Raw genomic sequence first — 60,948 nt, 5'->3', positions numbered from 1 at the left:
CAGGCTTAGATACACTGCTCAGGAGACATTATCAGGCACAGGAGGCTTAGATGAAAAGGTTGGCACAAAGTATCATGCATGATAGGCTTAGATACAGCAGCTTAGCAGACAGTATCACGCAATGGGCTTATATACTCATCTCGACCAACATTATCTCACATAATAGATTTAGTAGTTCATGATGGGAGCTGTATTGTGCATTCCTCTGTGATTCTTTGATAGAGATAGATGTTTTTGATGGGGGTTGCAGTGTTTCTATGATAGAGGTAGCCACAAAGGAAAAGGCTCTTGATGGGGGTTGTAGTGTTTCTTTGATAGACACAGAGGCTCCTGATGGGGGTTGTAGTGTTTCTATGATAGACTCAGAGGCTCCTGATTGGGGTTGTAGTGTTTCTATGATAGTGGTAGACACAGGCTCTTGATAGGGGTTGTAGTGTTTCTATGATAGAAGTAGACACAGAGGCTCCTGATGGGGGTTTTAGTGTTTCTATGATAGAAGTAGACACAGAGGCTCCTGATGGGGGTTTTAGTGTTTCTATGATAGAAGTAGACTCAGAGGCTCCTGATGGGGGTTGTAGTGTTTCTATGATAGTGGTAGACACAGGCTCTTGATGGGGGTTGTAGTGTTTCTATGATAGTGATAGACACAGGCTCTTGATGGGGGTTGTAGTGTTTCTATGATAGACTCAGAGGCTCCTGATGGGGGTTGTAGTGTTTCTATGATAGTGGTAGACACAGGCTCTTGATGGGGGTTGTAGTGTTTATATGATAGAGGTAGACACAGAGGCTCCCGATGGAGGTTGTAGTGTTTCTATGATAAACTCAGAGGCCTATGATGGGGGTTGTAGTGTTTCTATGATATAGATAGACACAGAGGCTTCTGATGGGGGTTGTAGTGTGTCTCTGATATATAGAAATCACAGTAAACCTTCTAATCATCACCTTTTATTTCTGAATGATTATACAGCAGAATATGACACGATGGGTGCTGTAGTCCCTGGCAGGTAATGATCTGCCAGGCGTCACTAGTGTGGCAGTACTTGGTGCCCCCTCAGGCCGCCGGCTCTTGGCTCTCCTCCTGGAATTGGATGCTTCTGACCAGGTCGGAGATGAGCATCTGCAGGAGCTGCGAGCGCTGCTTCCCCACCTCCAGGACACTGCTGTGATTCACCGACTCCTGCATCTCGTACGCCTGCGACACCCGGTTAGTGATCAGCGAGAGACCGAATACTCGCATCCCACAATGCTTCGCCACCACCACTTCTGGGGCAGTACTCATACCTGGTGAGGAGAAGAGTAAAAATCTGACTTCTCACAGCTGAGGGTTTGTTACAATTGTATCGTGTCTAGACACATCAGCAGCACTAATCTCCTCTCCTGGAGTGTTTGCTACAATGTATCAGTCTGAAAAAAAATGAAATGAAAAAATGAACTGGAATGTAAATTGGTGTGCATGCAGCATGTAAGATCATATTCACACATGGCCATTAAGCAGCAAAAAAAAAAACAAAGACAGAAACACAATACACAAGTACCCTGCAATAAATAAATAAACCGCAATAGTGCATGAAAATAATATATGGTACTTAGTTAACATAATTTTGTTCAAAATAATACAAAAGCCATCCCACCTTGTCATGGTGACCCTATTTGAGTTTTAAATATTAGAGTTAGGACTGTCCCAAATAGGATCACCGTGGTGAGGTAGGATGGCTTTTGTATTAGTTAACATAATTTTGATCAAAATAAGTACCCTATATTATTTTCATGCACTATTGCGGTTTATTGATTTATTGCAGGGTACTTGTGTAAAGTAGCAGTCTGGTGGATTGTCCAGGCCAGATACAATGTATCAAACCCTCAGACATGAACGTTTTCGGTGTGCTGGTATTCATTCTGCCAGAATTGATCTTTGAAGCCCTCGGCTCGTACATAGAGCTCAGTGTCATTTATAAGGAATCCACTGTACACACGAATAGTCCCACAATCCCAGTATTTTATGGTCTCACGCTGCCCTCCTCGTATATGATGTATACTAGTGTGCAGTAATAATGTGTGCCAGCTGTAGGGGGCACTCATTAGTTTCACTCCCATGGTTAACTGTATGGGGTACACCGGTATGTTATAATGCAGGGCTGTTGTGCCTCTGCAGTGATTGCACTTTTTAGAAGTTGTGGCCTTTATATATGATTGATCTCACCCTCCCAGATGGGGCAGTGAATTTTTAACAAAAATGGGACTGAAATTGTAAATTTACTATTGCAGACTTGGGTTTGAGAGCACTGTTCACACACGAAGCCTGCTACAGTATCCACACACCACCACACTCCACCCCCCCCCCCCCCCCCCTTAAGGGTATGTTCACACAGTATCTTTTAGACACCTGTTGAACTTTTGAAGTAGAAGACCCTTCAGGAAAACGCCGGCTGTGTTTTTCCTGAAGGGTCTTTGGCGTCTTTTTGATCATTTTTCTGGAGCTTTATTTTTTCTTAAACGGTATGTGCACACTAGTGAGCGGCTACCAGTCAGTAGCCACCTGAAGGATTTACCAGTCACTTCTTTTAGTCGCTTCACTGCTTTGGAATCTTGAAGATGTTAAAAGAAGTTCAAAAAGACTGAGCATACGCAGAAGTCATAACAGTGCCATCTACACTGCCCAATTATGGCCACAGCAACAGTGCCCCTGTAACAGTACCAGCCATACCCCATAGCAGAGACGCGGTAGTGTCCCCATACAGTATCGCTATAGTACAGCTATAACAGTGCCACCATAACAAGGTCATCCATAACCCTCCATAATGTCCACAGCTACAGTGCTCCTGTAACGGAAGCACCCACAGTACGCTCTTAACTCTATAATGCCCCCTAATGGTGACACTATAGTACAGCCATTACAATGCCACCATATTAGCGTAATTCATAATGTTCCATAAAACCATAAAAGAGCCACCATAATCTACAATGCCCCCATAAAGGTGATAGATACAGTGGCCCTGTGAGAATAACAGTGTAAAAGTGCTTTCCACAATACTGCTATAACAGAGTCAACCACAATGCCCCCATAATGGTCATAACTACATTGCCCCTGTGGTACTAGCCACAGTACCCTCATGCAGTCACGCCATAATTCTCCTATAACAGTGACCCTATAGTGCAGCTATAACAGTGCCGAGGGCCTTTATAATGGGCATAGTTACAGGGCCCCCATAACAGTACCAGTCGCAGTACCTCCATAACAGCGACCATCATAAAACATCAATAACCAAGACAGCCACAGTACCCACATAATACTGACACTACAGTGCCCCATAACAGCTTCAGTCATGGCGCTGCCATTCTATAGTGCCCCCATAACAATGATCACCACAGTGCTGCCATAGCAGTGTCATCCATAGGACCCACATAAGTGACAGATTACTTTCTCTTTCTGCACTGTACAGGGTCATTGTCCACACAGACTGTTTATTATGTTCAGCCTTGACATCAGAGCGCGCTGTCCAGAAGAGACAGTTCTCAGAAGAGACACCAAAATCAATTAATCCCTACTGAATGATTTGGGAAGCCCTGTTATACTGATATTCCTGAAGTGCCTCTGTGCAAATGGATATGGGGTGTCCCAGGAAACCCTTTGTCAAAACTACACTTAAATGGAATATCCCTGAATTCCGAGTTTCATCTCCTGTTGTCTTCAGATTGCATAGCAAAAACCTGCTGACAGATTCCCTTTAAATGAAATCTGGGCTGCAGCACAATGGTGCATTTCGCAGTAGACTGAGGCTATGTGCCCACGATCAGGCTATAGCAGTGTATTTTCGCTGCGTCCAATCACGCAGGTAAATCTGCATGTATTCATTGTACACATGCGGCGGTACCACATCCTATACATTCAGTTGGGGAAATTTCTGTTGCTTTGACAAGCGTCTCCGCAACGGAAATTGAAATGCTGTGGCTCGTGAAGCCACGCTGCCGGTTAGTTTACGTGGCATCAAATAGAAGCACAGTGGGCGTGGGATTTCTATAAATCCATCCACTATGCTTCTACTGTAGAACGCAGCGTTTTGGACGCAGCGCTGGTGAGCTGCATCCAAAATGCTGCAAATACGGATCGTAGGCACGTACTCTGAAAAGCTGTGTTATCTGCCACACAAACCTGAGCATAAATCATAGAGCTTCCTGTATAAGAAGTAATAAAGCTGGGCAATATTCTTGTGTACACAGCCGTAATGCTCCAAAGGGGGAACGGTGTTCTAATAGGAGCACGAGCGAGAAAAAGACTAATTATCATGTTATAAAACTACTATAATACTGCCCATTATGTAGAAATATATAACTACTATAATACTGCCCCCTATGTACAAGAATATAAAATACTGCCCTCTATGTACAAGAATATAACTACTATAATACTGCCCCCTATGTACAAGAATATAACTACTATAATACTGCCCCCTATGTACAAGAATATAAAATACTGCCCTCTATGTACAAGAATATAACTACTATAATACTGCCCACTATATACAAGAATATAACTACTATAATACTGCCCCCTATGTACAAGAATATAACTAGTATAATACTGCCTTCTATGTACAAGAATATAACTACTATAATACTGCCTCCTATGTACAAGAATATAACTACTATAATACTGCCCCCTATGTACAAGAATATAACTACTATAATACTGCCCCCTATGTACAAGAATATAAAATACTGCCCTCTATGTACAAGAATATAACTACTATAATACTGCCCACTATATACAAGAATATAACTACTATAATACTGCCCCCTATGTACAAGAATATAACTACTATAATACTGCTCCCATATACAGGAATATAACTACTATAATACTGTTCACTATGTATAAGAATATAACTACTATAATACTGCCTCCTATGTACAAGAATATAACTACTATAATACTGCCCCTATGTACAAGAATATAACTACTATAATACTGCCCCCTATGTACAAGAATATAACTACTATAATACTGCCCCTATATACAAGAATATAACTACTATAATACTGCTCCCTATGTATAAGAATATAACTACTATAATACTGCCCCCTATATACAAGAATATAACTACTATAATACTGCTCCTATGTACAATAATATAACTACTATAATACTGCCCCCTATATACAAGAATATAACTACTATAATACTGCCCCTATATACAAGAATATAACTACTATAATACTGCTCCCTATGTATAAGAATATAACTACTATAATACTGCCCCCTATATACAAGAATATAACTACTATAATACTGCCTCCTATGTACAAGGATATAACTACTATAATACTGTCCCCTATGTACAAGAATATAACTACTAAAATACTGCTCCTATGTATAAGAATATAACTACTATAATACTGCCCTCTATGTATAAGAATATACCTACTATAATACTGCCCCCTATGTATAAGAATATAACTACTATAATACTGCACCCTATGTACAAGAATATATCTACTATAATACTGCCCCCTATGTATAAGAATATAACTACTATAATACTGCCCCCTATGTACAAGAATATAACTACTATAATACTGCTCCCATGTACAGGAATATAACTATTATAATACTGCCCTCTATGTACAAGAATATAACTTCTATAATACTGCTTCCTATGTCCATTATAGTACATAGGGGCAGTATTATAGTAGTTATATTCTTGTACATAGGGGCAGTATTATAGTAGTTATATTCTTGTACACAGGGTCAGTATTATAATAATCATATATGTAATGCTTCCCATCCTTATTTCACTTACCTACAGCATCTGCCCCCAGTCTCTGTAGAAATCTGGCTTCTGCAACTGACTCAAAGTTTGGCCCCCCCACCATGCAGTAAACGCCTTCATGGGTGAGATCCGCTTGACCGAGCTTTTGGGCGATCTCGAGAGCAGTGATACGCAGGTCGCGATCATACGTGTCCCAGAGGGAGGGAAACCGTGGGCCAAACCTGCAAGAGAATTCAAGAATATCTTACTCCTCAATAGACCGTGCTTGAAGGAAATGTTGTCAAAGAGATTCTGAAGCAGCAGCTGTGTCCGTGTATTATACATCCAATATATAATAAATTTTTCTTACTAGTGTATGGTACATCACCATATACACTGCAGTTGCTGCCTATTTTAAAAGAAGAATTAATATGAAAGTAATTCTGCATCAGGTGTGATTCAAAGCATGGTACATTTACTTCTGCTGCTTCAGAACCTCTTTACAATATCTTGATATTATTATAAGGTAACATATGTAAAGTGCAATATATCTTTAGATCTTATCTATACATTTTATTTTTACTCTCCAGGTTTTGAATAGTGCCAAGCAAAAGCTGTGTAGGCATGCTGGAACTTGTAGTTCATTACTAGTTTAGATCACCCCCTCGGTGGTCACCTCTCATCGTTGGGTCCTCTTAGAGGGTTCAGAGCGGCCAGTCCTGGCATGTTGATGTGATCCCGGATTATCATCAGGTCTCCCGGCCTGTACGTCTCACAGAGCGACCCAGCCGCATTTGTCACCATCAAGACCTTTACTCCCAGCAACTTAAACACTCTGATTGGGAAAGTGACCTGCAGCGAGATTGCCAGAATGTCACGGACTGAGAGGATAAAGGTAATAAATACAGTGCTGAATCTTCTTGTACATTCAAGGAATAAACTGTACCTTGGAAGTGATACTGTGCTGTGCAATTATCTGTGTGTGCAAATCATGAGAATGAATTGCTGTACCCGTAATTATAAGGAAGCAGCGCCGTGTAATACATATAAAATATAGATATACTAAGCAAAACAACTTACTTGGTGGTACCGAACAGTCCACAGTATTATCTGTACATATACATACAGAATGAGAGAATTGGTATTGTGCAATATCCAGATATACAGAAGAAGTGATATTGTGCTGTGTCTATATATACAGGGTAAGAGAAGTGGTGCTGTGCAGTGTCCATATATAGACAGTACAGACCAAAAGTTTGGACACGCCTTCTCATTTAAAGATTTTTCTGTATTTTCATGACTATGAAAATTGTACATTCACACTGAAGGCATCAAAACTATGAATTAACACATGTGGAATTATACACTTAACAAAAAAGTGTGAAACAACTGAAAATATGTCTTATATTCTAGGTTCTTCAAAGTAGCCACCTTCTGCTTTGATGACTGCTTTGCACACTCTTGGCATTCTCTTGATGAGCTTCAAGAGGTAGTCACCGGAAATGGTCTTCCAACAATCTTGAAGGAGTTCCCAGAGATGCTTAGCACTTGTTGGCCCTTTTGCCTTCACTCTGTGGTCCAGCTCACCCCAAACCATCTCGATTGGGTTCAGGTCTGGTGACTGTGGAGGCCAGGTCATCTGGCGTAGCACCCCATCACTCTCCGTCTTGGTCAAATAGCCCTTACACAGCCTGGAGGTGTGTTTGTGGTCATTGTCCTGTTGAAAAATAAATGATGGTCCAACTAAACGCAAACCGGATGGAATAGCATGCCGCTGCAAGATGCTGTGGTAGCCATGCTGGTTCAGTATGCCTTCAATTTTGAATAAATCCCCAACAGTGTCACCAGCAAAGCACCCCCACACCATCACACCTCCTCCTCCATGCTTCACGGTGGGAACCAGGCATGTAGAGTCCATCCGTTCACCTTTTCTGCATCGCACAAAGACACGGTGGTTGGAACCAAAGATCTCAAATTTGGACTCATGAGACCAAAGCACAGATTTCCACTGGTCTAATGTCCATTCCTTGTGTTCTTTAGCCCAAACAAGTCTCTTCTGCTTGTTGCCTGTCCTTAGCAGTGGTTTCCTAGCAGCTATTTTACCATGAAGGCCTGCTGCACAAAGTCTCCTCTTAAGAGTTGTTGAAGAGATGTGTCTGCTGCTAGAACTCTGTGTGGCATTGACCTGGTCTGTAATCTGAGCTGCTGTTAACCTGCGATTTCTGAGGCTGGTGACTCGGATAAACTTATCCTCAGAAGCAGAGGTGACTCTTGGTCTTCCTTTCCTGGGATGGTCCTCATGTGAGCCAGTTTCTTTGTAGCGCTTGATGGTTTTTGCAACTGCACTTGGGGACACTTTCAAAGTTTTCCCAATTTTTCTCGCTGACTGACCTTCATTTCTTAAAGTAATGATGGCCACTCGTTTTTCTTTACTTAGCTGCTTTTTTCTTGCCATAATACAAATTCTAGCAGTCTATTCAGTAGGACTATCAGCTGTGTATCCACCAGACTTTTGCACAACACAACTGATGGTCCCAACCCCATTTATAAGGCAAGAAATCCCACTTATTAAACCTGACAGGGCACACCTGTGAAGTGAAAACCATTTCCGGTGACTACCTCTTGAAGCTCATCAAGAGAATGCCAAGAGTGTGCAAAGCAGTCATCAAAGCAAAAGGTGGCTACTTTGAAGAACCTAGAATATAAGACATATTTTCAGTTGTTTCACACTTTTTTGTTAAGTATATAATTCCACATGTGTTAATTCATAGTTTTGATGCCTTCAGTGTAAATGTACAATTTTCAAAGTCATGAAAATACAGAAAAATCTTTAAATGAGAAGGTGTGTCCAAAAGTTTGGTCTGTACTGTAGAATACGAGAAGGGGTACTGTGCAGTATCCATATATACAGAATAAGAGAAGTGGTACTGTGCAGTATCCATATATACAGAATAAGAGAAGTGGTACTGTGCTGTATCCATATATACAGAATAAGAGAAGTGGTACTGCGCTGCTTCCATATATACAGAATAAGAGAAGTGGTACTGTGCAGCGTCCATATATACAGAATAAGAGAAGTGGTACTGTGCAGCGTCCATATATACAGAATAAGAGAAGTGGTACTGTGCAGTGTCCATATATACAGAATAAGAGGAGTGGTACTGTGCAGTGTCCATATATACAGAATAAGTGAAGTGGTACTGTGCAGCATCCATATATACAAAATAAGAGAAGTGGTACTGTGCAGTGTCCATATATACAGGATAAGAGAAGTAGTACTGTGCAGTGTCCATATATACAGAATAAGAGAAGTGGTACTGTGCGGTGTCCATATATACAGAATAAGAGAAATGGTACTGTGCTGGGTCCATATATACAGAATAAGAGAAATGGTACTGTACGGGGTCCATATATACAGAATAAGAGAAGTTGTACTGTGCGGTGTCCATATATACAGGATAAGAAAAGTTGTACTGTGTGTTGTCCATATATACAGGATAAGAGGAGTAGTACTTTGTGGTGTCCATATATACAGGATAAGAGGAGTAGTACTGTGTGGTGTCCATATGTACAGGATAAGAGGAGTAGTACTGTGTGGTGTCCATATATACAGAATAAGAAAAGTGGCACTGTGTGGTGTCCATATATACAGAATAACAGAAGTGGCACTGTGCGGTGTCCATATATACAGGATAAGAGGAGCAGTACTGTGTGGTGTCCATATATACAGGATAAGAGGAGTGGCACTGTGCGGTGTCCATATATACAGGATAAGAGGAGTAGTACTGTGCTGTGTCCATGTATACAGGATAATAAAAGTTGTACTGTGCAGTGTCCATATATACAGAATAAGAGAAGTGGTAATGTGTGGTGTCCATATATACAGGATAAGAGGAGTAGTACTGTGTGGTGTCCATATGTACAGGATAAGAGGAGTAGTACTGTGTGGTGTCCATATATACAGAGTAAGAGAAGTGGCACTGTGTGGTGTCCATATATACAGAATAACAGAAGTGGCACTGTGCGGTGTCCATATATACAGGATAAGAGGAGTAGTACTGTGTGGTGTCCATATATACAGAGTAAGAGAAGTGGCACTGTGCGGTGTCCATATATACAGGATACGAGGAGTAGTACTGTGTGGTGTCCATATATACAGGATAAGAGGAGTAGTACTGTGTGGTGTCCATATGTACAGGATAAGAGGAGTAGTACTGTGTGGTGTCCATATATACAGAATAAGAGGAGTGGCACTGTGTGGTGTCCATATATACAGGATAAGAGAAGTAGTACTGTGTGGTGTCCATATATACAGGATAAGAGGAGTGACACTGTGCGGTGTCCATATATACAGGATAAGAGAAGTAGTACTGTGTGGTGTCCATATATACAGGATAAGAGGAGTGGCACTGTGCGGTGTCCATATATACAGGATAAGAGGAGTAGTACTGTGTGGTGTCCATATATACAGAATAAGAGAAGTGGCACTGTGCGGTGTCCATATATACAGGATAAGAGAAGTAGTACTGTGTGGTGTCCATATATACAGGATAAGAGGAGTGGCACTGTGCGGTGTCCATATATACAGGATAAGAGAAGTAGTACTGTGTGGTGTCCATATATACAGGATAAGAGAAGTAGTACTGTGCCGTGTCCATACATACAGGATAAGAGGAGTAGTACTGTGTGGTGTCCATATATACAGAATAAGAGAAGTAGTACTGTGTGGTGTCCATATATACAGGATAAGAGAAGTGGTACTGTGTGGTGTCCATATATACAGAATAAGAGAAGTGGCACTGTGCGGTTTCCATATATACAGGATAAGAGAAGTAGTACTGTGTGGTGTCCATATATACAGAATAAGAGAAGTGGTACTGTGCGCTGTCCATATATACAGAATAAGAGAAGTGGCACTGTGTGTTGGGTCCATACATACAGAATAAGAGAATTGGTACTGTGCAGTGTCCATATATACAGAATAAGAGAAGTGGTGCTGTGCGGTGTCCATATATACAGGATAAGAGAAGTAGTACTGTGTGGTGTCCATACATACAGGATAAGAGGAGTAGTACTGTGTGGTGTCCATATATAAAGGATAAGAGAAGTGGTACTGTGCAGAGTCCATATATACAGGATAAGAGGAGTAGTACTGTGTGGTGTCCATATATACAGAATAAGAGAAGTAGTACTGTGCCGTGTCCATACATACAGAATAAGAGGAGTAGTACTGTGTGGTGTCCATATATACAGGATAAGAGAAGTGGTACTGTGTGGTGTCCATATATACAGGATAAGAGGAGTGGCACTGTGCGTTGTCTATACTGGATAAGAGGAGTGGCACTGTGCAGGGTTCTCCACCTAACTGTAGTGGTATAATATTGTTATTGTGGGACTATGATAAAGTGCATTATGAGCACAGGGGCGATCAGGAAGTTTTGCTGTTCAGGAACTTGTCATTGCAGAGTGGCCTAAATTCCTCCCAAGGTTCCTTGCTCGTATTCGACCTTCGGTGGCTAGGGCTCTGCTGCCTGACAAGCCCTTTGACATGATGCTGGTTGTTAGGTAGCATATCCCTAGTAGCCGGACTGACAGCCATTCTGGATTGACCCTGTGCTGACACATGCAAAGGAAGACCAGCAGCCCAGCAGCGGTCACACAACGCAACAGCTGCCCTGTAAGAAGGAGTGGCGTTACACAACCGGTCTTTAGGGCAAGCGGGTAACGGTATAACACACAGCAGATCAGGAAGTTGTCACATGCGGAGATCTCAGGTCTTACTTTCCACAAGGGATATCCTTCATACACATGGAATCGGCCTTTCATACAGACGCATGACTTGCCCTGCAGATTGCCAAACACCAGCTGCCCCGAGTGTCCCACCACTGAAATAAAAGAAGAGTCAGCGCAGAAGAAAAGAAATCCATCAGGTACATCACTTGGGAAAACTGGGTGACAACTAATGTGACTGTGTCTGCCGCTCCCACTAGGGGTTGTCACCTCCCATTTCACAGATTCCTAAACGCGTTGTTTTTTTAATGTCGTACCAGAATATGGTGACTAGGAAGAGTTCCTTTACATGAAAGAGGTTTTACCTGCTGTTTCTGCAGTTTTTGTTTTATGTTCCTAACAAGCAGAAGGTACACAGCCATCCTGCAGAAAACACTGGGGCAATTTACCTAAACTGGTATTTTAGAGAAACCCACTGGAGCAAGCATGCCTATTTATTTATTTTTTTATTTTTTTATTTTACTTATATAGTGCCATTAACTCCACAGTGCTTTACAGACATTACGGGCACTGTCCCCATTGGAGCTCACAGTCTACATTCCCTATCAGTATGTCTTTGGAGTGTGGGAGGAAACCGGGGAACCCGGAGGAAACCCACGCAAACACAGGGAGAACATACAAACTCCTTGTAGACATTGTCCTATCAATACATTTGGCACATCGGGGGCTGTCCATGCACCACAAATTGGACTGGCATAGACCTTGGCATTTATTTACACCAATTTTCAATGTAGTTATACTCGGATGACCTCACCTTTCACACTAAACTCACCCACTTTTCAAAAAAGTACAACGAGCAGAGTAGAAACGAAAATTTTCATTGAAATCTAAAAAAGTCGGAACCTGAAAACTGTTGCACGTTAGTGTATACAACTCCCACCTATGTGTACAAATACCCCTCGGTTTGTCCAATCATTGCAGAATTTCTGCGCACTACTTCCACAGTGTTGTGCCAGAAATCCGCACATTTTCCGCAGCCGCTAATCTGGAGTAATTTATGTAGATTTTTTCCGGGATTTTGCAACAGGTATGTGCAAAAATCATTGCGAAATTCCAACTGCGGATTTGTCCTGAGAAGGCCAAATAAAGATGTAATTAAAAAAAGGTGATAACTGGGAAATAAGTGGAAACGTTGGAAAGATTGATAAATATAAAATTCTGTGGATTTTACAAACTTCATTCAAGTCAATGTGCTAATAACCGCAATAGATCCTCAGAAAATACACAGCATAAATTGACATAAAAAAAAAATACAATATTTGCAACTCCAAATCCTGCAGCGCTTGCATGAGATTTTTCCAAATCGCAATCACTTAGCTGGAATTTCTCAAATATATCCTAACAAAATCCTGATGGAATAGCTGCAGATAATCTGCTACGTATGAAAACACACCCTAAGGGCAGAAGCAGACGACCGTTCTCTCTCCATCCGCTCAGTTTGATCAGAGTGGGAACCGATTTTCTCGGAGATGGAGATTAAAAAAAAAAAAGTTTTTCCACCTTCTCCATGATGTCAAACTGTGAAAATCGGACCGCAGTTGGATGACATCCAAGTGCAGTCCGATTTTTTTTTTCACAGACCCATAGACCTGAATGGGTGAGTGCCAATTGTGCATGCTGCAATTTTTTATTTTATTATTTTTATTTTTTTTGAGCCACTCGGTCTGAGGAAAAATTGAACATGTGCACTGCCCCATAAAATAACATAGGTTCTAGTGCGATTCGTCAAAATCATGGATAGCACTTGTCCACCTAAAACGGTCATCTGCACAAGCCCTAATGGTGACTTACATCAATCACTCGCAGGATGTGTGGCTTATACACACCTGTACTTTCTGGAAAATGTGGGATCTGGCTGTAGTTAAAGGTTTTGTGGCTGCTTAATGTCTCTGCCAGGAGTCCCAAACCAGTACCACAGATGATGGCAATGTCTGGAGGACATTGGATCCGGTCCAGGAGCCACCGAGACGTCTCCTCACAGTCTTCATATCTGTTGGGTAAGTGTTAAAAAGCAACCAGGATCAGACATTATAGCGGAAGAGTTTTGCCATTATGTGGGATAATTATGAAAATACTAGATGGTGGCCCGATTCTAACGCATCGGGTATTCTAGAATATGTATGCGGCGTGACCAATCAGCAGAGCGGTGTTTAAATTTGGCGCCAATCAGCGGACCGTGTTAGTGTGGACCGGCGCTGCCTGTGCGGGTACTTCCACTGCGAGCAGCCGGTAGATGACCGGCTAGGGCCGCTGATCTCCTAACGGCAAGTGTGAAGGGAGGACCGGGGAGCGAGGCCGCCGGTCGAGGTACTTTTGCTACGAGCAGCTGGGAGATGACCAGCTAGCACCGGTCATCTCCCGGCTGCGTCGCCACTGACCTCCATGCGGCTACCGTCGGGAGATCAGCGGCTAGGGCCGCTGATCTCCCGATGGCAAGTGTGAAGGGAGGACCGGGGAGCAAGGCTGCCGGTCGGGGTACTTCTGCTACGATGCAGCCGGGAGATGACCGGCTAGCACCGGTCATCTCCCGGCTGCGTCGCCGCTGATCTCCCGACGGTGGCCTGCTTGTTTCAAATCCGGCGCCAAGTCACGGCCGGACTGCGCTCGTTGCTGATTGGTGGCGGCCGCCGGCCGCGATCAGTCAGGACAGCGGTGTTTTAAATTTTGCGCCAATATCGCTGATTGGCCGGCGGCCGCAACCAATCAGCGAACCATGCTAGTGAGGACCGGGGAGCGGCGCTGCCTGTGCGGGTACTTCCGCTGCGAGCAGCCGGGAGATGACTGGCTAGCGCCGGTCATCTCCCGGCTGCATCGCCGCTGACCTCCATGCGGCTACTGTCGGGAGATCAGCGGCTAGGGCCGCTGATTTCCCGACGGCAAGTGTGAAGGGAGGACCGGGGAGCGGCGCCGCCTAGGCCGCCGGTCGGGGTACTTCTGCTGCGAGCAGCTGGGAGATGACCGGCTAGCGCCGGTCATCTCCCGGCTACATCGCCGCTGACCTCCGTGCTGCAGATGAGACGCTAACGGCCGCCATCTTGTTCTGAAATCCCGCGTCGCTGATTGGCCGTGGCCGGACCAATCAGCGACGCGGGATTTCCTGGACAGACAGGCAGACGGGATAAGCCGATTATATAGTTGATGCGAGCAATAAAATGGAGAATGGTTGTAATGGGGAACATGTCCATGGTTTTGCCCGATTTGTACACATGAGCACCATATATATTAACTTCATATACTTACCACCTCATTTATGGAACATTGTAAGGTACATTCCCCTAATTTGGACATGTTTGCATAATCTGTGCCCCTTTTACAGCCAATTTCATGGGACAATTATGAAAAACAAGAGGAATGCCCTTGGCAAGAAGTTGCAGGATGGAGTGAATTCTACAGAACAGCAAATGAAGGAGACTATCGGATATACAGAGCACCCACCGGAGGGGTGAGCACATGACAAAGAAGAAGATAAAGTATTTAAATGTATTCTGTGCAAAATACAGTAGAGTTACATTTTGTATATACTGTTGCCTTGAGCGCCAACCTATCGTACAGCTCTGTACACCTGTTTTTATTGCTCCCATCAGCCTCTATCTGTCACGCCAGGTGTGGGAAAGACACTGTAACACAAAGGGAAAGGGAGCCCAGACACTAGGGAAAGTGGGGGTGGAGACCTCCTAGTCTGGTCTAGCATCACCCTGTCTCAACTACCGTCCCTATATTGGCTCTTCACCAATCGCCGCATGCGTGCCTCGCCCTGACTTTCCCTGGCATATGGCTAAGGCTAGGGAAGGAAGGAGATAAGCACTAGTCGATCTCCACTAAACTCTATAGACAACAATTGTAGACAAACAGGGGGAGATTGCTTAGCTTTAGACGACTCCAGACAAATGTGCACATGGCCTCTAGCTCCAGAGAGGATGAAGTACTGCTCTTGCTAAAGCCTCACAAGTAGTAATGAATATCGCCGGCACCTCCCTCTCAGACACACAAGGTATATATACACCCAGGCCAGGGAGCTAATTAACCAGAGGGAGGTAGCCGATGGGTCCTAGGGACAGCCAACCTCTAAGAAGATGTCTGTAATTCCAAACGTAGAGATCTCCTGCAACCAACTGCAGGGCGACTGTCACCTCTGACACACCCGTGACACTATCCCTAATCTTCCTCCTATTCTATCATACATAATAACATTTACAAAATATTTTTTGAGACATTTAAGTCTCATCCCACTCTGTCTGTTAATGCCCCATGTTCCATGAATACTACCTGTTAAAGAAAATTAGCAGAAACACTTGCCCTTTAATGATTCAGTCCCTAAACAATTGGGACAATAGAAATTCTAACACTTGTTGGGATGTTTTTACAGATTGGATAATGATTGGATCTACTGGATCCACTCTTCATGGCCACTCATCCATATCCCTACAACTCCACCCAAGGAAAGTGCTTTATTATATATATTATAAAGCTCTTCCCTTAGGATCTCATCTGGAATGTATAATATAGAATATATATACAGTACAGACCAAAAGTTTGGACACACCTTCTCATTTAAAGATTTTTCTGTATTTTCATGACTATGAAAATTGTACATTCACACTGAAGGCATCAAAACTATGAATTAACACATGTGGAATTATATACCGTATATTCCGGCGTATAAGACGACTTTTGAAGACTGAAAAATCTTCTGTCTAGCCTGGGGTCGTCTTATACGCCGGTAATGTTTTTGAACTTTCAGAAATTGACATGCGGGGATACTCTGGGGGTGTTAATAAGCTGCCGTGGCCGTATCCCTGCCATGTGGGAGTTAATATAAGGTGGAGGGAGTTAAAATACGGCGGCGGTAGGTCCAGACAGTCAGCGCTTCTGTGCTGAAACTGACACATCGCTGCGCTGTGTCTTCTCAGGCCTGGGACACAGCGCAGCGTATTCCCAGCAGCGGAGACAGACAGAACCTAGCGAACTTTTCTGACACATCGCAGTGTCTTCCCAGCTCCGGACACAGCGCAGGGCTTCTGTGCCGACAGCTTTCACTTGTCACAGAAGCGCTGCGCTGTGTCCGGAGCTGGGAAGTTCGCATCGCTTCTGTGACAAGTAGTGTTGAGCATTCCGATACTGTAATATCGGGTATCGGCCGATATTCGCGGTATCTTAATTCCGATGCTTAATTCCGATACTTTTACAATATCGAATACCGGAATCAGAAGTTCCCATAATGCCTGCGCTTTGCAGTGTCTCTGAAGGATGACAAGCTGGTGGCAGAGCTCAGCTGAGATCCAGCCTGTCATCAGAATGCCATCCCAGCGTGGGAGAATTCTCCTGATTGTTTAAAAGCCGGCGGGCGGTAAAAAGCCGCCGGCTTTTAAACAATCACACATCCCCATACTGCTTCCCCGCAGCCTCCCACCCCGATCCTCCGCTCCCCTCGCCACCTCCCATCCCGATCGTAAGTTAGGACCGGGCGGGGAGTGCAGCACAAAGGAGCGGGGAGCGAAGGACCCGGGCGGGGAAGCCGGCAGTGAAAAGACTTCACCGCCGGCTTTCCCGTTCTGTGCTGCGCTTTCCCGCCGGTTATTTCAAATGAACAGCTGAGGTATCAGGTGATGCCGATCAGCTGTTCATTTGAAGTCGCCGCGGTGCCCTCAGAGGGTTCATGTGAGTTCATGCTTGACTGCATTGCATGAACTCACATGAACTTTCCCACGGTCTCACAGGTCAGCCTCACCTCCCAGACCCGTCATGATTGGTGTGTGCGGGTGTCTGTGCGTGTGTCTGCGAGTGTGTGTGGGGTGTCTGTGCGATGTCTGCGGGTGTGTGCGGTGTCTGTGAGATGTCTGCGAGTGTGTGCGGGTGTGCGCGGTGTCTGTGCGATGTGTCTGTGCGATGTCTGCGGGTGTGCGCGGTGTCTGTGCGATGTCTGGGGGTGTGTTCGGTGTCTGTGCGATGTGTGCGGTGTCTGTGCGATGTCTGCGGGTGTGCGCGGTGTCTGTGCGATGTGTGCGGGTGTGTGCGTGCAGGCAGACATAGGCCGATGTGACACTACTACTCCCATCGGCCTATGTCTGTCCCCCGTCCACTCCTGCCAGCAGGATCAGCTCGATGGGAGCAGTAGTTCCCATCAGCCTGATCCTGCTATATAAATTGCCCTACTGTGTCCCCAATAAATGTTAAATACATGTCATTGGTGGCCAGTGGTTACCTACAATAAATTAGTTCATATATTACCTGTCCCCGCCGATCGCCACCTAAAATAAAGTAAAAAATAAAAAACTACACCTATACTCACCTAGACACCTAATTCCCCGAAGCCATCGATCTCCTGTAATAAAATATAAAATAATAAACAACAACCTTATCCTTACCCCTCCGTAGTAGTCCACGAGTGTCCCACGATGATCTCCAGTTCAGAGCAGCCACATAGAATGTGACCGCTCTGAACCGCTGCCGCCGCTAGAATGACGGGGCCGTAAAGCAGCCCCGTCATTGCATAAGCAGGTTCGCCGGAGTTCAGGCAGTGCTGCTCCGGTTAGCTGCTTTACGGCCCTGCTGTATCGTGAGAAATTCCCACGGTACAGCAGTGCCGTAAAGGAGGTCTCCGGAGCTGCGCTGCCTGAATGCACTCCGGTGACCTCAGTCAGTGGCTCCCGCTGTCGGGAGCGGACGTGTTTCCGGCAGTGTGAGCTTACAGCAGCCATGCACAGCTGTCACCATCTCCAGATGTGACAGCTGTGCATGGGAGATCAGCGCAGGAACGTGGAAAGGTAACTATTTTTTTTTTTAGTAAACTAAGAATTAAATAAAATGGTGTGGTTTATTTCAAATAAATTATTTTTTTCTGGGTGTAGTGTGTTTTTTCTTTTTAACACTTTGTAGGTTAGTAATGGGGGTGTCTTATAGACGCCCATCATTACTAACCTGGGCTTCATGGCAGCTGGCGCTGACATGAACTCCAGCCCTATTACCCCCTGCCACCGCACCAGGGCAGCGTGGAAGAGCGAGGCTAAGTGCCAGAGTTGGCGCATCCTATGGATGCGCCATTTCTGGGGCGGCTGACGGCTGGTGTTTCTAGCCTGGGAGGGGGCCAATATTCATGGCACCCTTCCTGGGCTATTAATATCAGCCCCCAGCTGTCTGCCTAGCCTTTGCTAGCTATTAAAATAGGGGGGACCCCACGTCATTTTTTTGGGGGGGTCCCCCATTTTAATAGCTAGTAAAGGCTAGGTATTCAGCTGGGGGCTGATATTAGTAGTCTGGGAAGCTCCGTGGGTATTACCCCCTTCCCAGGCTTCAAACATCTGCCCCAGCTGTCTGCTTAACCTCCGCTAGAGACTAAAATTAAGGGGAACCCCACGCCAATTTTTTTTAAAATAAATCCTTTATTTTAACACTAAATGACAAGTACAGTAATCAACACTGTCACTGTACTTCATATATATGTGACTGACATGTTTCTATCTATCTAATCTATGTGTGATGCTCTATTCCTTCTATTCTAAATTGTCGGGTACAGATGCTGAATTGCCGGCCGGCTTTTTTAAAGAGACGGTGCATGAAAACACTATTATTTTTTTAAATAAATCCTTTACACTAAATGACAAGTACAGTAATCAACACTGTCACTGTACTTCATATATATGTGACTGACATGTTTCTATCTATCTAATCTATGTATGATTCTCTATTCCTTCTATTCTAAATTGTCGGGTACAGATGCTGAATTGCCGGCCGGCTTTCTTAAAGAGACGGTGCATGAAAACACTATTATTTTTTTAAATAAATCCTTTACATTAAATGACAAGTACAGTAAGCAACACTGTCACTGTACTTCATATATATGTGACTGACATGTTTCTATCTATCTAATCTATGTATGATTCTCTATTCCTTCTATTCTAAATTGTCGGGTACAGATGCTGAATTGCCGGCCGGCTTTTTTAAAGAGACGGTGCATGAAAACACTATTATTTTTTTAAATAAATCCTTTACACTAAATGACAAGTACAGTAATCAACACTATCACTGTACTTCATATATATGTGACTGACATGTTTCTATCTATCTAATCTATGTATGATTCTCTATTCCTTCTATTCTAAATTGTCGGGTACAGATGCTGAATTGCCGGCTGGCTTTTTTAAAGAGACGGTGCATGAAAACACTATTATTTTTTTAAATAAATCCTTTACACTAAATGACAAGTACAGTAAGCAACACTGTCACTGTACTTCATATATATGTGACTGACATGTTTCTATCTATCTAATCTATGTATGATTCTCTATTCCTTCTATTCTAAATTGTCGGGTACAGATGCTGAATTGCCGGCCGGCTTTTTTAAAGAGACGGTGCACGAAAACACTATTATTTTTTTTAATAAATCCTTTACACTAAATGACAAGTACAGTAAGCAACACTGTCACTGTACTTCATATATATGTGACTGACATGTTTCTATCTATCTAATCTATGTATGATTCTCTATTCCTTCTATTCTAAATTGTCGGGTACGGATGCTGAATTGCCGGCCGGCTTTTTTAAAGAGACGGTGCACGAAAACACTATTATTTTTTTTAATAAATCCTTTACACTAAATGACAAGTACAGTAAGCAACAATGTCACTGTACTTCATATATATGTGACTGACATATTTCTATCTATCTAATCTATGTGTGAAGCTCTATTCTTTCTGTTGTAAATTGTCGGGTACCGGTGTATGCCGCTGATGAAAATGGATGATAGTAATGTTGTTGTTGTATGCCTTATGTTTATGAGTGACAGTTTTCTTGCTATATACCTGCATGTCATACGAATTTAAATTAAAAAAGGACCATGTTAAATTCAAATCTGTTTTTTTTTAATTTTTACCGGTGTTTGGTATGCGTTGGAAAAGGGGTAGTTTTATACGGTGAATATATCCTAAACTCTATATTTTAACAGGAAAGTAGGGGTGTCGTCTTATACACCAGGTCGTCTTATACGCCGGAATATACGGTACTTAACAAAAAAGTGTGAAACAACTGAAAATATGTCTTATATTCTAGGTTCTTCAAAGTAGCCACCTTTTGCTTTGATGACTGCTTTGCACATTCTTGGCATTCTCTTTATGATCTTCAAGAGGTAGTCACCGGAAATGGTCTTCCAACAATCTTGAAGGAGTTCCCAGAGATGCTTAGCACTTGTTGGCCCTTTTGCCTTCACTCTGCAGTCCAGCTCACCCCAAACCATCTCGATTGGGTTCAGGTCTGGTGACTGTGGAGGTCAGGTCATCTGGCGTAGCACCCCATCACTCTCCTTCTTGGTCAAATAGCCCTTACACAGCCTGGAGGTGTGTTTGGGGTCATTGTCCTGTTGAAAAATAAATGATGGTCCAACTAAACGCAAACTGGATGGAATAGCATGCCGCTGCAAGATGCTGTGGTAGCCATGCTGGTTCAGTATGCCTTCAATTTTGAATAAATCCCCAACAGTGTCACCAGCAAAGCACCCCCACACCATCACACCTCCACCTCCATGCTTCACGGTGGGAACCAGGCATGTAGAGTCCATCCGTTCACCTTTTCTGCGTCACACAAAGACACGGTGGTTGGAACCAAAGATCTCAAATTTGGACTCATCAGACCAAAGCACAGATTTCCACTGGTCTAATGTCCATTCCTTGTGTTCTTTAGCCCAAACAAGTCTCTTCTGCTTGTTGCCTGTCCTTAGCAGTGGTTTCCGAGCAGCTATTTTACCATGAAGGCCTGCTGCACAAAGTCTCCTCTTAACAGTTGTTGTAGAGATGTGTCTGCTGCTAGAACTCTGTGTGGCATTGACCTGGTCTATAATCTGAGCTGCTGTTAACCTGCGATTTCTGAGGCTGGTGACTCGGATAAACTTATCCTCAGAAGCAGAGGTGACTCTTGGTCTTCCTTATCTGGGGCGGTCCTTATGTGAGCCAGTTTCTTTGTAGTGCTTGATGGTTTTTGCAACTGCACTTGGGGACACTTTCAAAGTTTTCCAAATTTTTCAGACTGACTGACCTTCATTTCTTAAAGTAATGATGGCCACTCGTTTTTCTTTACTTAGCTGCTTTTTTCTTGCCATAATACAAATTCTAACAGTCTATTCAGTAGGACTATCAGCTGTGTATCCACCAGACGTCTGCACAACACAACTGATGGTCCCAACCACATTTATAAGGCAAGAAATCCCACTTATTAAACCTGACAGGGCACACCTGTGAAGTGAAAACCATTTCCGGTGACTGCCTCTTGAAGCTCATCAAGAGAATGCCAAGAGTGTGCAAAGCAGTCATCAAAGCAAAAGGTGGTTACTTTGAAGAACCTAGAATATAAGACATATTTTCAGTTGTTTCACACTTTTTTGTTAAGTATATAATTCCACATGTGTTAATTCATAGTTTTTATGGCTTCAGTGTGAATGTACAATTTTCATAGTCAAGAAAATACAGAAAAATCTTTAAATGAGAAGGTGTGTCCAAACTTTTGGTCTGTACTGTATAGTAGACTATACATTGGGGAAAATAAGTATTTGATACACTGCCGGTTTTGTTGGTTTTCTCACCTACAAAGAAAGGAGAGTTCTGTAATTTTTATTGTAGGTACACTTCTATGGTGAGAGACATAATCTAAAAATAAAAACCAGAAAATCACATTGTATGATTTTTAAATAATTAAATTGCATTTTATTGCATGAAATAAGTATGTGATCACCTACCAACCAGCAAGAATTCTGTCTCTCACAGACCTATTAGGGTATGTGCCCACGATCTGTATTAGGGCTGTGTGCCCACGATGCGTTTTTTAAGCGTTTCCGCAGCGGCAAAAATGCTGCAGAAACGCTTAAAAAACGCATGGTAGAAGGCCTGCCATGTCCCCCAATGACAATCCGCATGTGCTGTGCAGATGCTGCGGAAATTTCCGCTGCGGATTATCATTGCGGAAAAAAACGCAGCACTACCAATTACTTTGCGGAAGTGCTGCGTTTTCGCCGCCATTGACTTGCATTGGAACGCATGGATTACGCATCACTGCATAAGTAGATGCTCATTCCATGCGTTCTAATGTGCAGATGGTACCCAGGTCTAGAGAAGAGGAGACTCTCCTCCGGACCTGGGTACCATTGAAAACTGTAAAAAAAAGAATAAAATAAAAACTAAATATATACTTACCTTCTGACTGCGCACGGTGCGCTCCTCCTTGCTTGGCAGCTGTTCGCGATGGAATGAAGAACCTGCGCCGACGTCAGAGTCATGTGACGGGTCACGCGACACTGACGTCGGCAGGTCCTTCACTCTACCGCTGCCGGCAGCCGGGACCGAGGAAATCAAGACTGCTTGGGCCATCGGAAGGTAAGTATAGATTTATTATTTTATTTTTTGACATTCTCTCGGGTCACAGTATATAAATTCATGCCGTTTGCATGGATTTATATAGTGTGACCAAGTTGTCAAGCACTTTCCAAGTGATGCTAAAATCGCTTGGAAAGCTCTTGACAACCCGCATGCGGAAATGCATGTGAAGAACGCTTCACTTCCGCATGTCCCTGGCAGGAAAACGCATGTACAATCCGCATGCGTTTTTTTCTGCCAGGGAGATGCGGCAACGCTGAGGAAAAAATCCTGAGCATTTCTGCATCATGGGCACATAGCCTTAGCAGCGTTTTGGACGCACCTCACCTGCGCTGTGTCCAAAACGCTGCGTTGTACAGTAGAAGCATAGTGGATGGGATTTCTATAAATCCCATGCCACTGTTCTTCTATTTGACTTCACGTAAACTCTGCGGCTTTATGAGCCGCAGCATGTCAATTTCTGTTGCGAAGACGTTAGTCTCTGCAACAGAAATTTCCTCAATAGAATGGATAGGATGCGGTAACTCCGCATGTGTTCAATGAAGACATGCGGGTTTACATGCGGGATCGTATTTTCGCTGCGTCCAAAGCGCTGTTATAGCCTGATCGTGGGCACACAGCCTCAGTTTTTCTTTAAGAAGCCCTCCTACTCTGCACTCATTACCTGAATTAATTGCATCTGTTTGAACCCGTTACGTGTATAAACTCAATCAGTCACACTCCAACCTCTCCACCATGGCGAAGAGAAAAGAGCTCTCTAAGGACACCAGGGACAAAATTGTAGACCTGCACAAGGCTGGGATGGGCTACTGGACAATAGGCAAGCAGCTTGGTGAGAAGGCAACAACTGTTGGCACAATTATTAGAAAATGGAAGAAACACAAGATGACTGTCAATCTTCCTCGGTCTGGGGCTGCATCCAAGATCTCACCTCGTGGGGTAAGGATGATTCTGAGAAAGGTCAGGAATCAGCCCTGAACTACACAGGAGGACCTGGTCAATGACCTGAAGAGAGCTGGGACCACAGTCTTAAACATTATCATTAGTAACACATTACGCCATCATGGATTAAATTCCTGTAGGGCATGCAAGGTCCCCCTGCTCAGGCCAGCGCATGTCCAGGCCCGTTTGAAGTTCCCCAATGACCATCTGGATAATCCAGAGGAGGCATGGGAGAAGGTCAAGTGGTCAGATGAGACCAAAATAGAACTTTTTGGGATCAACTCCACTCACTTTGTTTGGAGGAAGAAGGAGTACAACCCCAAGAACACCGTCCCAATCGTGCAACAAAGTGGAAGAAACATCATACTTTGGGAGTGCTTTTCTGCAAAGGGGACAGGATGACTGCACCGTAATGAAGGGAGAATAGATGGGGTCATGTATCACTAGATTTTGTCCAACAACCTCCTTCCCTCAGATAGAGCATTGAAGATGGGTCGTGACTGGGTCTTCCAGCATGACAATGACCCGAAACACACAGGCAGGGCAACTAAGGGATGACTCCTTAAGAAGCACTTCGGTCCTGGAGTGGCCTAGCCAGTCTCCAGACCTGAACCCAATAGAAAATCTTTGGGGGTAACTGAAACTCAATGTTGCCCAGCGACAGCCCCGAAACCTGAAAGATCTGGAGAAGACCAGTATGGAGGAGTGGGCCAAAATCCCTGCTGCAGTGTGTGCAGACTTGGTCAAGAACTACAGGAAACGTCTGACCTGTGTAATTGCAAATAAAGGTTTATGTACCAAATATTAAGCTCTGTTTTTCTATTGTATCAAATACTTATTTCATGCAATAAAATGCAAATTAATTATGTAAAAATCATACAATGTGATTTTCTGGATTTTTTTTAGATTGTCTCTCACAGTTAAAGTGTACCTACGATAAAAATTACAGACTTCTCCTTTCTTTGTAGGTGGGAAAACTTGCAAAATCGGCAGTGTATCATTTTAAGTGTTACTTATTTTCCCCACTGTATATAGTGACAGCCAGGAGAAGTATTTACCGCCCTCCATTTAAATCACCATATGCTTTACCCCTAGAGCAGAACTCTCACCTGAGGTCTTCCTTGCTGTGCATTACTGCCCCGGGTCTCTTCTCACTTGCCGTCTGTAGTTTCTGCTGTAATTCTAATTCTTAACCAGGAATATAAGGATGTCTAAAATAACCTGAGGCTGGAGTTAATAATTTGCACGAGACAGACATAGGGTTAGGGTTATAGTGTGGGACAGAAGGGGGGAGTGTGGTGCAGCCTCCGATCGGTCATGGGGTGTGACCTGCCACTGCCTATTCCACCACTTTGACTGGTTGTTGCCATACCTTAAAGGGGTTTTGCAGAATTAGGAAAAAAATTATATTGTCTTCAAACAACAGTGCCACACCCGTCCACAGGCTGTGTCTGGTATTGCAGCTCTGCTCTGTTTACTTCAATGGATCTGAACTGCAGTCACAGATGTTAACATGCTATATGACCAATGAACAATCCTCGGGAGCAGTGAGCTGATAAAATAGCTTCATTTTTTTTTAAATCTGAGCTGCAATACCGAACATGCTTATGGATATGGGTGATATTGTTTTTGAGGAAAAAAAGCCATGTTTTTCTATTTTTTTTTTTAAAGTCCTTTCACAGCATCCTTGGCATATTGGTGATCACACACTAGACCAGGGGTGGACACTGACTGCTTGGGGCCCCTGTGTAAGAAATGTGTCTGGGCCCCCCACCTTTTATGGCGACAAAGCTACAGATGTATATATAGCCACACACACATATATACCTCTTACATAGCCTCCTTTACTATGTATATTGCCATCCCTTATTACACAGTGCCCTCTCTTGTTATGTACAGCACCGTCCCTTACATATTGGATTATTTATAGCGCCCTGTTCTTTATTACATACCATCTTCTCTTGTTAGATATACTGTATAATGCAATAACGGCTGATGGAGCATGGGAAAGCTTCTTTTCTGATGGAGGAGCTGACGGACTGGTCTTCTGGTCACCGGCTGCTCCATCAGCAGTCATTTTACATCTAACAAGAGAGGACTATGTAATAAAGAGAGGGTGCTGTGACTGACAAAAATAACAAGAATATATATTTAAGGGACAGCACTGTACACACTGTACATAACAGCAGAGGAAGCTATATAATAAGAGACGGCACCATATATTACTAGAGAGGATGGTAGGTAATAAGGGAGGGTGTTATACATAATAAAAGATAAAACTTTGTAATTAAGGATGGCGCTATACATAATAAGTGAGTACACTATGTACTAAGGGACTGTGCTATACATAGGCTACATTCCTGTATCCGTGTGCAGGGTCGGTGTGCTGCTCGCTTTTACAGACGCATTGAGCATGTCCTATTCTGATCCTCAAAATCAGATCAGAACAGGATATTCTCTGACCCCCACAGATCTCATTCTCAGATCCGTGATTTTCATGGATGTGTGAATAAATCTACACTGCTCAAAAAAATAAAGGGAACACTCAAATAGCACATCCTAGATCTGAATGAATGAAATATTCTCTTTGAATACTTTATTCTGTACAAAGTTGAATGTGCTGACAACAAAATCACACAAAAATCATCACTGGAAATCAAATTTATTAACCAATGGAGGCCTAGATTTGGAGTCACCCCCAAAATTAAAGTGGAAAAACACACTACAGGCTGATCCAACTTTGATGTAATGTTCTTAAAACAAGTCAAAATGAAGCTCAGTATTGTGTGTGGCCTCCACGTGCCTGTATGACCTCCCTACAACGCCTGGGCATGCTCCTGATGAGGTTGCGGATGGTCTCCTGTAGGATCTCCTCCCAGACCTGGACTAAAGCATCCGCCAACTCCTGGACAGTCTGTGGTGCAACGTGACATTGGTGGATGGAGCGAGACATGATGTCCCAGATGTGCTCAATCGGATTCAGGTCTGGGGAACAGGCGGGCCAGTCCATAGCTTCAATGCCTTCATCTTGCAGGAACTGCTGACATTCTCCAGCCACATGAGGTCTGGCATTGTCCTGCATTAGGAGGAACCCAGGGCCAACCGCACCAGCATATGGTCTCACAAGGGGTCTGAGGATCTCATCTCGGTACCTAATGGCAGTCAGGCTACCTCTGGCGAGCACATGGAGGGCTGTGCAGCCCTCCAAAGAAATGCCACCCCACACCATTACTGACCCACTGCCAAACCGGTCATGCTGAAGGATGTTGCAGGCAGCAGATTGCTCTCCACGGCGTCTCCAGACTCTGTCACATGTGCTCAGTGTGAACCTGCTTTCATCTGTGAAGAGCACAGGGCGCCAATGGTGACTTTGCCAATCCTGGTGTTCTGTGGCCAATGCCAAGCGTCCTGCACGGTGTTGGGCTGTGAGCACAACCCCCATCTGTGGACGTCGGGCCCTCATGGAGTCGGTTTCTAACCATTTGTGCAGACACATGCACATTTGTGGCCTGCTGGAGGTCAATTTGCAGGGCTCTGGCAGTGCTCCTCCTGTTCCTCCTTGCACAAAGGCAGAGGTAGCAGTCCTGCTGCTGGGTTGTTGCCTTCCTACGGCCCCCTCCAAGTCTCCTGGTGTACTGGCATGTCTCCTGGTAGCGCCTCCAGCCTCTGGACACTGCGCTGACAGACACAGCAAACCTACTTGCCACAGCTCGCATTGATGTGCCATCCTGGATGAGCTGCACTACCTGAGCAACTTCTTTGGGTTGTAGAGTCCGTCTCATGCTACCACAAGTGTGAAAGCGCAACCAACATTCAAAAGTGACCAAAACATCAGCCAGAAAGCACTGGTACTGAGATGTGGCCTGTGGTCCCCACCTGCAGAACCACTCCTTTCTTGAGGGTGTCTTGATAATTGCCAATAATTTCCATCTATTGTCTATTCCATTTGCACAACAACATGTGAAATTGATTGTCAATCAGTGTTGATTCCTAAGTGGACAGTTTGATTTCACAGAAGTTTGATTTACTTGAAGTTATATTCTGTTGTTTAAGTGTTCCCTTTATTTTTTTGAGCAGTGTATAAAACTCTACGAGTCCGTGGACCATCCGATAAAAAATCTGGCAGCACACGGGCATTTCACACAAATATGAGAATGCAGCCTAAGGGATTTTACAGATAACATTATCACTCCAAGTCACACAGTTAAGATATAGAATAATATTTACATCCAGGCACTTACCGCTGACAGCTCATCTGATTAGAGTCGGTTTCTGCTGTTTCTTCTCCAAATGGTCAGACCTTCATGTCAACATCTCCCAGCCTCGACTCGTCTTGTCACGATGATCAGTGCAGCCCTAAAAATAACAAGGTCACATATACAGTATTGTATGTATACATGTGTCTCCCCCACACTGCGCCCCTGACTACAGTTATGTACCCCCCCATTAATGTACTGTTAGCCACTTAGTAATCAAAATATAAAGTGATAAGCAGCACTGTTCCCCCATTAACTATAATCTCCATCGGCCAATAAAATAAATTATTCAGTTTCTGTGACTCTCCCCAATTAACTGTAAGGCTATGTGCACACGGAAAATATGCAAGGCTTTACAATACAAGCAAAGTGAAACTCCCATCATTGCTCTCTCCAAGCACCCCCATCATTGCTTTCTCCCAGCACCCCCATCATTGCTTTCGCCCAGCAATTACTCTCTCCCAGCATCCCCATCATTGCTCTCTCCCAGCATCCCCCGTCATTGCTCTCTCCCAGCATCCCCCGTCATTGCTCTCTCCCAGCATCCCCCGTCATTGCTCTCTCCCAGCATCCCCCGTCATTGCTCTCTCCCAGCATCCCCCGTCATTGCTCTCTCTCAGCACCCCCCATCATTGCTCTCTCCCAGGACCATCCATCATTGCTCTCTCCCAGCACCCCCGTCATTGCTCTCTCCCTGCATCAACCCATCATTGCTCTCTCCCAGCACCCCCCATCATTGCTCTCTCCCAGCACCCCCCGTCATTGCTCTCTCCCAGCACCCCCCGTCATTGCTCTCTCCCAGCACCCCCTGTCATTGCTCTCTCCTAGCACCCCCGTCATTACTCTCTCCCAGCATCCCCATCATTTCTCTCTCCCAGCACCCCCATCATTGCTCTCTCCCAGCACCCCCGTCATTGCTCTTTCCCAGCACCCCCATCAATAGTTCTCTCCCAGCAACAATCGTCATTGCTCTCCCCAGCCCCATCATTGCTCTCCCCATCCCCACCATCCTCATCATTGCTTTCCCCATCATCCTCATCATTGTTCTCCCCATCCCCATCATTGCTCTCCCCATCCCCACCATCCCCATCATTGCTCTCCCCATCCCCACCATTGCTCTCCCCATCCCCATCATTCCCATCATTGCTCTCCCCATCCCCATCATTGCTCTCCCCTCATTCTCCTGTTCCTCTCCCCAGTGTATCAGTAAAAAAAAACAAAAAAACAAAAAACTTAACTCTCAGCCCGCTGCCCTGCAGCATCCTCGTTGCCGGCAACTTTCTCTCTGACCCAGGCGCGCGCTGCATGATGACGTCATCAAGCTGGCGAGCCTGTTTCAGGGAGGAAGCGCCGGGCAGGAAGCAGAGGACGGATCCCTCCGCTCCGCTGCCATTTTCCTCCTGTCAGCAGCGGAGCTGGAGGGATCGCTCCCTGCCCACCGTACATGAGAGGGAAATCTGGCCATGGGCCCCCCGGAGCCTCGGGCTTCGAGAAGCAGGCTAGATTGCCCTCAATATTAGCAACCCGGCAAGTGCCCACCTGACCCTCCGGGCCCCGGTGCAGTTGCACTGGTGGTATGTCTGCCCCTGCACTAGATATCTTCAGACAATGATTATGGTGACGGATTCAATATCGGTGTTGATTCATTCTTTCCTTGGAGGTAAACATGTCATATAAGAGATTTACAATTTACAAAATGCAAAACACCTGGAAGACACTGAACCATCAGGAAAAGGTGAAAGATTTCACCTCTACAGGATATCGGATTAGGAGTGATATCCTCTGCCGCTGAGCTCACTATTCTGCCGGCGGGGTCATTGTCTACATACATGACATATCCTCTGCTGATCCGATGATGTATCCTGTATTAGGCTGTGTTCACATGATGCGATTGCTATGTGTAGTTTTTTTTTGTCTGTGAGTCTCCGAAAATGCGGTGAAAGTGCAGCAATTTAATGCTTATAAGGAAAATCATGGTAAAAAAATGTATGTTGTGAACACACACTTATACTCCAGAGCTGCACTCACTATTGACTAAAATGCAAAATTTAATTCTGGGATGAACCCAAGATAAGTAATGCAATGGATGTTCAAAGTGACTCCACCAGCAGAATAGTGAGTGTAGATTTGGAGTATAATACAGGATGTAACTCAGGATCAGTACAGGATAAGTATTGTAATGTATATACACAGTGACTCCACCAGCAGAATAGTGAGTGCAGCTCTGGAGTATAATACAGGATGTAACTCAGGATCAGTACAGGATGAGTCATGTAATGTATGTACACAGTGACTCCAGCAGCAGAATAGTGAGTGCAGCTCTGGAGTATATTGCAGGATGTAACTCAGGATCAGTACAGGATAAGTAATGTAATGTATGTACACAGTGACTCCATCAGCAGAATAGTGAGTGCAGCTCTGGAGTATAATACAGGATGTAACTCAGGATCAGTACAGGATAAGTAATGTAATGTATGCGCACAGTGACTGCACCAGCAGAATAGTGAGTGCAGCTCTGGAGTATAATAGAGGATGTACCTCAGGATCAGTACAGGATAAGTAATGTAATGTACACAGTGACTGCACCAGCAGAATAGTGAGTGCAGCTCTGGAGTAAAATGCAGGATGCAACTCAGGATCAGTACAGGATAAGTAATGTAATGTATGTACACAGTGTCTGCACCAGCAGAATAGTGAGTGCAGCTCTGGAGTAAAATGCAGGATGCAACTCAGGATCAGTACAGGATAAGTAATGTAATGTATGTACACGGTGTCTGCACCAGCAGAATAGTGAGTGCAGCTCGGGAGTATAATACAGGATGTAACTCAGGATCAGTACAGGATAAGTAATGTAATGTATGTACACATTGACTCCACCAGCAGAATAGTGAGTGCAGCTCTGGAGTATAATACAGGATGCAATTCAGGATCAGTACAGGATTAGTAATGTAATGTATGTACACAGTGACTCCACCAGCAGAATAGTGAGTGCAACTCTGGAGTATAATACAGGATATAACTCAGGATCAGTACAGGATAAGTAATGTAATGTACACAGTGGCTGCACCAGCAGAATAGTGAGTGCAGCTCTGGAGTATAATACAGGATGTAACTCAGGATCAGTACAGGATAAGTAATGTAATGTATGTACACTGTGACTCCACCAGCAGAATAGTGAGTGCAGCTCTGGAGTATAATACAGGATGTAACTCAGGATCAGTACAGGATCAGTAATGTAATGTATGCACACAGTGACTCCACCAGCAGAATAGTGAGTGCAGCTCTGGAGTATAATACAGGATATAATTCACGATCAGTACAGGATAAGTAATGTAATGTATGTATGGACACAGTGACTGCACCAGCAGAATGGTGAGTGCAGCTCTGGAGTATAATACAGGATATAACTCAGGATCAGTACTGGATAAGTAATGTAATGTATGGACACAGTGACTACTCCAGCAGCATACTGGGTGCAGCTCTGATCAGCTGCTAGTCAGTGTGGTGATTGCGGGTGTGGTGGCTGCAGATCCTGCTGTGTGCTCCTGATCTCTGAGAAACCAACACCTCTCCACCTGGGGACCTGCTCTCTCTCATACTCAGGGAGGGAGCGGGTTTCTGGGATGAGTGAAGGAGCCAAGCCCCAGGCTTCTGCTTCCCGAACCAGGCCGGCGGGGGGCAGAAGAAACCAGCAACCGGCCTGCACATCAGAGGACTCGGGGGTGAGACGCTCCACCAGGAGTCGCAGCAATGTGGCTCCTACTCCCCCCGGGATTCTGGAGACCCCTAGAAGCCGCAAGGCTTCCAGCATGGAGGAAAAGCCTGACAGCGGCGTGCATGATGGCGCTCCTTCCGGAGGAAAGCTGAGTGCTCACGGAGGTGAGGCCCACCTCCCTGAGGGGGGTTGGGCGCTGCAGGGACCCCTGGAGTCTGTGTCCACCTATGCCTCCCGGGTCATGATCCACCTACGTGAGTATGAAGATGCGAGTAAGCTCATCAGGAGACTTCGGTAGGAGCTGCGCTGCACAAGCGTAAATGCTGCAGGGGCCTCCAAACCAAGGAAGGCCAAGCTCCAAGCCGAGGTAAAGCAACTGACCAGTGAAATTCATCTCCTGGAACTTAGGAAAGCTGACATCAGAGAGCATAGTGGTCCATTCAAGGTTAAAGCTAATAAATGAAGACCGCTACAGAGAAATGGCTGATACCAGAGAGCAAAGGCAGATGGGGCTGCAGCCTGAGAGCCAGGTGGATGATGAGAGTGATAATGACCAGCAGGAAGCCCCACCTGGCAGCCTGCAAAGTCACCCGCAGGCCACGTGCAGCGAGCTCCCTGCAGGACAGGCGACAGTGACATCCTGTCGCAGTTCTGCTGGCTCTGGGGAGGACAGTGACAGCAGCGGCCAGGGAGGGGCGCTAATGGCGGAGATTAAGCTCCTGGAGTCCCCAGTGTGCCTCCAAAACTTCCATCTTGGTGACGATTTACCAGAAGAGGCACCTGGGGGCCACAAAAAGGCAAAGAAGACCAAGCCAAAGCTGCAGGAAGCGGTAAGCTATGTCTATGCCCCCCTCCCTGTACCCCCTGAGTCGGCGGCAGGCTCAGCTCGCTGTATAAGCCCCTTTGCCCAGCCCAGCCCGGGTTCTGCTGTGGATCCGGTGCAAAGGCGCGGGGAGATTACAGAGCGTGGTAGTGAGGCGCAGAGCTCCGTCTCTGCTTGTAGTAGCGGGGACGCAGCAGGAGGTGCATCAGCCGAGAGGCTGGACAGTGAGGGCGGCCCGGTGGCGGGCGTTCCATCAGGCCACGATGCTGTGGTGCGCTCCTCAGTGGGAGGGGGGAGCAGCCCAGTGTCGGGGGCGGCTCCGGTAGCCTCGGCACCTCTGAATGCTGTTGCCGCTGATCACTTAGTTGAGAAGCGGTGGCAGTGTGAGGGGGCTGATCGTTCCGGTCCTCCCACGAAAGTGCTATTTTGTGCTGGCGTAGCTGGTCCCGAAGATCCTGATGCTAAAGATCAGCGGCGCCTAACAGCAGCTGAAGATCAGCGGCACATTATACCGATTGTCAAACAGCGGAAATTACCGACCGATGATGTGGAGGGCACACATAAGACCGGGGGTGAGGTCGCCTCCAGTTCCATGGAGGTGACTGAGCCCCTTGTGCCTGATGCGGAGGTCAAAATGTCATCCGCCATTGTTACTGGTCCAGCAGGAATGAATGTGGTGATGGGGGTGAATGAGGCTAATTCATTGTCTAGTGGTGTGGTTGGTGGAGGGTGAGATGGAGGTGGGTAATGGTGATGCTGTTGGGGCTGATGTGGTCACTGGTCCGGTTGCCCCCCCGGGGGTGGCAAAACCGTCCAGAGTTATGCCAGTGTCACCTCCGGAGCAAATAGGGCATCCTCCTCGTCTCCGGGCTTTGGGGGCTGCATGTTGCAACGGCGCCTTCTGGAGGCTCTAAAGAAGGGGGAGAGATCACTAATGGTAGAGGGTCGAGAGGTTGATCTATCCTTCTGGATAGAGAGGCATGGCCTTGGGGCCTTCCGAGAGCAAAAAGGGGGGGATACAGTGTGGTCCCTCCCAACAGCCGGGCCAGGCCGTGTGCGTAGGAATGTGGTCCGTCTTCGGTGGAGGGGCAGTGATGCATGTCCTCCAAGGTCTAAAGTTGTGGAGCTCCTGCTGAGGATGGGCTTCAAGGCGATTGACATCTACGCCTTGATACATCCCTATTTCACGCCTGAGTTTGATGTCAGCTTTGTTCGGTCGGAGGGGCTTGAGCTCTTCTGGACGAATTATGAGTTGGCAAAAAATGAGCCCGGCTGGCGAGACTTTGCCGTTCAGGCAGTGTCTCGCCAAAACCAGATCAAGAAAGTGACCGTGATGACTCGTAACGAGTCGCTTTCTTGCTATGACATCATGACGTGGCTTGGTCGGTATGGAGAGGTGGTGGAGATGCCAAAGAAAAACCGCGACGAGTTTGGTATCTGGTCAGGGGCCTGGACATTTATGGTAAAACTTAGGCGTTCAGGTGGTACGGTTGCCCACATTCCATCGTCTGCCTTCCTGGGTAGGGATCGTATCCTGGTCTTCTACCAGGGGCAACCGAAGCTCTGTCACAGGTGCGGCGACCACACACACTTCAGTGCAAACTGCACTGTGCAGAAATGCGCGTTGTGTGGGGGTGTCGGCCATCTTGCTGCCTCTTGTGTGGAGATTAGGTGCCACCTGTGTGGTGAGTTAGGTCACCCATTCAGCCGTTGTCCTCGCTCCTTCGCTAAAGCAGTCGAGACCCCGGTGGGAGAAAGCCGTGAGGCCAATTCTGCTGGGGAGGGGACTAGCAGGGGTGGGGGAGCTGAGGGGCCAGGGAAGAAAAGCAATAAAAAGCCGCCTGCCCAGCTGAGGCTTCTAGACAAGCGCAGAAAGGAGAGGGAGCGGGACGAGCCCCGGGCTACTGGGGCAGCTCCTGTCCTGGATGCCAGTCTCTTGCTGCTGAGGCCCCGAGGGATGATGAGTTGGATGAAGAGGTCAGGAGGATCCACAGGGAGGAAACTGCCTCTGCCTCAGAATCCTCCCATTATGAAAGTATGGATGAGGATAATAAGCGGTGGCTAAAGAACAAGCGTAAGCTCGGCACCAAAAAGAAGAAAAAGAAGGGAGATAAAACATCTTCTCCCGCTCTGACCAAAGAAGGTAAAACCGACTCCCCTCTGGTTGGTCTTTCTAACCGGTTCCAAGCCCTTGATAACATCTCTTCCTCTGAGGAGGAGGCTGAGGGTGAGGTTCCGGCTTCAGCGGAGCTTACAGGGAGCGCCGAGTCTCCTTCTCCTGGGGATGCAAGGTCCTTGGGGGGAGGGACTGGCCCAGAGTCCGGAGACGAGGACGAGAAAAGAAGGAAAAATGCTGGAATGGACACCTCTGTGTCATTAAAGAGGGGGAAGGATTCCTCCTCTGAGGCAGAGGATAAGGGGAGTGGGAAGAGGAAAGCCATCTAACTCAATCACCAATGATGGCGGTACCCACTCCGTTGACGCTGGCGTCCATTAATGTCGCCAGCATTAAGTCAAATATGGCTAGATTTGCGGCCTTTGATTTTCTCAGCCGGGTTGAAGCTGACATTTTCTTTTTGCAAGAGACCAGGCTGCCAAATATGGCAGAGGTGTTTATAGCTAAGAGGGAGTGGAGACTCGGGCCCTCCTATTGGTCTTTTGCAGCCGAGCCGTATAGCGGAGTGGCGGTCCTTTTTACCGCACCGCTAGAATGCCGACGGGTTATTGAGTTAGAAATGGGGAGGTGCCTGATATTAGATGTCCTCATGAAGGGACAAGAGCTCCGGCTCATTAACATCTATGGTCCCCAATCTAAGTGGGACCGGAAGTGTCTCTTTACGAGGATCAAGCCCTACCTTTTTACGAGTCGGCAGGTCGTCTTTGGAGGGGACTTCAACACTGTCACGAGGCCCCGGGATAGAGGAGGTTCCAGAGACAAGCTGACTTATGATAGCGTCGCCCTTAATAGTATAGCTAGTGAGGCTCGCCTGGTGGATGTCCACATCCGGCACACCCCAGGTCACGAGGGGTTCACCTATCATAGAGGTAACTGTAGGTCCAGGATAGACAGGTTTTATTTAAAGGAGGAAGCCGTCTCTTCAGCAGTATCTGTTGTTGAGGTGGAGTTCTCCGATCACTGTTTGATTTTGTTTTCCCTGAATGTTACAGAGACCCCCCGGATGGGAAGAGGCTTTTGGAGGCTCAATTCGTCTCTCTTGGAAGAAGCGGAGATAAGACAGTCCTTTGAGGATTTTCTTCAGAGCCAGGTACCCTTACTGGATCTTTGTAGTAGTAAGTCAGAGTGGTGGGAGATGTTTAAGAAAAGGGTGGCGAGATTCTTCCGCCAGCTCTCGAGCCTCAGGAGCCTGGACAGGTATCGCCTGTATCAGGGCCTGAGGAGGAAACTCAAGCATCTTGTCTCAAGTGGAGGTAGCCGCGAGGAGATCTCCAGAGGGAAATCTTTGCTAATGAGGTGTCAGTATGATAGACACGCATCTTTGGTTTCTGAGAGGGATTACGGGAAGTACCGCTCGCCCGACCCTTACAGAAACTGCAAGATGTCAGTGAATAGTAAAGTTGTTACAGGACTGGTTGACACTGCGGGGTCCCTGAAAAGATCCAGATCAGGGATCCTGGAGGTCGTCAGATCCTTCTACTCGCACCTCTTGGGGAAGAGGGATCTGGATTGGGATGAGATGTCGGCTTTTCTGGCTGAAGCCGTCCCCGAACCAGGGGTAGACCCCTCTCTTGGTGTTTTGACAGAGATGATCAGGGAAGAGGAAGTTAAGTTGGCGATTGAAGGGCTTGCCCTAAAGAAATCTCCTGGTCCAGATGGCTTAACATCTGAATTCTATAAGACCTTTAAGGACGCCTTGGTTCCCCTCTTGACTGAGGTATTCAATGAGTGTCTTTCCTCGGGCACTCTGCCAAAGTCAATGAGGAGGTCTGCCCTGATCATCTTGTCAAAGGGTAAGGACCCATCTTGCATTGAAAATTGGCGTCCCATAGCGCTTCTAAATGCTGACAGGAAGGTTTTGGCAAAGGTGCTGTTTAATCGGCTGGTGAAATTTGCACCCCAGCTCCTTTCGGGGGCCCAGCATTGCTCTGTTCCGGGCCGCAGTACAATTAGTGCTGTACTCTGTGTCCGAGAGGCAGTGGAGCAGGGTAGGGCTGGTCACTGGAAGGGGTACATGCTGTCATTGGACCAGGCAAAAGCGTTTGATCGGGTTAATCATGAGTACCTCTGGTCTGTCCTTCTGAGGTATGGCCTGCCGGGGGGGTTCGTTGATTGGCTTAAGACCTTGTACGCTGGGGCAGAGAGTTTCCCGCTTGTGAACGGTTGGATTGGCAGCTCTTTTGAGGTTGGGTGTGGTGTTTGCCAGGGTTGCCCCTTGAGCCCGCTACTGTACGTTTTTGCGATTGACCCACTTCTTAGGAGGGTGGAGCGTGGACCGTTGTCTGGGATCGGGATGGACCGGGCAGCACCGGAAGCCACTCTGAGAGTGGTGGCGTATGCCGATGACGTCACCATTTTTGTTTCCTCTGATGGGGTGGCAGAATGCCTGATGTCAGAGGTAAATCTCTACTCGGAGGCATCCGGGTCTAAGATCAACCTGGATAAGTGTGAGAGTCTCTGGCTGGGAGGAGGAGATCCTGGTTTTGATCTCCCGGACACCCTTCCAGAACCCAAAGTCTCTGCAAAAGTTCTTGGCATCGAATTTGGCCAGGGGGATTACCCCAATCAAAATTGGGACAGCAGGCTAGAGTATTCCTTGTGAATACCTTCATTAAGATCAATATTGCAAACCTCTGGAAAGAGAGGGCTCCTCCGTGGGTATTCTCCTGTAAGGAATGGTTTCAGCCTTTCTTCCAGGAATGGGAGACAGGAGGGCAAGTGAAGGATCTCCGCACACCGCATGGACATCTCCCGGCTTACGCTACCGTGGTTCTGAAGGTAATTCGCTGGTGGAGTCTGGGAATGTGGGAGGTCAGGACTCTGCCAAGGAAGCTCCTTGACAAAAGGGTTCTGTTGACCCATTTTCAGAGGCCTCTGGCGCTCAGGGATTGCCCAAGTCGGGATCTTGGGGTGGGTCTGCATCTTTTGAATTCTATCAGGATCCCCTCGAAGGTTTGGGACTTGGCTTGGCGCTGCTTCCATGGTAAACTGTGTGTGAGGGACAATCTGAAGTGTAGGAGCTCTGAGGACATGAACTGTCCTCGGGAGCATTGTGGTACCATGCTTGAAAGCATGGACCACTTCCTGCTTCGTTGTCCCTTTAACACAGAGGTGTACAACAGGGTGGGCGCCTCCATTGGCTGGCCCCGACTGGCCGGTCTCTCTTTGTTTTGTCTTGTATATATTTGTATACTAGCATTTATTTTATTTAAAAGAAAAAAAAGAATGTATATATTAGTTTGTATATAATTTGTCGGTTATTATTTATTATATTGTTATTATTTGTTTGGTAACCGGACCAGATGTCATGGTGTAGGTAGTTATTATTGTGTATATATGTATAATATGTGTGTGAGGAGAGAGGGAGCGGCTGGACCAGTTTCATTACATTGTTTATTTTCTGGTTATTAATTTTGTTATGTTTCTGTTATTATTATTGTTATGTTTTTCATTTTTATAATAAAAGATCTACAGGATATAACTCAGGATCAGTACAGGATAAGTAATGTAATGTACACAGTGACTGCACCAGCAGAATAGTGAGTGCTGCTCTGGAGTATAATACAGGATGTAACTCAGGATCAGTACAGGATAAGTAATGTAATGTACGTACACAGTGACTGCACCAGCAGAATAGTGAGTGCAGCTCTGGAGTATAATACAGGATGCAATTCAGGATCAGTACAGGATAAGAACATGCTTTTACCCAGAGATTCTACTTTTTATATGTAATAATTTTAGTGTAAATTCTCAAAAATGCTTCAGAAGGTGTTATCATGCTGTGAAGTATTTCACTGCTGTGTTCTATCCCACAAAAACTTTCCTACAAAGCATTATGGTCCTGAACTATTTTTAGGTAAATCACTCTTCGCCCCATATCTTTGTATACGGATGCTGACACATTTCTATAAAATAAATTGCCCTTTAAATCGTCCAGTGATGAATGGACCGCACTTTACAAAGACTCCGAGCCAAGGATCCTCAGCGTTGATTTAATTTATCAATTACTCCCCCACCCCCATCACATCTTTTATCAGGAAATGGAGGAACCTCATGTTCTCAATTAAATAACACAGGGCAGATTGTTGTTCACTTCCATATATCAAGGCCATAGCTTTTCCAATATCCTGCGTTCATTCATGTGTCAGCATCAAATCACCGCCATCATAACCTTATTACATTCTGTAGCCGCGTTTGACTCGGCTCATGTGACATCTGATATACATGTATGCTGATCCCAAGAGCTGACCAGTCTATTGTGGCATGAATCCGTCATAAAAGGCATTCATTGTATGTTGGACATATTGCTGCATATGTGACCAGAGAATCTAATTAGTCACGACTTGGTTTTATCCATAGTTTTTGTGTATGATGTCCTTAATATTTAAAGGGGGAAGTGTCTTTGGTACTGTTTGCCTTTTGACAATGGTTGCAATTAAAAGACCCCCTGAAGTACAGTACTGTGCAGATGTTTTAGTCAAGTGTGGAAAAATGCTGCACAATTATTGGTGGCAGCAAGCTGCCAATTATTGGTGGTGTCAGGGTTGGACTACATGGCAGCAGGTTTACTAGCCTTCTGGGAATAATCTCCTGATAAAACAGTGATTTTATAAAAACGACACTGAGCAGCTCAGTAAGTGACACCGCTGGAATCAGGGTCTCTGTCTCTACATTATGCTGCTGTCAGGTTTGGTAGCAAAAACCTAGTGACAGATTCCCTTTCAAGTCTACCAATAAACATTATTATTTTTTGTAGGTGAATCTCCCCTGTTTGATGGGATCTGATGACAATCTTCACCCCTAGTAGACCATTGTGAGAAGTTTTGTTTAGAAGGTTATTCTATTTCTGTGGCCACTTTAAGAAACACAAGGCGCCTTCTTTTATGTTTATTGCATTTTCATGTTCTTATAATCTTCTTTCACATCTTCTTCTCTTTTCTAATGTTTATAGCCTGTGATCTTCAGTTTCCATGAAGCTCTGCTTATCTATCTGCAACAGACACATTACTACCTAATGCTGAATATACATATTACAGAATTTAGCTGATATCACGGTGACCGGAGAATGGCCGCAGCTTCATGTAATAATCCTATTTAACACGGAAAGGTTGAAGAAATGCCTGGAGACGGGTAAACTGTTCACCCAAATGTGGCTGAATATGCATGTAGAGCCTGTAATGATATTCACATCAATTCTGCAATTATCTGTCTAAGCTAAATAGTGACAGATTTAGGATGGGCCACAGATTTCATGTTCTTCCTTACACTTGACTCTCATATTGATTTTCACACTAACAGTAATATTTCCTATATTTTCATCTACCTTTTTCACTGTTTTAGTCTTTAGCTTCTAAAATACTGTCTCCTATACACAAAGATACTGTGCCCCCTATGTACAAGAATATAACTACTATAATACTGCCCCCTATGTACAAGAATATAACTACTATAATACTGCTCCTGTGTACAAGAATATAACTACTATAATACTGCCCCCTATGTACAAGAATATAACTACTATAATACTGCTCCTGTGTACAAGAATATAACTACTATAATACTGCCCCCTATGTACAAGAATATAACTACTATAATACTGCTCATATGTACAAGAATATAACTACTATAATACTACTCCTATGTACAAGAATATAACTACTATACTACTGCCCCCTATGTACAAGAATATAACTACTATAATACTGCTCCTATGTGCAAGAATATAACTACTATACTACTGCCCCTATGTACAAGAATATGACTACTATAATACTGCCCTATGTACAAGAATATAACTACTATACTACTGCCCCCTATGTACAAGAATATAACTACTATAATACTGCTCCTATGTACAAGAATATAACTACTATAATACTACTCCTATGTACAAGAATATAACTACTATACTACTGCCCCCTATGTACAAGAATATAACTGCTATAATACTGCTCCTATGTACAAGAATATAACTACTATACTACTGCTCCTATGTACAAGAATATAACTACTATAATACTGCCCTATGTACAAGAATATAACTACTATACTACTGCCCCTATGTACAAGAATATAACTACTATAATACTGCCCCCTATGTACAAGAATATAACTACTATAATACTGCCCCTATGTACAAGAATATAACTACTATAATACTGCTCCTATGTACAAGAATATAACTGCTATAATACTGCCCTATGTACAAGAATATAACTACTATAATACTGCCCCCTATGTACAAGAATATAACTACTATAATACTGCTCCTATGTACAAGAATATAGCTACTAAAATACTGCCCTATGTACAAGAATATAACTACTATACTACTGCCCCCTATGTACAAGAATATAACTACTATAATACTGCCCCCTATGTACAAGAATATAACTACTATAATACTGCCCCTATGTACAAGAATATAACTACTATAATACTGCTCCTATGTACAAGAATATAACTGCTATAATACTGCCCCTATGTACAATAATATAACTACTATAATACTGCCCTATGTACAAGAATATAACTACTATACTACTGCCCCCTATGTACAAGAATATAACTACTATAATACTGCTCATATGTACAAGAATATAACTACTATAATACTACTCCTATGTACAAGAATATAACTACTATACTACTGCCCCCTATGTACAAGAATATAACTACTATAATACTGCTCCTATGTGCAAGAATATAACTACTATACTACTGCCCCTATGTACAAGAATATGACTACTATAATACTGCCCTATGTACAAGAATATAACTACTATACTACTGCCCCCTATGTACAAGAATATAACTACTATAATACTGCTCCTATGTACAAGAATATAACTACTATAATACTACTCCTATGTACAAGAATATAACTACTATACTACTGCCCCCTATGTACAAGAATATAACTGTTAGAACCTTGCTCTTAGGTTTTTTTTCCTTTGCTGGTCACATGACCTTGTTGGCCTATTTAATCCTGCTCCGCCCTTCTGGCTTTGCTGGACTTCATTGTATATCTACTTTCTAGCTAGCCTGTGCTCTGTGTCTTGCTCTGTTAGTTTGCTTGGTCTACTGACCTCTATGTTCTATATATTTTGTTTGTTCTTCTGTCTGCTACTATTTCTGTTAGGAGGTGTCCCATATTCCTCCCAGTCCTTAGTACTTGTAGGGATTCCTTCCCCACATCTATAGGTCTCCGTACAGACTAGCTTAGGACTTTAGCAGGTCTGATCGCAGGATCAGGTTCCCTGTTACATCGTAGGGATTAAGCTGAGTTCTATCGTAGGGACAGATCTCCTCTCTTTCCTTAGCTCTGGTAGCAGAACATAACAGTAAGTCCAGCCAGCAAATTCTCTAAGGAAAGATTTTTCTGTTCCATCATGGTGTCGGTTCAGGATTTGGTTCATCGCCTGCAGGGACTCTCTCTGGAGGTGGCCGAGCTCCGTCAGCACGTGAGTAACTGTCCTGGAGCACATTTCTTGGAGCCTAAGGTATGTTTGCCGGATTTATTTTTTGGTGAACACAGAGAATTTTTTTCATTCAAAAATGCTTGCTTATTGTATTTTCGTTTGAGACCTAAGTCCTCTGGGGATGAATCCCAGCGCGTAGGGTTCATAATGTCACTTTTGCGCAAAGAGCCTCAGGAGTGGGCCTTTTCTTTGCAACCTAGTGATACATGCTTCAGATCAGTGGATAGTTTTTTTTCTGCTTTGGGACTATTATATGATGATCCTGACCGTGTCGCATCAGCTGAGACTGAGTTGAGACGTTTAAAACAGGGATCAGGTAATGTGGAAAAATATTGTACTCATTTCCGTCGTTGGTCTACTCAAACAGGGTGGAACGATTCTGCTCTGAAAAGTCTATTTCTTGCTGGGCTCAGTGAAAGGGTTAAAGACCTGCTAATTGCTTATCCTACACCTGAAGATTTGCAACAGGCTATGCAATTAGCTATACGGGTGGATAGAAGACTGCGTGCAAGGGTTAATGAGAGCAAATCCTCTGCTATGTCAGTTTCTGGTTATGAGAATGTGTGTACTAACAGTGGTGAACCGATGGAGATTGGATCGGTGGCACCTCGCTCTCAAGAAAAAGACCGTCGATTTTTTGAAGGCTTGTGTTTCTATTGCGGAAAATCTGGTCATTTGATTAAAGGCTGTGAGCTTCGTATGAAGAAAGAAAAAAAAATGGTCAGTCATGCCCGTATTGTCTGTTTAAATTCCAAGGGTGTATTTTTAGCTGCTTCCACGATTGCTCAGGAAAAATTAATGGAATTTCGGGTGTTTGTCGATTGTGGGTCTACTCTGAATGTTATTGATGGGGGATTCGTGGAAAGACTCAGTTTAAAACCTGAACCTTTATCATCCCCCATTGCTGTGGTTTCTGTGGATGGTTCCCCTTTGAAGAATATTACTCTCAAGGTCTGTGAATTTCCTCTCACTATTAATGGTGTTCACCATGAGAAATTGGATTTGGTAGTGTTGAATAACTTGCCTTCTCCAGTAATATTGGGATTGCCCTGGTTAAAATTTCACAATCCTGTACTGGATTGGTCTACCAGTGAAATTAAATCCTGGAGCCATAAATGTTATGACAAGTGTTGTAACGGGCGTATTGCAGCTTTGGATAGGGGAGAATTGCCTGTTCCTATTCAGGATTTTTGGAGAGTTTTTTCTGAGAAGGAATCACAGGTTTTGCCTCCCCATAGAGACTATGATTGTTCTATTGAATTTGTCCCTGGAGCGACTCTTCCTAAAAGTCGTTTATTTAACCTTACTATTCCTGAGAGGAAGGCTTTGGAGGAATACATACAGACAAGTTTGGCCGCCGGTCACATTAGGCCCTCTAAGTCTCCTGTGGCGGTTGGATTTTTTTTTGTAAAAAAAAAGGACGGCGGTTTACGTCCTTGTCTGGATTTTCGTGAGATTAACAAAATTACTGTACGCAATCCTTACCCACTGCCATTGATTCCTGATCTGTTTAACCAGTTAATGGGGGCCAAGTGGTTCTCTAAAATTGACCTTAAGGGGGCATACAATCTGTTGCGCATGAAGGAGGGTGATGAATGGAAGACTGCTTTTAACACTCCTGTGGGTCATTTTGAGAATCTGGTTATGCCTTTTGGTCTTACTAATGCTCCTGCATTTTTTCAGAATCTGATTAATGACATCCTTAGACCTTTGATCGGTAAAAATGTGGTTGTGTATTTGGATGACATTTTGATTTATTCGCCAGATCTGGAGTCTCATTGGCGGAGCGTGCGTGAGGTATTACAGTTATTAATGGACAATTCGCTTTTTGCTAAGCTGGAGAAATGTGAGTTCGCTGTACAGAGAATTCGTTTTTTGGGCTACATTATCTCCAGCAAAGGTTTTGAGATGGATCCGGTTAAGGTTCAGGCTGTGCAGGAATGGCCTAGGCCTATTGGTTTGAAATCGATACAGAGGTTTTTGGGTTTCGCCAATTACTATAGAAAATTCATAAAAAATTTTTCTAGTATTGTCAAACCTCTGACTGATCTCACCAGGAAAGGTGCTGATGCGGTTCAGTGGTCTTCTGAGGCCATTGAAGCTTTTGTGTATCTCAAGGAGAGGTTCACCTCTGCTCCCATCCTTATGCAGCCTGATGTTACTAGGCCGTTTTTGGTTGAGGTTGATGCTTCCTCTGTGGGGGTTGGCGCAGTATTGTCTCAGGATAACGGGGATGGATTACATCCCTGTGCCTTTTTTTCAAAAAAATTTTCGGAGACTGAACTGAATTACGATATTGGTAATCGGGAATTATTGGCTATTAAACTCGCATTTGAACACTGGCGCCACTTCTTGGAAGGTGCGGAATTTCCCGTTCAGGTTCTTACGGATCATAAAAATCTGATATATCTTGATGCTGCCAAGCGCCTGAATGCCCGTCAGGCTAGGTGGGCACTGTTTTTCTCGCGGTTTAATTTCTCCGTTACTTACATCCCTGGTACTAAGAATGTTAAGGCGGATGCCTTGTCTCGCAGTTTTTCTCCCATAGTCGGTGCTGAGAAAGAGGAGAACATTTTACAAGAAGGTGTTGTGATAGCTGCTTTGGACTCCGTTTTGGAAAATGAGATTCTTAAAGCACAGGAGAATGCCCCTTCTAACACTCCTCATGGGAGGTTGTTTGTGCCTGGGACCTTTAGGAGAGATTTGTTTGTTGAGTGTCACGAATCTCGGTTGGCAGGTCATCCCGGAATCTCTGAGACCAAGAGACTGGTGGGTCGCAGTTTTTGGTGGCCTGGATGGCAGAAGGAAGTCATTAAGTGGGTGCGTCAATGTACTATATGTGCTAGATCTAAGTCCTCACATACTCCTGCTGCGGGGTTGCTTTGTCCTTTGGAGGTTCCCAGTGCTCCTTGGACACATTTGGCTATGGACTTTATAACTGACCTTCCCCCCTCTGAGGGTTTTACTGTCATCTGGGTGGTCGTGGACCGTTTTAGCAAGATGTGTCACTTGGTTCCTTTCGTCAAACTGCCCTGCGCTAAAACTCTCGCTAAGGCCTTTGTCAAGGAAATTGTCAGACTTCATGGCGTTCCTACTGACATTGTTTCTGATAGGGGTCCTCAGTTCGTGGCTCGTTTTTGGCGTGCCTTTTGTGATAGGTTGGGAGTTCATTTGTCGTTCTCGTCCGGATATCATCCTGAATCTAATGGCCAGACAGAAAGGAAAAACCAGGATGTTGAGCAGTTCTTGCGTTGTTTTGTGGCAGACAATCAAGAGGGGTGGTCTGAGTTTCTGCCACTTGCTGAATTTGCTCTGAACAATCATACATCTTCTTCTGCTGGTTGTTCGCCTTTTTTTTGTTGTTCTGGGAGACATCCGTCGTTTGGGTCGTTCTCCAAGTTGGGATCTGCCGTGCCTGAGGAGGAGAATTTTTCCGGTGATTTGGAGAGAGTTTGGACGGATGTGCGTGGTAATCTTCAGGAGGCCAACAGAAAATCTAAAGACTACTTTGATAGGAAACGACAGGAGGTTTTGTTCGCTGTTGGTGACATGGTTTGGTTGTCCTCAAGGAATCTGCGGTTGAGGATTCCTTCAAAGAAATTGGGTCCCAAGTTTGTAGGGCCCTTTAAGGTGCTTCAGGTTGTCAACCAATCTGCTGTTAGGTTGGAGGTTCCTACCTCCTGGAGAATTAATCCGGTATTTCATGTCTCTCTGTTGAAAAAAGCTGTTGTATCGGATTGTGACGCCTCTGCCTCTGTTCCTTCGGTGGTGGAGGACAGGGAATATGAAATTTCTCGCATCCTTAACTCTAGACGGTATAGAGGTAGTTTGCAGTATCTTGTGGCCTGGAAAGGTTTCGGTCCCGAGGATAACTCTTGGGTGAGGTCGGATGATGTTTCCGCGTCCAGACTTATCAGAGCGTTTCACAGGAGATTTCCTGATAAGCCTGGTCCTAGGGGATCCGGAGGATCCTCTTAGAAGGGGGGGTACTGTAAGAACCTTGCTCTTAGTTTTTTTTTCCTTTGCTGGTCACATGACCTTGTTGGCCTATTTAATCCTGCTCCGCCCTTCTGGCTTTGCTGGACTTCATTGTATATCTACTTTCTAGCTAGCCTGTGCTCTGTGTCTTGCTCTGTTAGTTTGCTTGGTCTACTGACCTCTATGTTCTATATATTTTGTTTGTTCTTCTGTCTGCTACTATTTCTGTTAGGAGGTGTCCCATATTCCTCCCAGTCCTTAGTACTTGTAGGGATTCCTTCCCCACATCTATAGGTCTCCGTACAGACTAGCTTAGGACTTTAGCAGGTCTGATCGCAGGATCAGGTTCCCTGTTACATCGTAGGGATTAAGCTGAGTTCTATCGTAGGGACAGATCTCCTCTCTTTCCTTAGCTCTGGTAGCAGAACATAACAATAACTGCTATAATACTGCTCCTATGTACAAGAATATAACTACTATACTACTGCCCCTATGTACAAGAATATGACTACTATAATACTGCCCTATGTACAAGAATATAACTGCTATACTACTGCCCCTATGTACAATAATATAATTACTATAATACTGCCCCCTATGTACAAAAATATAACTACTATAATACTGCCCCCTATGCACAAGAATGTAACTACTATAATACTGCCCCATGTACAAGAATATAACTACTATAATACTGTCCCCTATGTACAACAGCATAACTACTATCATACTGCCCCTATGTACAAGAATATAACTACTATAATACTGTGCCCTATGTACAGCAGCATAACTACTATAATACTGCCCCCTATGTACAAGAATATAACTACTATAATACTGTGCCCTATGTACAGCAGCATAACTACTATAATACTGCTCCTATGTACAAGAATATAACTACTATAATACTGCCCCCTATGTACAGGAATAAAACTACTATAATACTGCCCCCGTATGTACAGCAATATAACTACTATAATACTGCTCCTATGTACAAGAATATAACTACTATAATACTACTCCTATGTACAAGAATATAACTACTATACTACTGCCCCCTATGTACAAGAATATAACTGCTATAATACTGCTCCTATGTACAAGAATATAACTACTATACTACTGCCCCTATGTACAAGAATATGACTACTATAATACTGCCCTATGTACAAGAATATAACTACTATACTACTGCCCCCTATGTACAATAATATAATTACTATAATACTGCCCCCTATGTACAAAAATATAACTACTATAATACTGCCCCCTATGTACAAGAATGTAACTACCATAATACTGCCCCATGTACAAGAATATAACTACTATAATACTGTCCCCTATGTACAACAGCATAACTACTATCATACTGCCCCTATGTACAAGAATATAACTACTATAATACTGTGCCCTATGTACAGCAGCATAACTACTATAATACTGCCCCCTATGTACAAGAATATAACTACTATAATACTGCCCCCTATGTACAGGAATAAAACTACTATAATACTGCCCCCCTATGTACAGCAATATAACTACTATAATACTGCCCCCTATGAACAAGAATATAACTACTAAAATACTGTCCCTATGTACAAGAATATAACTACTGTAATACTGCCCCACATGTACAAGAATATAACTACTATAATACTGCCCCCTATGTACAAGAATATAACTACTATAATACTGCCCCCTATGTACAAGAATATAACTACTATAATTCTGCCCCCTATGTGCAACAGCATAACTACTATAATACTGCCCCTATGTACAAGAATATAACTACTATAATACTGCCCCTATGTACAAGAATATAGCTACTATAATACTGCCCCCTATGTACAAGAATATAACTACTATAATACTGCCGCCTATGTACAAGAATATAACTACTATAATACTGCCGCCTATGTACAAGAATATAACTGCTATAATACTGTCTCCTATATATAAGAATATAACTACTATAATACTGATCCCTACGTACAAGAATATAACTACTATAATACTGCCCCCCTATGTACAACAATATAACTACTATAATGCTGCCCCCCATGAACAAGAATATAACTACTATAATACTGCCCCCTATGTACAAGAATATAACTACTATAATACTGCCCCTATGTACAAGACTATAACTACTATAATACTGCTCCTACATAGAAGAATATATCTACTATAATACTGCCCCTATGTACAAGAATATAGCTACTATAATACTGCCCCCTATGTATAAGAATATAACTACTATTATACTGCCCCCTGTAAATGAAAATACAACTACTACAATATTGCCTTCTACGTAAAGCACTGGTTACAAGTTTGGACTCACCTGTTCATGCGATAGTTTTCCATTTTCTTATTGGAATGAGAATATTGTAGTCTCAGACTTAAAGCACCAGAACCATAAAGGAACACATATGGAAAAAAGTAGTAAAGAAACTTGTGTAAAACAAACCGAAATATGTGTTAAACCTTAGATTATCACAGTACTTCACTAGTCTAATAACAGCTTTACAACCCCTTGTCTCTCAAGCAGCTGCATCTGGTCATCACCTGGATGTCTTCCAACAGTCTTAAGTTCACGAAGGTGCGCTGAGCACTTCTATTGCCTTCTCTTCTGCTTTGCCTTTATTTTGCGTCTAACTCAGGGGTGGGTAATTAATTTTCCCAAGGGGCTACATGAGAGACCGTGACTGTTGTGGAGGGCTGAACTAATAGACTGAAATTAATTCTGCTCAATATTAATGTTAACATATTATAATTATTTATATTAATTTTAATTGTATTACTTAATATTGAGCAGAATTAAGTATGATGACATCCCCTATATACCATATGAGCCCACACACAGCACTCCTTTACACTGTATGAGTATGAGCCCACCTACAGCCCCCAATATACATAATGAGCCCCCACATAGCCTCTTATATGCAATATGAGCCCCAACATAGCCCCCCTACCCCACATAGCCTCCTATATACTGTGTGAGCCCCCACTTAGCCTCATTATATACAGTGTGAGCCTCCACATAGCCTCTTATATACAGCATGGGCCCCACATAGCCTCTGATATACAGCATGTGCCCCACTATACAACATATGCAGCACATAGTCTCTGATATACAGCATGTGCCCCACATAGCCTCCAATATACAGTATGAGCCCCCCACATAGCCTCCTATATACAGTATGAGCCCCCCACATTACCTTCATATATTCTTTGTGAGCCCCGCTTCCTTATATACAGTATGAGCCCCACATAGCCTCTATATGCACAGTGTATGCCCCACATAGCCTCCATATATACAGTATGAGCCCCACATAGCTTCCATATATACACTTTAAGCCCCGAATAGCCTCTATATATATATATATATATATATATATATATACTTTGTGAGCCCCACATATCCTCCATATATACAGTATGAGCCCCACATAACTTAATATATGCATACATTGTGAGCACCACATAGCCTTCATATATATAGAGTGTGAGCCCCACATAGCCTCCTATATACGTACAGTGTGATTCCCACATAGCCTACATATATACAGTGTGAGTCCCACATAGTCTCCATATATACAGCGTGTGCCCCACATAGCCTCCCATATACATACAGTGTGATCCCCACATAGCCTCCTGTATACATACAGTGTGAGCACCACATAGCCTCCATATATAGAGTGTGAGCCCCACATAGCCTCCATATATACTGTGTCAGCCTCCACATAGCCTCCATATATACACTGTGAGCCTACACATAACCTCAATATATACTGTGTGAGCCTCCACATAGTCTCCATATATACAGTGTGGGCCCCCACAAAGCCTTCATATATACACTAGGAGTCCCACATAGCCTCCATATGTACACTGTGAGCACAACATAGCATCCATAAATACATACAAATATCCCATACACATGAAAAAAAAAACACCACATATTCACCTCGCTCCCGTTCCCCCGGCGCTCTGCTCCTCTCTTCTGTGCACCGAGTCTCAGTAGTAGCAGCGTGAGGAAATTACGTCATTGCGTCTGCTGTGTCACATGTTGATTGGTGAAAGATGGAGCTGACGGCCTCGTCCTCCACGAGTGTATTCACCGCTGTCTTCATCCTGAGGATGCAGATAGCGGTGACAGCAGGCGGTGGCGGATGGTCGGCGGTTGTGGGGAGGGCATGGTGCAGCCCGTAGGCCTCTGTTTCAGCCATTCAGCTGTGTCAGTCTGTGGCCCAGACTGGAACAGCCAGAGGGATGGCTGTGGCCCGCCGGCCACAGTTTGCCCAGGTCTGGTCTAACTGATACCAAACCATATCAATTGGGTTGAGATCTGGTGACTGTGGAGGCCATGTCATCTGACGCAGCCTCCATCTCTCTCCTTTTTGGTTACATAGGACCTTCAGGCTATATAAGGGCTATTGCATCACCAATGATGATCCCACTAAAGGCAAATCAGATGGGATAGCATGTAATTGCAGAATGCTGTGATAGCCATGCTGGGTAAGTGTTCCTTGACCCCTTGAATGCCGGTTAGACGCCTCTCACCCAGCCAAACCAGATCTCACACTTTGCACCGAGGGGCAGTACCCCAAAACACATTGTCTGCAAATTGAGATTTTGGGTTTGGCTTTAATCCTTTGTCATGTGACAAGGCTCATTAGAGGGTCACTATTGACTTTTAGGATTGCTACTTCCTGTAGGTGGCACTAGAGTTAAAGTGCTCTACTTCTCTGAAGAGACGATTTGAATTTGTAATAAAACACCAAATTTGTCACTAGTAAATCAGCCCCCACACCATCATACCTCATCCTTCATGCGTCACTGTGGGAACCACACATGGAGAAATCATCACTTTTTCGGTGTTACAAAAACATGGCGGTTGGCACCAAAAATCGTAAATTTTGACTCATCAGACCACAGTTCAAAATTCTATTGATCTAATGTCCAGTCCTTGTGTTGCTTGGCCCAAACAGGTTTCTTTCTTCTTGTTTGCAGTCTTTTGTAGTGGCTTCTTTGCACAAATTTGACCATAGAGGTCTTCTTGTCGCAGCCTCCTCTGGACAGATGATGCTGAGATGTATTTGCTACTTGATATCTGTGCATCATTTATGAGGACTGTTATCTGAGGTGCTGTCAATTTGTAATCTCTCAGGTTGGTAACTCTGATAACCGTATGATCTTATCCTCCGCAGCAGAGGTAATTCTTAGTTTTCCTTTCCTGGGGCCCTCACAAAATCTAATCTCATCATCATAATTTATAGTTTTCACGACTGTAATTGAGGATACCTTCAAGGTTCTAGCAATTTTCAGATTGACTGACCTTCATGTCTTCAATTAATAATGGACTATTGTTTCTGTTTATCGTACTTAGTTAAAGGAAACCTGTAATCACGCTATAGTATGTTAAAATAAAGGTATGGCCTTAATGCCGCTGTTATACTGATTTAATAGATACCTGTGGGTAAGAAATCCGCATCCTGGTTCTTGTTTAATTCACGTTAGAAGTTTTGGTGCAATATCCTTTTTGTGGATTGAGGTGGGACTGTGGGTAGGGTTTTTGGCTCTGCCGTGGCCCCTCTGCATTTACACAAGTCTCCTTTTTTAAAGCTTACGCTAGCGCCCCTGGCGTCGCTTGCGCACAATCATCTCCCTGCGGTCTTCAGCAAGATGGCGCATGTGCAGATTGAGATCTTGACTCGTCATTGACTGTGCCATTTTGTTGAAGACCATTGGATGTCAACCTGTGAATGCGCCACCATTTTCCTGAAGACCGGGAGATGAATATGCGCAAGTTCCGCTTGTGACGCTAGTGTGACTTTTAACCCCTTCCCGACATTTGCAGTATATAAGTCAGATGTGAATCTGATAGCCGACACCCGGGAGTCAGTGCCAGAAGCGGTGCCCACACCGCTCCCGGCACTTCAGCCCGCTAAATTCTGCAATCGCTAGAGCGTGCAGGCAGAGGGAAGAAAGCCCCTCTGCCCTTGGAGCGGAGACCCCGCAACGTTCTCCGATCCAAGTGAAAATTTTTTTGAAAAATATTTAAAAAAATTCACAAAATATATATATACAGGATGGTCCAAAAGTAGGTGGACAGAAAATAATAACATTTGAATTAGGCTGTTGCTGTAACTGGAGAACAACTTGATTCATTAGAATTTCGAGATACTTATCTCCTGTGACTGTTCCATCAAAAAATATTGGTCCTAAAACACCAAAACCTCAAATACCACCCCAAACATTGACACCAGGCTCATTTAGTTGTTGCTCTAATGTTAAATGCATGTTCTCATTATACCAGTAAATACAATTATGTCTGTTAATATGGCCGGAAAATTTGAAAGAATCTTCATCACTCCACATAATGTTATCTAAAATTACTGGATTTTCTTCAATTTCGTTAAGCATAATCTCACTAAATTGCAGCCGCCTGTCTGGATCATCCTCCAATAAACCATGAATTAGACGTGGACGTTCAGCTTTCCACCCAATAGATTTCAGGATTCGCATGATAGAAGCTCGTGAAATTCCCAATTCCAAAGAGGCTCTTCTGGTGGACTTTTTTGGACTCTGAACAAATGTTTCAGCAACAAGTTGTTTATTATCTTCTGTACAGACTGTTTTGGGTCGACCAGTTTTTGGAGCATTAAGGATTGAGCCAGTGGCATTGAATTTGTCATGAATGCAGTAAATGGTTTGTCTCTTTGGGGCTTGAGTACCAAATGTTCCAACCCAATTTGCTCTAACAGTTTCAGCATTTTGAGATTTCCAATACTTTGTTAAAATCCATTTTCTTTGATCTGTATTTAAATTATTTGCCATTATGTGTTATCTGAATTATCTGAAAAGAAACAGATTTGGGGGAGATCTATCTGTAAAAACTAGATCTGTGAAACTGGCTCAGTTGCCCTTAGCAACCAATCAGATTCCACCTTTCATTTTCCAAAGAGTCTGTGAGGAATGAAAAGTGGAATCTGATTGGTTGCTAAGGGCAACTGAGCCAGTTTCACTTTACACCATGTGTGATAAATCTCCCCCTTCATAACCTTATTACACTTTCTGTCCACCTACTTTTGGACCACCCTGTATATAATTTATTACCCGTAAATAAATATTTTTCTGAAATAAAAAATTAACAAAAAAAGTACACATATTTGGTATCGCCGCATCCGGAATGACCTAACCTATAAAAATGTCCCACTAGTTAATCCCTTCAGTGAACACCGTAAAAAAACAAACAAAAAAATATGAGGCAAAAAACAATGATCATGATATTTATCATGATACCGCAGAACAAAAAGTGGAATAAAACGCGATCAAACAGACGAATGAAAATAAAAATGATACCGCTGAAAACTTTATCTTGTCCTCTAAAAAACAAGCCACCATACAGCTCTATCAGCCGAAAAATAAAAAAGTTATAGCTCTCAGAATAAAGCAAAGCAAAAATAATTATTTCTTGTAGAAAATAGTTTTTATTGTGTAAAAGCGCCAAATCATAAAAAAATTATATAAATGTAGTATCGCTGTAATTGTACTGACCCAAAGAATAAAGCTGCCTTATCAATTTTACCACACGCGGAACGACATAAAAAAGCAAAAAAAACAATTCCTGAATTACAGGTTTTTGTTCATTTTGCCTCTCAAAAATCAGAATAGAAAGCGATCAAAAAATGTCACGTTCTGGAAAATGGTACCAATAAAAACGTCAGCTCATCTAGCAAAAAAACAAGCCCTCACATGACACTGTCGGCCAAAATATGGAAAAATTATAGCTCTCAAAATATGGCGATGCAAAAATTAATGTAACGGGTCTGGGAGGCGGAACCTCTGAGCTACTATACAAGGGGGCGGTCCTTGTAAGGGAGCGGGTGGCGACCAGGCAGGCAGTCACAGCAGGTGACCGGGACAGTCTCTAGAAGAACGGGCAGGAGGTCACGGCAAGTGACCGGGGCAGTCTCTGGATGAACGGGCAGATGGTCACGGCAAGTGACCGGGGCAGTCTCTGGGTGAACGGGCAGATGGTCACGGCAAGTGACCGGGGCAGTCTCTGGGTGAACGGGCAGATGGTCACGGCAAGTGACCGGGGCAGTCTCTGGGTGAACGGGCAGATGGTCACGGCAAGTGACCGGGGCAGTCTCTGGGTAAAGGGTTGGTACGACCTGTGGCGGCTGATGGTAGACGTGAGCTCCCAGGTGAGCAGGCGAGAGTCTCTGGATAAACGGGTGGTCACAGCATGTGACGGCGGAGCCTCCAGGAAGACCAACAGACAGGCGGCAGATGAGCGCTCCCAGGTGAGCGGGCAGAAGTCTCTGGACAGGCGGGTGGTCACAGCACGTGACGGCAGAGCCTCCAGGTAGGCTAGCAGACAGGCAGCAGATGAGCGCTCCCAGGTGAGCGGGCAGGAGTCACTGGACAGGCAGGTGGTCACAGCACGTGACGGCAGAGCCTCCAGGTAGGCTAGCAGGCAGGTAGCAGGAGTGCGCTCCCAGGTGAGCGGGCAAGCTAGTCCATAGACAGACTGACAGGAGTAGTAAGGCAGACCGTCGGACCTCAGGCTAGCAGGCAGGTAGCAGGATATCAGGCAGGAATTAGACAGCAGACTGGCAGGAATCTGGCAGGTAACTGGCAGGTAACTGGCAACGGGACCTGAGGGCTGAAGCAAAGTAGTGAACAGTGCTACAACATTGCTCGGGCACCTCCATTTTGGAGGAGGTGCCTATTATATGGGAGGTCCTCCGGCAATTGGCCGGGGACTCCTTAGGACGGCGCGCGCGGTCCCTTTAAGAGAGGGGGAGCGCGCACGCGCGCCCTAAGCACACTGCCGGGGAAGGAGCGCGTGCCGGAAGCAGCGGGGAGAGCAGCGCTGGAGGACGCCGCGCCAGGAGCGGGGAGGTGAGAGGGACGGCGTCTCTGCCTAGAACGGAGCAGAGACGCCGATGCTACAATTAATTTATGCAATAAAAAGCTTTTAGTGTGTGACAGCTGGCAAGCATAATAACCCACTATAAATCTGGTATCGCTGTAATCGCACCGACCTGAAGAATAAAGTCGTCTAATCACTTATACTGCACTAGGAATGGCATAAAAAATAAATAAAACCAATTCTTCACCTGCTGTTGATTTGTTCATTCTGGCTCGGCTCACATTTATCCTGCTCTCTGCACTGAGCGCTTACACCGGGGTTTCCGTGTAAATCTCTGAAATACATGATTCAGACGGAACCCCCGGCGCAAGATTCCCTATAATGAGGCAGATGGAGGCACTGTGGACGCTGTCTAACCTATGATCCGGCAGTGTCCGTCTGTTTAGGCGTGCATAAATGTGCCGTTGGCCATAGTTTTCTGCACTTTTGAAAAGGACAACGCTAAACAGAGGCCAGATTGAGTCCAGAGTAACTCTGCTGCCTCATTATAGTGAATGGATCCCTCGGGGGTTAATCTGAATCACGTCATTCAGAGATTTACACGGAAACCCCAATATAAGGGCTCAGCATAGAGCACAGGATAAATGTTAGCCAAAATGTTATGTAAAATGTTCCCGACAAAAGCTTCAAATCAATCCACAAAAAGTCCCCACTGTTCCCATCTGTCAATGGAAATTTAAGAGCTTCTACGTTACTGGTAGCATAAAAGTTCTGGAAAAGTGCTATGGCTCCTCGACCCCCCAAAAGAAATTTAGCAAATTCTGCACTCTCAAATACAAATGCCCCCCTCACTTCTGAGCTCCAGTGTGTGCTTAAACCACAGTTAGCGTCCACATGTCTGGCATTTCTGTAACGATGAGAGCCCGCTTCATTTACGGGTGCGTGTCCAGAAGCACAAGCTGGGCACAATGTACTGGTCACTACAATGTAGTTTGCAATTTTCATTCAGCAACATCCACTGCTGCTTGTTTCTGGAAAAGACCCATGGAGTCAAAATCGTCACTACACCTGTAGTTAAATTCCCAAAGGGGTATAATTTCCAAAATGGGGTCACTTGAGGAGGGATTCTGCTCTTCTAGCACTTAGAGGCTCTGTATATTGCGTCCGCTTACCATTCTAGAAAAATATGCGCTCCAGGAGGCAAATAGCGCTTCGTCCCTCCCGAGTCTCGCCGTGTGGCTAAGCAGTACTGTACAGCCACATATGGGGTATTTCTACATTCAGCAGAAAGTGTGGGACACATTTTGGTGCCATTTTACCCATTTCCCAGTGTAAAAATGTAAAATCTGTGGCTAAAACAAAATTTTGATGGTAAAAAATTATTTTTTTCTTCACTGCCCAAAGGTAAAAAAAATTCTGTGACCCACCTGTGGTGCCAATATGATCACTGCACCCCTAGATGGATTAATTGAGAGGTGTAGTTTGTAAAATGGGGTCTCTTATAGGGGGTCTGCTGTTCTGGTACCTCAGGGGCTCTGCAAATGTGACATGCCACCCTCAAACCAGTCAAGCAAAATATGAACTCCAATATGGTGCTCCTTCCCTTCTGAGCTTTCCCCTGTGCCTCAAAAGTAGTTTTTGACCATATATGGGGTATCAGCGTACACAGGAAAAATTGCACAACAAATTTCGGGGTCCATTTTCTCCTGCTATCCTTGTGAAATGAAAAAGATTGGGGCTAAAGCAACATTTTTGTGGGAAAAATATATGTTTTTCATTTTTACAGATGCACATTGTAAAATTCTGTGAAGCACCTATGAGTTTAAGGTGCTCATCACACATCTAAATAAATTCCTTGAGGGGTCTAGTTTCCAAAATGGTGTCACTTTTCGGGGGTTTCCATTGTTTAGGTACATCAGGAGCTCTCCAAACGCGACATGGCGTCCGCTAATTACTCCAGCAAATTTTGCATACTTAAAGTCAAATGGCGCTCCTTCCCTTCCAAGCCCTGTTGTGCGCCCAAACAGTTTTCCTTCACATATCGGGTATCGGCGTACTCAGGAGAAATTGCACAACAAATTGTATGGTGCAATTTCTCCTGTTACCCTTGCAAAAATAAAAAAATTTGGGGCAAGAAAACATTTTTGTGAAAAAAAGTTAAATGTTCATTGTTTTCTTCCACATTCCAAAAGTTCCTGTGAAGCACCTGAAGTGTTAATAAACTTCTTGAATGTGGTTTTGAGCATCTTGAGGGTATGTGCACACGGTCGGTATTGGCAGCGTTTTGAACGCAGCATACTTTATACTGCATCCAAAGCGCTGCACGCATGTGAATCCACATGTGTTCATTGAACCATGCGGATTCACCGCATCCTATACATTGCACTGATATAATTTCTCTTGAGAAGTTGACATGCTGCGGTCTGGAAAGATGTGCCGCATGTCCGTGTCCGCGGGTGATCCGCAGATGCACTGGGACGCATAGTGAGCATGGGATTTCTTGAAATCCCAACCACTATGCTGTAACATCTGGCCGCTGCGGATTGCACGCAGCGCAAGTGCGCTGCATGCAAACCGCAGCCATTACTGATGCACGTACCCTGAGGGGTGCAGTTGTTAGAATGGTGTCAAAAATGGCTATTTTCTGTCATATAGACCCCTCAAAGTCACTTCAAATGTGATGTAGTCCCTAAAAATATGGTTTTGTAAATTTTGTTGGAAAAATTAGAAATCGCTGGTCAACTTTTAACCCTTATAACTTCCTAACAAAAAAAAAATTGTTTCCAGAATTGTGCTGATGTAAAGTAGACATTTGGGAAATGTAATTTATTAACTATTTTGTCATAACTCTGATATAAGGGCATAAAAATTCAAAGTTTGAAAATTGCCAAATTTTCGATTTTTTCACAAATAAACACGAGTCATATCAAAGAAATGTTACCACTATCATGAAGTACAATATGTTACGAAAAAAAACTTTCTCAGAATCAGTGGGATCAGTTGAAGCGTTCCAGAGTTATTACCTCATAAAGTGACACTGGTCAGAATTGTAAAATTTGGCCAGGTCATGAAGGTGAAAACAGGCTCGAGGGTGAAGGGGTTAAAAAGGGAAGCTCGCACAAACGCAGAGGGGCCTCGAAAACCCTACTCATAGTCTCGTCCAATGCACGAAAAGGATATTGCATATTGCACCAAAACTTCTAACGTTAATTAAACGAGAACCAGGATGCGGATTTCTTCTCTACAGGTAGCTATTAAATCAGTATAAGGGCTCGTTCACACTTCAGTGTCTCCAGCACATGTGGTGACAATTTCCATGTGTACTGGAGACACATACACACATAGACCCATTCAAATGAATGAGTCTGTGCACATGTCAGCATGTTTCCACAGACCGTGTGTCCGTGGGCAAAACACGTTGACATGTCCATTTTTTACCCGCTGCACAGGCCGAAAAATGTCCCACACTGATGACACACGGATGACATCCGTGTGACACGTACCGGCGCCTGGGAATCAGAGGTAAAGTTAGCGCTGTTCCCAAGTGCCGGGTGCTGAACGCTGCCCTCATCATTGTCCCCTGCCAGCGCTTCGATCAGCAACAGCAGGGGACAATTTGAGAATAGTAGTCTGCTACCGCTATCTCCAACTGTAAAAATAAGAAGAAAATAAAAAAAATCCTTATATTCGCCTGCCCTAAATGTGCCCCACTGTAATCCATGCGACTGATCACGCTGGGGAGAATGACGTGCTGCAACGAGCGGGCCCCGGAGCTGCGCTAAGCGAGCAGTGTCCTGTCACTCACTGAGCTCAGTCCTGGGGCCCGCTCGCTGCAGCGCATCATTCTCCCCTGCTCCACGGCGTGAGCGGTTGCATGGATTACAGCGGGGGACATTTAGGACAGGTGAGTATAAGGATTTTGTTATTTAATTCTTATTTTTACAGTTGGAGACAGCGGGAGCAGACTACTACTCTAAACATTGTCCCTTGCTGGTGCTGATCGCAGCGCCGACAGGGGACAAAGATGAGGGCAGCATTCAGTACCCAGCGCTTGGGAACAGCGCTAACTGTACTGCTGATTCTCAGGCACCTGTACGTGTGATCCTGATGCAGCACACGGTTGCCACACATGTGCCACACAGGTGTACACGGACATCTCCGGTACTGGTCTTTCCAGTACCGGAAACATCCGAACGTGTGAAACCGGCTTAATATCACCATTATGTCCATACTTTATATTTCAACATAGTAAATCGTGATGACAGGTTCCCTTTAATTGATTCTTGCCATATTTTGACTTTGAACAGTTGTCGAATAGGGCTTAACACTGTATGGAACTGTGAACTAACACTGCCTTTGGAAAACACACCAGAATGTCCCAAACACTTTCTGAAGGCCAATGATTCCACAAATGAACTTTTGATAAGACACGCTTGTTCATTGTAAGTTTTTCCAGGTGACACCTGATAAAGTTGCTTTAGAGAATGCAGAGGTTGTGTAAAAGTGTCATCAGAGTAAAAGGGGGGTTCTCTCAGGAGTCTAGGGTTTTACACATATTCTGGTTTGTTTCACACATGTTTCTTCTCTCCTTACTTCCATATGTGTTCGTTTGAGGCTTTTTTGCCTTAAATATGAGTTTCCAAGCGAAAAGGTGTATGCAAACTTTTCAATGGTACTGTACAGCAGTGTTCCCCAACTCCAGTCCTCAAGGCCCACCAACAGATCATGTTTTCTGCATTTCCTTAGTATTACACAAGTGATGGAATTATTTCCTGTGCAGGTGATGGAATTATCAACTGTGCAATACTAAGGAAATCCTGAAAACATGACCTGTTGGTGGGCCTTGAGGACTGGAGTTGGGGTACACTGCTGTACAGCAATATAACTACTATAATACTGCCTCCTATGTACAAGATTATAGCTACTATAATACTGCTCCCTATGTACAAGAATATAACTACTATAATACTGTCCCCTATGTACAAGAATATAACTACTATAATACTGCCTCCTATGTACAAGAATATAACTACTATAATACTGCCTCCTATGTACAAGAATATAACTACTATAATACTGCCTCCTATGTACAAGAAAATAACTACTATAATACTGCTCCTATGTACAAGAATATAGCTACTATTATACTGCCCCTATGTACAAGAATATAACTACTATAATACTGCCTCCTATGTACAAGATTACAACTTCTATAATACTGCCCCTATGTACAAGAATATAACTACTATTATACTGCTCCTATGTACAAGAATATAACTACTATAATACTGCCCCTATATACAAGAATATAACTACTATAATACTGCCACTATATACAAGAATATAACTACTATAATACTGCCCCTATGTACAAGAATATAACTACTATAATACTGCCTCCTATGTACAAGATTATAACTACTATAATACTGCTCCCTATGTACAAAAATATAACTACTATTGTACTGCCCCTATGCACAAAAATATAACTACTATAATACTGCCCCTATATACAAGAATATAACTACTATAATACTGCCCCTATATACAAGAATATAACTACTATTATACTGCCCCTATGCACAAAAATATAACTACTATAATACTGCCCCCTATGTACAAGAATATAACTGCTATAATACTGCGCCTATGTATAAGAATATAACTACTATAATACTGCCCCCTATGTAGAAGAATATAACTATTATAATACTGCTCCTCTGTACAAGAATATAAATACTACAATACTGTCCCTATATACAAGAATATAACTACTATAATACTGTCCCTATATACAAGAATATA

General features: G+C 44.2%; 1 protein-coding gene across 1 annotated transcript; it reads right to left on the bottom strand.

Annotated features, from left to right (window-relative positions):
• Positions 1–929: 929 nt before the first annotated feature.
• LOC141272272 (purine nucleoside phosphorylase-like) lies at positions 930–25,111 on the bottom strand. Its single transcript, XM_073682804.1, has 6 exons — positions 24,943–25,111; positions 13,364–13,527; positions 11,529–11,632; positions 6,424–6,599; positions 5,799–5,989; positions 930–1,281 (listed from the first exon to the last, which is right to left on the bottom strand). Exons 1-6 carry the CDS (start codon positions 24,963–24,965, stop codon positions 1,052–1,054), a joined length of 888 nt encoding a protein of 295 aa, XP_073538905.1. The 5' UTR covers positions 24,966–25,111; the 3' UTR covers positions 930–1,051.
• Between the last annotated feature and the right edge of the window lie 35,837 nt (positions 25,112–60,948).

This window comes from Phyllobates terribilis, unplaced genomic scaffold, assembly GCF_046119375.1.
Source record: "Phyllobates terribilis strain yellow unplaced genomic scaffold, ASM4611937v1 Scaffold_5__5_contigs__length_657084704, whole genome shotgun sequence".
In the NCBI taxonomy this organism is placed as follows: domain Eukaryota; kingdom Metazoa; phylum Chordata; class Amphibia; order Anura; family Dendrobatidae; genus Phyllobates; species Phyllobates terribilis.
Note: the sequence above shows the minus strand (reverse complement) of the source record. Positions and strands in the feature narration are given on the sequence as shown.

What these genes read in the sequence shown, in the direction of transcription:
- LOC141272272 (XM_073682804.1), bottom strand. Translation starts at nt 24,965, where the DNA reads ATGCACAGCAAGGAAGACCTCAG. An exon ending in ACATTTTCCAGAAAGTACAG is followed by an intron (nt 11,633 to 13,363) that starts GTGTGTATAAGC and finishes CTTTTATTTCAG; the next exon opens with TGGTGGGACACTCGGGGCAG. An exon ending in AGAGGACCCAACGATGAGAG is followed by an intron (nt 5,990 to 6,423) that starts GTGACCACCGAG and finishes ATTCTCTTGCAG; the next exon opens with GTTTGGCCCACGGTTTCCCT.